Source organism: Lycorma delicatula, chromosome 2 (assembly GCF_047948215.1).
Source record: "Lycorma delicatula isolate Av1 chromosome 2, ASM4794821v1, whole genome shotgun sequence".
NCBI lineage: Eukaryota > Metazoa > Arthropoda > Insecta > Hemiptera > Fulgoridae > Lycorma > Lycorma delicatula.
The window spans coordinates 137,337,937-137,392,927 of record NC_134456.1 but is presented as its reverse complement, the minus strand read 5'-3'; the positions used below and the strand labels follow the sequence as shown (position 1 = coordinate 137,392,927).

The following is a 54,991-nucleotide window of genomic DNA, read 5'->3' as shown; positions in this document are numbered from 1 at the left end:
CAGTTGTCACATATGTGGGCTTACCCAATTTAGCTGGTAGGTAGACAATGAAATATCGTCAGTTCTGTAGGTAGGGAATCTTTGACCATGGAAGATTTCCAGGAGGTCTGCAAGTCCTGGCGGAAGTGCAAGCCAGAGCCAGTGCTGTCCACCTCCTCTGAGGATGAGTCGAGTGGAATGGACACGGCGCACCTGCCCGGGACTAGCCAATCCAGCTAGGAGTTCAGGAAAGTGAAGGGCAGACCTGGTAGTTCTGCCCCGCAGGCTAAAGTAATCCAGAAGGACCTGGACTACTTCTTTGAGTTTCTTTCTTTTCCCAGTGGCGTCAGCGTTAGGACGAGGAAGACCATACTTCCAAGACTGGTGAAGATCAGAGAGCGGTGTCTGCGTTAGCAGACGGTTTCGAAACTTTGGCCTCGAAGCCCAAGGAGGTCAAAGTGGCTCCCAAGGTTGTTAGTCAGGCCCCAGCGCATCCCATGCACTATGCTGACGTTCTGAAGTCGAAGCGGGAAGCCAGTAAGGTGGCAAAGAAGCCAGAGGTATTATTCGTAAATAGGGCGGAGGGCTCGAAGACCACGAACAAAGACTCAAACGCAACTTTTAGGTTGCCCTTCGCGGTAACCAAAGGAGTTTCGCATTAGGGACATAAAGGAGACCAGCAAAGGGTAGGTAGTGGTTGCTGATAATAAGGAGACTGTCCGAGTCATCACGGAGTCTCAGGCTGTTAAGAAACTTGAGGTCAAGGTTGACCCAAGCGGTTGAGAAGGCCCCGGGTAATAGTATATGACATCGAGCGTCTCTCTGATTAGGAGGTTTTGTCGCTCATTCGAGAGCATAATGCCGATTTGGACGAGGCTTCGTTCAAGGACAAGTGTAGGTTGGTGTTCAAAACTGGCAAGCGTGATGTCCAAAGGTATCATGGAATCTTCGAATTAGGAGATGGTCTCCACCAGAAGTTCGTGTCGGAGGAACGAATCTTCCTGGACTTCGCATCCTGTCGCGTCAAGGAGTACCTCGACGTACAACGGTGCTTCAAGTGTTGTAGGTTCGGCCATAGGGCCAAGTTCTGTGGTACACGTCGATCTGCGCGCATTGTGGCTAGGAGGATCACAAGCGTGATGACTGTCCGCAGAAGAAGGAGGCTCCGTCTTGCGTCAACTGTAAAAGGTTGCGCAAAAGTCAGAGGCATTCGGTCAATAGTAAGGAGTGTGGTTGCTATTTGGGTGTATTTCAACTCTCTTGATGGTTAGATTCGGTCAACTTAATGCAGTCCAAGTTGAGTTAGGTGAGGTTGTTGAGAAACGGAGCCTCAATGTTCTGCTTCTACAGCACCCATATGTGGTCATGGGTTATCTGCAGGTTTTTCAGGCTGTAATAAGTTTTATGTTGGTGATAGTAAATCCGCTGTGCTGTGCAGGAATTCTATAGATAGTGTCTTCATACGACAGGCCTCTGACACGCATCACGTCATTGTTAAGCTTGCCGTGAATGGTTTGGACCGGGTTGCAGTTAGTTCTTACTTTCAGTACAGGGATCCCACTGAACAGCATTAGAAGCATTGGATAGAATTGTTAGGTTGGTAGCGGGTCGTCCTATTCTTATAGGAGTTGATGCGAACGCCAAATCGCTTCTTTGGCACAGTGGGATCACGGATGATGGCGGCGAATTAATCGAAGGTTTCATCGCGCAGCATCATTTCGATGTTTTCAATGTAGCCGATAAATTGACTACCTTCGCCAGTGCAGTTGGTTTGCGGAGGCCCTTCCACGGTACCAACATTGATGTTACCATTGGCAAGGATATCCCTGGTAGGATTCTGAATTGGTCGATAGTCGATGATTGCGAAAGTGATCACCGGCTAATAGTTTTTGATTGGGTAAACGGGCTGCGCGATGTCTTTAGGGGTGACGTTCCTGTTCAGCAGGGGCGCTTCTTGCACAGGCGTGCGGATTGGCTCAAGTTTTCGAACATTCTTGCGGCTAGGCTAAGAGTTTTTACTAAAGTCTGGACAAGGTCCCATTAGACAACCTGGCACAGAGTTTTTCTTCTGCGGTAGTTGAAGCCGCTGAACACTCCATTTCCAGAAACACGGGTCGGGAGAGTAGCTGGATGGTGGACTCAGGAATTGACTGCGATGAAGCGGACTGTGGGCCGCCTCAGGAGAGCCGCATAACGTGCTGATGATCCTGATCGGCGTGTAGTCTTGATTGCGGACTATCGTCGGAAGAGAACCAAGTATTTTCATAAGGTTAGGTCTTCTCAACGTGATTCCTGGCGCTCTTTTGTACAAGAGCAGGGAAATAAAGACCCATGGGATGTTGTTTATCGAGTACTTGGTCATTAGCAGATAAAAGATATTCTTCTGTCAGCTCTCTGGACCCAGGATGGTGTTGTTATAAAGATCGTGTCCTTTTTCATCTGATGGACGATCTACTTCCAGACGATACCGAGGTTGGTGAGCCCTCTTATCATCGACGTGTCTGAAAGGAAGTTGTAGGTTTTCGCTCTGTGCTTTTGTCTTCAGAAATTACTAAGGGAAAAGTCCGTCAAGTAATTTGTAGCCTGGCTAGGAATAAAGCCCCCGGATATGACTGTATCACAGTTGACCTCCTTGTTCGCACATTACTCGTTATTGTTGGTCCTCTGACCAAGGTTTTCAATAGGTTGCTTTTTGCTGGACACTTCCCGCGTGTTGGAAACGTGGTGTGTTGAAATTGCTCTTCAAAGGTGGCGACAAGTATCCCACTAAAAGTTCTTCTTACCGTCCTCTGACGCTCTTGCCTGTAGTAGATAAGGTTTTCGAGAAGGTCTTGCACCTTCACATTAACAGTAAGTTAACTTCTAACCATATACTGATGGACGACCAGTATGGCTTCCGCCCCGGCAAGGGCACAGAGGACGCGCTTCTAAGGGTTATGGATTTCGCTTCGTCCAGCGAGTACAAGTCGGCGTCTTGGTGGACATATCCGGGGCGTTCAACAACTTGTGGTGGCCCTCTGGCTTGTTTCAACTGCAGCAGCGTGGTTGCACGCTAAATGAGATAGAACACTCTCGAGTTACTTCAGCGACAGAACTGTCGTCCTTCGTGACGGCAGCTAGGAAGTAGTAAAGATTTACCGCAGTGTAGTGTTCTAGGTCCACTCGTCTGGGTCGTTGAGTTCGATTCTCTCATGCGATTGCGGATGCCCACAATCGAGGCTTATGCTGACGATGGGCTGCTGCTGGTAGAGGACAATTCGCGTGCCGAGATTGAGCTCAGAGCGACACAAGCATGTAAGGTATTAAGATTGTGCAGTCTTCAGCATAAGATGGTTTTCAGTGCGGAGAAAACCACTCTGATGTTCTTGAACGGTCGTCTAGCCGCAATCCGTCACCCGCGGGTTGTGATGGACGGCCTTCCAATTAGGTATGTCACCGATCAGAAGTATTTGGATGTTATCCTTGATGAGAAACTTCAATTCAAGGAGCACCTTCAGTTTGTAGCGAAGAAGGCCATCGATGCCTCCTTCGGGGTCCGTAGTCCCGATTGGGGGTTGAATTATCGTACGATGCGTATTCTTTACAAAGGTGTCTGTGAGGCCATAATGTTGTACGCTGCACCCGTCTGGGCTCATTGTTTAGTTCCAATGCTATAAGGACATTCTTCTGCGAGCCTATCGTCTTCTTTTGTTAGCTGTTGTCGGTGACAACAGAACTGTCTCGCGAGGAGCAGTCACTTTGATCGCCGGCGTAAACCCCATAGATATTTTGGCTACGGAACTTAGCCAGCGGTCCAAGAAGGGATGCCTAACGTCAGGGCGTATGCGAGAAATTTAAGACCAAGATTTTGACTCTTGGCAAGCTAGGTGGAACGATTCTTCTACTGGTCGATACACACATAGTATTTTTCCAAGTGTTACGGAGTTGCTGGCGATTAGTTGGGTTTCCCCCAATCGGTATAAAACTCAATTTCTTTCGGGATATGATGCTTTTGGGGATAGTTTGGCTAGGTTTAGGTTAGTTTACTCCAGCTTGTGTCCGGACTATAGGGTCGATGAGACTGTAGACCGTTCTGTATGTCTGTCCCCGGTACAAAGCAGAGGGTACCAGAGTTGTTAGGGAACTTGAGAGAGTAAACTCCTTCTTCGACCTGCGAGTCAACTGGAGGACTCGCAGAGATTGGACAATTGTAGTTGGCTTCCTTCGATTCCTCACCCAACGTAGGACGACCGAGGGGATTTAGTGGAGTAGGAATTCGGACGGCTACGGTCCACCTGGACAGTTTGATTGGTCGAAGGTAGGCGCTTTAGCAGCGAGCCACGGTGTTAGATAAGAGGTGATTATAATTGCAAAAGCTGTCGGCGGAACGGCGACTGCACTGCCGATGGGCATCGGATACCATGCAGCCGTGAGGTGTAGCGGCATCTCGACAATGGTTTATGAAGTGAATATCACGCGGGACTCTGCGATGGAGCCGAATGGGAGTATGACGTCTGTCCGACTTTCCCTAGTAGACCAAACCAGAATCCGTTATTTAACCTAAGTCTGGGGTTTGAACTAAGTTGAGTTCAGTAAGGGAAACTAGGGCTAAATTTCATTGTTGCGATCAACATCTTTGGTTGTGTTTAATTTGTCTCGAATTACGAGACATTCACGAAATTGGCTCAAAATAAGTAGAACTAGGCGAGGTGTTCATGGGGGATACGATTTAGGACATATTCAAGATGTCCGGACAAGGCCTACGGCGAAGGCAAAAGCTAAGTTAATAAATCACCGATGCAGATGTCTACCGAGACATTTACACCGGTGGTATCCCAACGAGGCCAGGCTTATTACTATGAGATGTAAAAAGTCAGAGGACGATAGACGACTCCCGTTAAAGCCCTGTGAGGGGGGGTGGGGTTGTGGCGACCGGAACGTCACTAGGTGGGTGTCTTCCCCTACGGGATTGGATGTTCAAAATATGGCTTCCGTGAAAGTCCGTTGTGGCGACCGGAAGAATCACAAGGCAAGTGCTTCCCCTACAAGGTTGGGATGCTCAAAATATAGAAGTATGGTTCTATAAAACAGAGCATTCTAATTTATGAAATACTAATGAAATTTATTGTTCAAATACAAATTTTTCTGATAACGAAATCGTTTAAATTTTGCAAATAGCATGAATGAGGAATCTTTTGGAAAGTGGAAAAAAATTTGAATGCATAATTCCACCTCTAAATAATAAAAGTTAATTAAAATTTACTAAACTTTTTCTCCGTTTTTAGGTGTTCAGTCTATTTTTACTCAGTGGGTAACATAGCACTGAGCTATGCGATTATGTATACCTTCCTGATTTTTAAGTATATCTATATATTTAATGAAATGAATTTCTTATCAAATATCACTAAATTAATGTATTTAACTTTTTATTCTCAAAGCAACAGGCTTACATCCAGTAACAGTCACTTTATGACAAATGAATTTAACAGTATATGAAAAATCCTAACCTTGGCCAAAATCTTTTGAATAAAAGATGAAGATGATTCATTAAAGATATCAGTTCATTAAACTGATACTAAACTAAGTAATTCTTAAATGCTGATTTTCTTTTTACTTTTCTGGCTGCATAGCTATGCAGTGTACTGTACAAGGGAAAGTATGTTAATCGGGTCAAAGTTTACATGTCAGTTTTTTCAGATCTTGATGTTTCTTGACTTCTCTAATAAAAAAAAAAACAATTTTAGCAACCATATGCAGAATTTTTTACGTTGACTTGTTTTTGCTTTATTACATCAGGCTGGATGAAGCTGATTAAATTAAATTTTGCTCATGTTTTCTGTACACTAAACCATTGATACTAATTAATTATGGATAAGAATGAGTCAAGAAGATACGGATTTCATGAGTCCATATCTCTAAGGTTGAATAAATTTTTTTATGTAATTTACTTTAAGAAGCTAATAAAACATATTTTCTGAGAAAACACTTTTTTCTAGAGTGAAGGCAAATTCATGTACTAATTAGTTGATTCAGTTACATTAGTATGTTACTTTGTTGTGTATGTGAATAATTTTTTTCAAAGGTTAGAAGCACAATTTTTTTTTTTCATCTGATATAGTTTAATATCTTCAGAGTGGATTAATAGTTTTCTGGATATAGATCATTGAAGCCACTTAATCTTGGTCACTATCAGTCAAGCAGATAGGGGATGTCATCAAAAGGTCCCATAGAGTAGAATAATATTTTACAAAATTATTTATTTACAGATTTTAATGTTACATTTAATTTTCCTCCTGTAATAGTCTGTCAAGAGTGAAGCCCTCAATAGCCAGCTCATAATTTTCACAGCAAAGTTACTAAAGTTGTACAAAACAGCTTTTTTATATTGTTCATAGCCTCCAAGAATTGAAAAAATTATAACTTTGCACAAATGGTTTTATTCAACAGACTGTTACCTTTAGTTTAATTAACATTAATTTGGATTTCGCTGATTTTATAATACAAACATTATCAAATTATTAAATATGATTTTCATCCCATATTCAAATGTCTAATACTATTTTAATAACATTCAGTTTCTTCTTTTACTTGATAAGCAACATAACCTCATTTAAATGCAATTCTCAATTTGCAATTTTGTTTAAAAATTATGGAACTAATTATTGCTAATTCTCATTTATTTACTTAAACTAAGCAATAGTGCACTATTAACAAAATAACTGTTGATTGAAAACACATGTTAAAACATATTAATCTAAACTTTCATTTTTGAAATTTTAAAAAGTAACAAAATTCCTTGTGGACTATTAAACATAGATTTCACTTGAACTAGAATGACATTAAAAAGCTCTTTAGGATTTACTAAAGTAAAGTAAAAAATACAAAAAACGCCTTTTTAATTTAATAAAGACAGCTGATGTATTCTCTATCATAGAAACTCTTAATAATATACTGGGTGATTTAAAAAGGACCTGATAATTTTAAAAGCATATAAAAATTTATAAAGATAACTTATAAATTTGGTCACCAGCATTGTTCAAAATGGATGCACTTGCTGGTAAGGAACGTGTGCTCACTGTGTTTTGATTTCATGATTTGCAATCAGCAACTGCAATTTAATGTAATATTTGTAGGAAGCCTCCTACTACGCATACAATTTACTCTTGGCACCAGATTTTTGTAGAGATAAGTTGCTCTGTTAATATACAAAATCATCAGGACACCCAAGCATCCCTGTGGAACAACGTGTGTCACTCCACAAATTACTGTTTGATGCATATTATGTAAATGAGTGCACACCAAGCCATACAAACTAACTGTAGTTCAACATATTACAGATGACGATTAAGTTCCTCGTATGCCGTTTTGTGTGGAAATGATAGGTAAAATTACACGATACAACTTTAGACAATGTAATTTGTAGTAAAGAGGAGTCATCTTTTAACATCAGTGGCAAGATGAACACCCATAACTTTCAAATATGGGGTAGAAAAAACCCTCATGAAACTTTGCAGCACATTCGTGATAGCCCTAAGGTCAATGATTTTGTGCTCTAAGTAAACAAAGACTGTACGACCTGTTTTTCTTCCAGAAGGCAACCATAAATTATATCATTTATCTGGACATGCTTCAAAATTTCCTTATTCTTCAATTAGATGATGATGACCAAGATGTACGCCATTACTATCTGCAGATAGGGTACCAGTTTGAAGTCAAACATTTTCTTGATATTTGATTCCCAGGTCAGCGGATTGGTTATGAAGGTCCAATTGCATGCCTACTTTGCTCACCAGATTTGACCCCACCATATTTTTTGTTATGGAGTTTCATTAAAGATCATGTTTATCTAATAAAACATATTTTCTGATGTCTTATCTTATTCAAGAATGGAGAAAACACTTTTTTCTAGAGTGAAGGCAAATTCATGTACTAATTAGTTGATTCAGTTACATTAGTATGTTACTTTGTTGTGTATGTGAATAATTTTTTTCAAAGGTTAGAAGCTTTTTTTTTTTTTTCATCTGATATAGTTTAATATCTTCAGACTGGATTAATAGTTTTCTGGATATAGATCATTGAAGCCACTTAATCTTGGTCACTATCAGTCAAGCAGATAGGGGATGTCATCAAAAGGTCCCATAGAGTAGAATAATATTTTACAAAATTATTTATTTACAGATTTTAATGTTACATTTAATTTTCCTCCTGTAATAGTCTGTCAAGAGTGAAGCCCTCAATAGCCAGCTCATAATTTTCACAGCAAAGTTACTAAAGTTGTACAAAACAGCTTTTTTATATTGTTCATAGCCTCCAAGAATTGAAAAAATTATAACTTTGCACAAATGGTTTTATTCAACAGACTGTTACCTTTAGTTTAATTAACATTAATTTGGATTTCGCTGATTTTATAATACAAACATTATCAAATTATTAAATATGATTTTCATCCCATATTCAAATGTCTAATACTATTTTAATAACATTCAGTTTCTTCTTTTACTTGATAAGCAACATAACCTCATTTAAATGCAATTCTCAATTTGCAATTTTGTTTAAAAACTATGGAACTAATTATTGCTAATTCTCATTTATTTACTTAAACTAAGCAATAGTGCACTATTAACAAAATAACTGTTGATTGAAAACACATGTTAAAACATATTAATCTAAACTTTCATTTTTGAAATTTTAAAAAGTAACAAAATTCCTTGTGGACTATTAAACATAGATTTCACTTGAACTAGAATGACATTAAAAAGCTCTTTAGGATTTACTAAAGTAAAGTAAAAAATACAAAAAACGCCTTTTTAATTTAATAAAGACAGCTGATGTATTCTCTATCATAGAAACTCTTAATAATATACTGGGTGATTTAAAAAGGACCTGATAATTTTAAAAGCATATAAAAATTTATAAAGATAACTTATAAATTTGGTCACCAGCATTGTTCAAAATGGATGCACTTGCTGGTAAGGAACGTGTGCTCACTGTGTTTTGATTTCATGATTTGCAATCAGCAACTGCAATTTAATGTAATATTTGTAGGAAGCCTCCTACTACGCATACAATTTACTCTTGGCACCAGATTTTTGTAGAGATAAGTTGCTCTGTTAATATACAAAATCATCAGGACACCCAAGCATCCCTGTGGAACAACGTGTGTCACTCCACAAATTACTGTTTGATGCATATTATGTAAATGAGTGCACACCAAGCCATACAAACTAACTGTAGTTCAACATATTACAGATGACGATTAAGTTCCTCGTATGCCGTTTTGTGTGGAAATGATAGGTAAAATTACACGATACAACTTTAGACAATGTAATTTGTAGTAAAGAGGAGTCATCTTTTAACATCAGTGGCAAGATGAACACCCATAACTTTCAAATATGGGGTAGAAAAAACCCTCATGAAACTTTGCAGCACATTCGTGATAGCCCTAAGGTTTTGTGCTCTAAGTAAACAAAGACTGTACGACCTGTTTTTCTTCCAGAAGGCAACCATAAATTATATCATTTATCTGGACATGCTTCAAAATTTCCTTATTCTTCAATTAGATGATGATGACCAAGATGTACACCATTACTATCTGCAGATAAGGTACCAGTTTGAAGTCAAACATTTTCTTGATATTTGATTCCCAGGTCAGCGGATTGGTTATGAAGGTCCAATTGCATGCCTACTTTGCTCACCAGATTTGACCCCACCATATTTTTTGTTATGGAGTTTCATTAAAGATCATGTTTACCTAATAAAACATATTTTCTGATGTCTTATCTTATTCAAGAATGGAGAAAACACTTTTTTCTAGAGTGAAGGTAAATTCATGTACTAATTAGTTGATTCAATTACCTTTGCCTGTGCTGACCTTGTTGAGCTAAGATTTTGAATTAACGCTGCAGCTGCAGAAGTAATGTCCAACTTGCTGGCTGCAGTGTGAAATGAAATAAACTTCAGGTGGGATGCGTCAGATTACAAATGGAAGCTATATTGAACCAAAGTGAATGTTGGGTGGCAAACTTGATGTGTTTTTCTATGAAACGAGACCTCAACTGAATAAGTTATCTCAATAAATCTTTATATGTTGTTAAGTCTTTTTTGAATCGCCCAGTATACTGATACTGAAAAATATATATGTAAATATATATTAAAAATACTACTCTAACTGTACCACCAATATTTATAAATTAATTTTACATTCACTATGTAATAACTTAACTAAATTGGCGAGTGGAAAAGGAACATTTTCCACTTAACTTTTTTTAAGAAAAACAGTTATTTTTGTTTATTGCTTTATATATTAATTTGACAAAAAGCGTTCTAAAGTGAACTAGTAGAGAATATTAGTAGAAATGATTTTGTGCCTTTTTTTTTTCATTACTGAAATATAATAAAAAATACTATAATATAATAAAGTAATAAATTACTGAAATACTGTAATCTTCTCCTTTTTTCACTAAACTGAAAGTTTTCTTATTATTTTGTATGCATGATGTTTAATAGAAAAGTAAAAGAACAGCCTAAATGTAATTTAGTATATTTTATTATAAATAAATCTCATTATAATAAGTAAAAAAAAACCATGAAAATACTTTATTTATTACAAGAGAGAAAAAAGTATTAAATATTGAACATACTTTAGTATTCCACACATTTTTCTTAGATTTTTATATAACTTAACACTTGTTATATGTCACCTACAGAAGTAGGCTATTTTTGAAACTCAAGGTAAAGTTTCTATATTCTTTATCTACATTATGATCAATCTTCCTTAAGTTTTCAAGTTTTTTTTAAAATTAATGTGTATTTTACCTTTTCAGTAAGCTTTATCTATGAGTAACTTAATATTATCCAATGGATCTTTAGAGAGCTTGAATGGAATAACCTCGTTAAGAGTCGATGAACCAAGATACTTTAAATAAACCTTTATTTTCATGATAGTATATTAAATTTCTGTACTGACTAATGCTGCCAAACTTAACTTTAAGGCTAGTAATATGTTTTACAGATTTTTAAAAATATTTTGGTCACCTATCTTTAAAGTTGATAATTTCTTCTGAACACTGTATACTCGTAAACTATGTTCTTTTTTGAAAATGTTTTCAATCATCTGATTATACTATATCCGAGTATATTCTGCCACACCTGGAAATGGTTCTCTTTAACTGTGGCAAAGTTTCTATCACAGGGTAGAAAGCTGTGTCCCCTGACAGGATAATATTGATTAAAGACTTTAAAATGCCTGTTATTGTAAGTCATAAGCAACCTGTTCAAAGTATTATTGGAATTCTGCCTGACAGCAGCATCACTAAAAATGTAAAGTTCATCAACAGATGCAGAAATATGATTTCTAATGTACTCAAGAAGAAATTAACAAATCTCTTCAGGTCCTCTTTTTGTAATGCGATTCTTTAAATGGAAAATTTTGTATATGTTCTTCAGTTTTTAATATTAATTCTCTAATAAATTTCCATAATTGGTATGCTATTCCCTTTTTCCAACTGGTGTTTGATCTAATTCAACAAACCAGCACGGATGAAAAATAGCTTTATTACTAATAGCAAGTAGACTAGTAAAAGCTCTAACACAAACACTTGTACCTTTCATGGCAAAAAATGAAGAAAGTTTAAATTTTGTTTAGGATTGTTATTTTTAAATGGTTTTCTCCTTGTTACAAGTTTTAGTTCTATTAATCCTGTCAAAAATGTATCCTGCTCATTCTTAGATGTTCCATTACATAAGTTAACATATGTGTTCCTTTTCTTCTGCAGTAAAACTTTCTGCACACTTGCAGCGACAGACAATCTGGCTCTATAGTTTTAGCAGACAACAAGTGCCTTATCATTAATATATTGAAAATATCTTATTTTAGCCAATTTCATATAATCTCTCTTTTGTACTTCCTACTTAAATAAACCCATCTTTTACTTAGGCAAGGGATTTTCCACCACTACTCTCTGAACTTGACATTTCAAACTATTTATCTTAATATTTCAACAGTTTAAAATAATTTTAATTGAAATGCGAGGGTTATTTTTTTCAAGGTCCGATCGGTCACGAAATTAAAACCAAAGTGAAAATAAAAAATTTTTTATTTGTAACCAGTTCTTACATAGTTACGCTATTTCTCTACATAGTCGCCACTCCGATTTAGACATTTGTCGTAGCGTGGTATCAACTTTCCAATACCCTCATCATAGAATGGAGCCACCTGTTTTCAGCCATGTTTCTACGCACACAGTTTGCGGTACTGAAGGTTCTCACTCACAATGGTGTAGAGCTGACCTTGAAATTTCAGTTAACGAATCACTCTATACAGAAATTGTGAACCGATGATTTTCTCAAATTGTCTCATCCACTTGCTCAACAAGATCATTGGTTGACACTCGCTTCCTTCCCTGACCGCCTGCATCATGAACATCTGTACATCCTGCTTTAAAGTTCCTGCACCATTGTCGTCACTCATTGAAGCTTCACCATACACATTACTTAGTCTATGAATTTCAGCTGCATTATACCCCTCAGCCTGAAGAAATTGAATTACCGTACGCACCTCACACTTGGCAGGAGATGCTATTGTTGTAGACATGTTTACATGCTAGCTGCGTGTTCAGAACTAAAAAGTGACGCGGCATGATTGAAGGCCATACTAGAGACGCTGCAAAACACATATGCACAAAGGTTCATCTGATTTTTGCAAGGTTTATTTCACAACCGATCGGACCTTGATAAAAAATAACTCTCGTAGTAAGCTACTCGCTCAAAAGATTATATTTATATAAAAAAAATAAGCCGCACTATGTACTGATAATAAATGAAGCGACTTATCAACACAAATTACAAACTGAACTTACATAATGAAAACAGAGAACATATGCTGCTAAAAAGAACTTTGGTGGCATTATTTTCCATTTTAGACTCAATGTTGAAAAGTAGCACACCACTGATGATAAAAAGGGAACTCTATTCCTGCAATATTTTCTTCCTACTAAATGAAAATTTACAATACCAAAAACTACATTTGGAATTTTTTCTTTTTCCACTTATCCGAATCAATTGAATTTACCATCAACCATATTTAATACCATAGGTATTAAAAATAACGATAAAAGTATGGTTTATAAAATAAAATTTTCTAAAACTGAATTGCAGTTTAAATCTTTCCTATCATTGTAACAAATCCTTATGAAATTTCATAATTTCCACTTTTCATCTGCCACAAAATCAACCTTACTGTTTGGCTTCAAAGGGCATTAAAAAAATGCTAAACTTTGTCAACATTAATATTTATTTTGCTTACATATATCCCTATTCAAAATATACCATTCTTACTGCTCTCTTATAAAGAACGAGTTACATGAGAGCGTTATACTATTAAGATCATTTTTGGGGACCCTTACGTATCACTCATGAACACAGATAAAATTAAATGTTAGATTAACTTTGTTCACATTTTAAATAGTCACTTATTCTTAAAAATAACAATATCCACCTCTATCAAATCAGCCATTAATACTATTTTCATATAACTGTAAAATTCTTTATCTTAAGCAACAAACAGCTTATGCTTTCATTGCATTTTTAACAAATTGGAAAATCTTCTCTCAATTTATTTAAAAGTACAATTAAAAAGATCTTTAGATCTTTAGATCTGTAGATGAATTTTTAAGTAATACTAAATAATTGTTTAGTACTTGCAAGTAAAAAATACTTAAATCCATTCAACAAGTACTTAAATAATTTTCATTAACCTATTTGAATTGGAAATTACTTTTTGTATTTAGTACTAATAAAATACCTTTATAATTTCACATGTTTACATTTTAAATAATATGGAATTTAATAACATTATATTTTTATTAAATAAATAAATTTTATATTTTATGGTGCTGTTCTGATCAAGGATTTACCATTGTTTCTCTTGAACTTTCCAGGCATTCATTACTTGGGAAATTCCTTTATTAACCCATGCAATAGCATATCTACTCATTCCTGATGTGATTTATGTAATTACTGTTTACCGATCAAAATATTTATTTACATTAATACATAAAATTAGAGATTTTTTATTTCTTCATAATCAGCATAATAAAGCAGCTCTCATTGACTTTTTCAAATTTGATGTTAACTGCCACACAAAATCTTAAGTTAGTTGTTAATATTCTAAATTTAACATGATTTCAGAGATAAATTGCTCACATTTATTAATAAATAAAATATTTTTAAATTCTTAATGAATTATGACAATAGTATTTACTAGGGTGTATACATACAACATTGTGCAGTGTAAATAGTTTTTGTTTATGTTTACAGGTAATAACACCAGTAAAAGAAAACATGTTAATTTGCCAGTAAACCACAAACCTGAGTTCGATACAAGTTCGTCAATACTGTGCAAGAAATAAAAAAAACCACAATAACAGACATTTGAAAATTAAAGGATAAACTTTTCAATAAATTATAGTTTTTCTAAGACTAACACAAATTGAATGAAAACATATGAGTAGCTGTTAATTAGAATCTGGAAGATTCTGTATTAAAATGGTTTATGCAAAAATGCAGCCAAGAGGTTAGTATACACAATAGAAACTCAAAATTTGCCCATCATTTAGGATTCATAAAATTTGAAGCCAGTGCTTACTTAGTTTCCAGTGAAATACCTAGACACAATACAAAAAGAAAATCAACTGACAAAAAAAGGAGATTTTCAGACTTATTTTGTATAAATGCAGATTGCACACAACTTAAGTGAGTTGATTGTAAAGCTGCTCGGGCGTGTACTTAAAAAGAAATCATTGAAAATATTTGTTAATATTATATTTATTAAATATATATTTTTGAAGACTGGTTTTTTAACAAATTCATTCTTGCCATGATGCAATTTAAAAGACATCCTCAAAATTCCTGCTAATAAAGTAAAGGCGTTTTAATTTTGGATAACGCTCGTTTTTACTACCCGCATAACCTTTTTAATACAGCCAGATCAGGGTGCGATTGTGGCATGCAAAAAGTTATACCAGACGAGATATTTAAATGAAGTACTTACTTGAGGAGGAAGATGATTTAATTGAAGATAAACATGGGGAAAACTATAAACACTATAAAGATATTAGTAACATTAACAATATTTCATTTAAATTGTGCATGGCAGCCACTGAAGATTTTTATGAAGCAGGTTTCTAGGAGAAAAAAATTAGTGAAAATGATGAGAGACTTGTTGGAAGATGATACAAATCGTGAATTCAGAATTATGAATGAGAAAGAAAATAATTGATGAAGTTCTTTTTCAGACTAAAAATGATGAGGCAAAAAAAGAGTAGGTTGATACAATTTCATACAATGATTTATTGCAGAAACAAGACATGCAGCCAATTATAAAAATTTTAGACTCAAAGAAATTACTATAAAGATGCAAACCCAGTCATGTAATCGCAAATTGACAATTTTTAATCACAGTTTCCATCAACTTCACTTCAGTAGGCTATCAAACACTGTACACAATTTTTTTTTCAATTTACCATAATCAATATTTTACAACTACCATTGTATGTGTAGTAATAAAAGTTTTTATCTGTGTATGTATATATATATATATATTTTCATCTTGAGTTGGACTAATGATTATATAGGTTTCTTCAGTGAAACACCTAGGCACTACAACATGAAAAGAATACTGGCATTAAAAACAAGGATATTTACAAATGAAATGTGAATATATTATATACTGTGTAGGCCTGGAGATGTACATGGCATAGGCGCTTACTGTATTCTACTGATTCATAAAGTGAACTAAGGTAAGTAAAATAATATTCCAAAAAATTGAATTGTATGAATTTTAGACTGTTCTAGTGTTACCTTGTTAATGCAATATCAGGTTCTAGCGATGATTCTAATGTTTTTAGTAAATTAAGACTGCATTCGGGTTTTTATAATTTAACTGTGTTAACACTTAAGAGTGCAGTTCCTGTCATTTGACAGAATGACGTAACTACCGAGAAATGCAGATCATGTCATTTGACGGAGTTCATATTTACGTGTTGTTTAAGTGCAATATCCCTTCAAAAGACGGGATTTATTCAACTCCACTACTTTTCGTATACATTTTAGTACCTAAATAAGGCACGGAGTGCGCTTTTGGTAATATCGATTAGGTATCGTGCAGTTACAATCGTTGAAATTACATGTTTGTAATTGACACAAAAAAAGGTGTCAGAATGTGCAAGGTTTGCTCTGAAAAAGGGAAGAAAGAAAATGGGAAAGTGGCAAGAAAAGATATACATCATTTCACTGTTGTGAATGCAAAATCGCTTTATGCAAAGAATTACCTGTAAATTAAATTTTTTTAAAAGTAAAACTATTTTGGTATAGGCCTACTGTAATTTTAATAAATATTAGTGTTAGTGATAGTGTTTAAGTGTGAACCAAATGTAAAAAAATTTGTTTAAAATTAAAACCAAAAATCTGCTATATCTTTTTATTCATAAATGGTAGAAGTATATATTATATATCATTTGAAACTAGAAGATTTGAGGGTTTCAGTCATGGAAGTACCAATTTTATAATATTTTTAGTTCTAAATTTACAAAGTTACAAATATAAGCAAAAATGGCTAGCATTCTACAAAGTCACATTTTGATACCTACAGCACTAAACAAATCTCGTCCTATTTGAATTACTGATTTGTATGCCATATATTATTATCATCTATGTTTTTAGAGTTATAAATTGTATTTAAGAAATTTTTTGTTTTAGTCCCTCAGTATCCTGGTCAGGCTACAACACAACAGTATATAATAAGTCATGATGATTGTAAATGTTAATTTTGAATTCTAAATATAAACACAGGCATTTTGCTTCAACCTTAATCTATTTTTAAGACAAATTTTTGACAATTTAGCGATTCCTAATGTATGCACAATTGTTTTTTAAATACGCAAGAGATAATGTGTGTACACATTCACAATTTCAAAATTGAGAGCATGTTAATTTTTATATCATTGTAATGATTAATTTAATCAAAGTACATTTTATTAACTAAATTGTTAAAACTTTCATTGTAAAAGGACACCTAAAAAATTAAATCGAAACAATTACTGCAGAAAATTGCCAACAAATTTCAATCTTCACAACTACCTACCAATTTGAATAATATTAGACTTTCTGTAAATAAAAAATAATTTATTATGTACAGAAACATTTTCTTTACATTACCAAAATGGTGGTGGCATTTATTTAATTATTAAATAAATTCTAGATACTAATAAAATAATAGTTTTCTGCAATTTTACTCAATCAACTAAGTGAAGATTCGAGTCTTTTGTAAAATTCTAGGCCTGATAAAAAAGCAATAGCAAAAGAGTGACCACAAATTACTATAATACTGGTAAAGTATGATTCTTTACAGCATATGCTGTGAAATTTTGGATGTATGCATTTAGATACTTGCTTATGGAAATATGAGTAAAGCAATCAAGTTTTGACATGTTATAAAGAACTTTGTTTGAAAAAAGTTCTTTAAAACACCAATGGATGTACAAAAAAATTTAGATTCTATTTTAAACAATTCTTCCACCTCAAGCTATGAGATAATGCGATGAATTAATTAATCATAAAAAAAATGATCACACACAAACATGTGTGTGATCATTTTTGTAAATACACACAAACTGTGTGTATTTTACACGTTTTGGGTAAGAAAAAATGCATTCACTTCTTGAAGGTGCATTAGACGTAAAAACACAATTCTGGTAAGTTTCTTTCATTTTGTAATGGTAGATTAAACACTGAGCCACCACATGCCAAACAGTGGGCGGGAGCAAGTGATTGTTTGGAAAGTGAAACTTCTTTAAGCAGGAAAATTCATGGCTAATTTTTTTCTCTTGAATTCCTGTGGTGCGGTGCTCATAGCTTACCAGGAAAAAGGTAGGTCCATCACCAGGATATATTAGGCTTCATACTGATCAACTGAAGGGTGCAATACAAGCTAAATGTAAAAAAAAGTGCTGATGTGTCTGGAAAGTTAAATTTCCAGAAAGATGTAGTTTTTTTGTCGGGAAGAGAACTCTCAAAATCACCACTTTATCATAGAAAAATAAATGATTTCATAAATCCTACACGAATTGTATAGAATCAGTTTTAAAAAATACAAAACAAAACGTAACAATTTTTGTTGCTGAATTTAATTTAAAATTATCATTAGTAAATAATATTTAATTAATTTTTTTTATTAGAGTTTATAAAATCTAGTTAAAATAGCGACATCAATTTTTTGTCACCAGATTTAAAAATCATTTTGTTTTATATAAAGTTAATGAATTTAGCTAATAAAATGTATTTTGATAAAACTGTCAGATATATAAAACAAAAAAATTAAAATTAGTAATACACTAATTTTCTTACATGTAAAAAAAAAAAAAGCTGATATAAATTTTCTTTAACAAGATGGTGAGAAGAGAAGGAAAACAGTTTGGACAAGTAGAATCTAAAAATGAATAGTTAGGTACTTTATTTTTGTTTCGCATATCTTTAGTAATAATTAAAAAATTGATGAGATCAGGATTCCCTAAAAGTTATATAGGTACTTGGTTACAAACTGAAAGAACCATATGTGTTTTTTATATATAACTTTACTTTGAATAGCCACAGCTTTCTTTCTCTTATACTGATGGGACTAGTTGATGTATCATGAAAGTAAATTCTACAATACTTTTAAATGCTATCGCAAATAACTCTATAGATCCTAAATAATTTCATGTCCAAAATACAACAGATTCATTAAAATAATAAAGATAGTATTATGCAAACTTTTCTAAAACAAGACAAAAATTTTAAGACCTGCTAACGCAAAGCAATTATTTAAATATAATTGCAAAAGGATAGAGAAAATAAACCCACAAACATGATCTGGAGATTTTTATTTAACTATTCACATTATTAAACAGATGAAAAAGTATGAACAGAATCAACGTAAATAAAGAGACTATTAAACATTTTAAACGCACAGATCAATCAATCTGAAACAAAAGAAAAAATTCAATATTAATCATTTTCATTCATTAACAATTTAATTAAAACTATACAAAAATAAAATTACTTATCTTATGGATTAATGAGTGTAATTAATGAAATTCCGTTGCACAATAATATTTTTACATTTCTACCTGTCACTGCATGAATCAACTAATCTCTTGCAAGAAGAAAGTAAAACAATATAATTATATACGTTGCAAAAACCTAGTCATCATAAAATTATCACACATGTTGCTTGAAAGGTGGCATGAAAACAGAGGGCTAGTTTTTAAATCCACTTTCTATTATTACTAAATTTCACTGTTAATGCAATATTTCAACAAATGTTAAAAAATACTGGCATTACTCATCAAAGTATAGAAAGCTCAGTTGATGCAGAGGGTGAAAATAAGACTGCTGGAGCAGTAACTCAATGCCATGTAGACTGTGCAACAATGAAACTTTCTAGTTTAAACTAAACAAGTGCTAATTTTTATATTCTTAATGCAGAAAATCTCAACCAATTTTTTTTATGTATTATTTTAACAATCAAACAATTTTTTTTATGTATTATTTTAACACAGCAGTCATTATATACTATGCTCAGAATAAAAAGTGAACTATACAGGGAGAAGGGTTCCCATCGATCTGTAGCAGATGAGAATATTTATCAAAATGAATTACATGACCAAAAACAGAATAATTAATAAAATTTAATATATAAGATGAAATAGAAATTTTTGCTATAGTAGGAAAACAAAATTTATTATTAACGATATCACTTTACTACTTGCAAACATTTTATTGATTTATACACATGCAATGTTATAAAATGTAAGAGTGTAACAGATTTTGTATTTTCTTAACTTGATAGTTATTAAAAAAGCAGGTATAACTTTTTATAATGAAAATCTTTCAGCCTTTGAAAGTTTTACAAGAACCTATCATAAAATAATGAAACTATGAACCAGGATATGTTTTGTAAATATTCTGCTATACTTTACAGGCATATTACCCTCAAAAAAATAATGAAAGAATAATTTAATCTAAGCCTAAAACGCTTTCTTTTCGAGTTGTAGATAGCAAAGATTTTCCAAAATTTCTGTTTACAATTATTGAGCAAAGATAAGACCTCCTGACCTCTATCTTCACCAGTTTCTGAAAAAATTGAAGTAAAAACCAATAGAAGTGTAGTCAAAAAAGTTTCTATAAAGCTAAAGTTTTTTTTTTTACGTTTGATGCAAGTTTATTTTGTTAAAATTACAATTAAACAAAATTTTTTAAATTCTTATTGTACACTCATTTTTTAACTCTAATTTTACATTTTACAACATTTTCTCAGAAAGGCTACTGAAGATCTAATACTGCACGTACAACCACCAATTCAGCTCAATAATTTGTGTTGGTAGTCTTAGTATAAACTTTTAGAGCAGAAATTTGGGCAAAACAGTTTGCAAGCTGCAACTTGAAAACCAAGTGGTTTATATGAAATTTTTCAGTTACTTCAATGAGATGAATGCTTTCAATAGTATGTGTGATAAACTTCCTGTATATTTGAAATTTAAATTTTAATTAATTTTCTAAACATGTTCAACACAAGGTACAACATATGTATGTTGTCAAGTTTCTTTTACCTATGGGCTTCCACATGTAATGTGAATATGATGATGGAAGAACTTGTTGGCAACTAAAAAGAATCATTTATGTATTTATTAATTTCTCATTTAAGTATGTAAAAACAGCATCTTATAGTAGAAACTATTATAAAATATATACTTTTAATAATCTTTACAATTAAAGGAAAGTCAACGTACAAAAAAGGAATGAAGGCATCTCTACTTTGACCTTGCCCTCATCTTTCTCCTCTTCCGCTTCAACCTCCGCATACGCTTCTTCCTCCACTGCAAACAAAATAATAGTGCATTATTATATCTAATTTCAATAAATAAATAAAATAACCTGTTGAATTTTATTCAATAACATTACCTGTAACATCATGATTTAACTCATACCTTAATATTTTATGGTATGACTTCACAGAGGAAAAAAACAATGCTTTTCTTCTCCATTAAAGAAGTAAACAATCTGCTCAAAATTTTTATGCAACGTCATTTCATTAACTTCACTCCCCTAAGAAATTATAATGTAGTTTTGACTACAACGGTTAGGGCAGAGCTTATTATCTAAGTACAACTTACTATTTTACTCCTATGTTGTTGGATGGTATTATGGATCAATTTTAAATATTTTCTAATTCTCCTGCTTGTATTTTATAATGATATAGTATTAAAAATAAATAAAAGAAAAAGAAACATAAAAAGAAATGTTACACTCAGGCAACAACTTTTTATGTAGTATATTGGCTCTCAGCTAGGTGGCGAACATGTTGCGCTAAATTCGGTCTACTTAATCACGAGAGCGCAAGCTACCGATTCCAGCAAGTTTTTGCTGGAACATATTAATTTGATCATAGAGTTTAAAAGCAATATTGACAACAGACCTCTGGGTAACATGGAAGATTTTAAATTAATAAAATCATGCAGACTGTGTACCTGTTAATCAGCATAAGGGTCACTATAAAGTTCCAACTACTAACGAAGTTGCTGTTTTACTGGTCAATGAAGATAAAGGACCTACAGAGAGATATAATTTTACATTGTCGTGATTGTCAAATGCAACGTGTGTCTGAGCTAACTATTAATGAACAAAATAAAAACTTCCTGGATGCAATTTTATGCTTATCGACTTATGGTATGAGAAAGCATCGACAATTTTTTACATTACAGAACTTATTTTATTAATATTGTGTTGACAATGATGGCCAAAATGATCACTGAAAGATTAACCTTTATTCGTAATAACAAAAAAAAATTATGTGCTGATTATTACATTCTTCTTAGAGATACTGCGTAATAAGACACCAATGTAAATGCTAACAACATGGGTCAAAGTGTCATACTTCCCTCATCTTTCACTGGTTCACAACGCATGAGAAATCTCAAGATTCTATGACATATGGGGTGTCATAGTTATTTATTTATAACTTACATGCAATCCTGAATGGCCAAAAATAAAACAACTACTCAATGGTCAAAAATCTACTGTTAAAGACAATATATTATTTCCAGAATTTTCCATTTGAAAATGAAAAACCTCCTAAACCTTATTAACAAAATAGAGATATTTGGTTCAATTAAATGCTATGCACTAAGTGTAATTAAATTAATGGGCAAATAACTTTTGTGCTTGCTGAAGACTTTTGGCAGCAAACATTCCAGGAGGAACTAGGGCTGATGTTCAGGCATGCCTTAAATCATCCATCACTCTTATGGAAATTTGTCCACAGTATTAACTAATATGAGAGTGTCTTGGGGGTGGAAATGCTAACTTTCCCTTACCACTACTAAACATTGAAAATTGGACTCTTCCTCACAATGATGGTCACATTTCTGTCGATGAAAAGATTGGCACTGTTGTGCATACAACAGATGTTGTCATTTCCAACATTTATCCAGAAATAAGTAAGATTTTACAAAAACCTTATGTGGCTTTGCGATAAACCTGCAGAAATTTTAACTCGTTTTAAGCTACAGTTTGGGGATGCTACATTGTCCCTGAGTGTACACTGGGCCTAACCAGTCCGCCTGTTGCCTTAATCCTTAAAATGCGTAGAAAAGGAAAGTCATGACTACATACCCAGTCAAAGTCTAAATCAGAAGTGGGTATCAGCTATGCTGAATACACTATCACAGATCATCTTAGCATTAGAAGAATTAGTGCTTGATGGGTTCCAAAGTTGTTGACCAGAAATCATAAGAGGGTCAGGTGGGAGAGATCTGTGGTTAGACTTCTGAATCAATTTCAGCAAGAAGAGCACAATTTTTAAGGTGAATTACAAGTGATGAGACATGGGTCCATCATTACACTCAGGGTCAAAAATTGTGGCAAAGGAGGAATGAGAGGACTGGCAGTGAAGGCCAAAATCAGCCTAACAAACACAAAAAGTTCTTGCAACGATTTTTTTGACTTAAGAGGAATACTCATTGATTCTTTCCACAACCAATAAATGGTCAATTCAGCTTACTAATCCGCCTACCTAAACAAAAGATGGGTATGTCTATCTCAGATATCATCTTTCTCCATGACATCATGACGCCCACTGCAATTTTAACAAGGGATAAATTGAAAAAATGCCCTGGGAAACCCTCCGCCACCTTCCCTACAATCTAGATTTTGCCCCCCCTGTGACTACTTTAACAGGCCACCCAGGGTTTTTTTTGAAATTAATTAAATCTAAAGGAAAAATCTTTGAAGTCTGCACTCTGTGAAACCTTAAATCATTATTCATCTAAATTTGTACAAATTATTTGGCATATTTCAGATATTTTATTACACAACTGAAATTTGCTAACAGTTTTAAAATTGCAGTTTAATATCGATAACTTAAAGAAACTATGGTGTGATCAACTGCCAATAATTGAATAGAAGGTTTTTATTGTGAATAGTAGTTATAAACTCCTGTAAGGTGGTAGTTGTGTATGCTACTCTGTAGTCTCAACTGAACTTGTCAAGTATAATAATGTTGAAAACTAATTATTATTATGATTGAATGAATGAAAAGGGTGAATGTAAGAAATATCCGAAGAAAAAAATTTATAACTATTATTTTCACATCACAGGTATTAAATTAGGAAATGAAAGCAGCTTTAGGGAACTGCCAGGTGGAGTCTGTACAGTGATTGAGGGGGGGGGGGGGCAAGCCCTGAATGGAAATTATTATTATACTTCTTATCCGAATAGTTATAGATATTTGAAAGGGTAAACTGAAAAAACTTTTTCCTGTGTTTTGATTTTACACCATTATTATATTGATGTCGTTATGCACAATTTTATACTGCAACTATTATTCTACTCTCATAGTTTCGTTTTCTAATTACGTTCCTGCTTTTTGCTAGTCACACTAGTCACAGACATAACTACAGTAGGACCTCTCTTAACCAGATAACTTTGGGGGGGGGGGGATGCCGGCTCAGATAATGAAATTCATGGTTATTAAAGACCTAAGTTTGTTCTTGAATTCAGGCAACAAACCATATTAGCACTGAATTGGTAGCAGCATAAGCCACTAATTAAAAATGATTAACCATATTATATATAATTTTATTCTATTGCATTTATTATAATAAAATCAGTAGTCACTAATCAACTTAGTTTGACTTTTTTAATGAAAAAGTATGTCACCTTCTGCCTTATCCGAGTAACATGAACCACAGCAGCACGATCAAGCCAGTTTCATACTATCGTTAAGTCAAGAAAAGAAATATTGTTCTTCTAAATACTGAACTACTTTCAGAAAAATACAGTCCCTTCGTTGAGGGAAATTTTTTCATTTTCATCAGTTGGTTCATCTATGTCACTGGAGATTTCATTAACCTCCTCTTCTGTAAACTTCTTAGAATCTCATCATAAATTTTAAATGTTGTTCCCTTGAATCTGATTCAACCAAGCAGCTGGAGTATTCAAAAAAGATTTTTACCAGAATGAGGAGGACAACCGAATAATGCCAATCCAGAAGAATCGCCGAATAATGCCCGTCAAGAAGAATAGTCTCTGTTGAGACAAGCTGACTGGAAGAAAATTAATATTCAAAAAAGGCTTATCTTACGTAACTAAAAAGAATTGCACAGACTTCAAATAAAAACAATTTAAAAGTTGGTTTATCAAAATTTGTTGATTTAAGACCTAAATTTTGTGTTCTGGCTGGTGAGTCAGGTACTCACTCTGTTTTTGTGAGTCTCCCATCAAAATGTAAAACTCATGTTATCTGCTCTAAAAATGAAATTTAATTATAAAATTCTCCTTTCAACCATGGTATGTGATTTAGAAAATGAAATGTGGATGCTGTCAGTGTGAAAAAAATCCAGGTACTAATGAAATGCTCAAGATACTGCAAGAAAGCTGGGATGATTTTGATTCTGAAATTATCTTTAACAGTGGGTTTCTGTTGACTAGTGTCAACTCAAATTCTTAATTTCAAGAGTACTTTGATAAACTTACTGAAAATTTAAATAATATAGAATGGAATCATTTTGTTGCAAAGAAACAAGCTAATTTCCTCAACATTAAAAAGGAAACTTGTTTGAGGGTGAATGTATTGAAATGGGAGACTTCTCTCAATATTTCCTTTTGTGATAAAGAAAATCACATCATATCACTGGTCAAAAACTTACACCACAGTAATTTATTTCTCATACATTAAAAAAGAGAAGGAAAATTACAATGCCAAAGCCACTGTGTGATTAGTGAGTACTTGAAGCACAATACTACACCGTTCTGCTTCCAAAAGCAAGTTTTAAACAAAGTAAAACATTTTATTTTTCTGATGGATCTCACAGCCCAGTATAAAAACAAAAAAATTTAATTTGTGCTACCATCAGGAAGATTTTAAAATCGCAGCTGAATGGCATTTTTTTTGCTTCATACCACGGAAAAGGATCATCTTTTCCATGAGCAAGCCTTCAAAGGACAGTCAACAACTTCTTACACCTTCTGAAATGTAAAATTATTGCATACAATAATAAAATATAACATTTATTTTTTTGCTATAATAAATATGTTCACGAGACTGAAGAAAACCTCAGTTCTTGTTATAAGGTAATTACAACAGTCTCAGAAACAAGAAGCTTTCACAGTTATATTCAAACAAGTCAGAAATGTAGTCTGAAAGACAGTGTAGTCAGTACACAAAGACAGTGTTTCAGATTGCTTTATAGGTTTACCAAAGCCAAAATGTAAGCATTATGTCTGCTGCATTATGATGGCAAATGGTGGTTAGACGAAGTCATTTAAGTCAAAATAGATGAAAATTAAGAGGAATATCGAATACACTATTTCCATCCGCAGGGTCCTAGTACTTCAAGGGATAATCAAACACAGGTTCAAATGGGAAATATTTTCAAGATTCTCACGCCTTCACAGCTTTCTCTATCAACTATTGGAAAATGGCCAGAGCACTCAGTTATGTTAGTTATCAAAAAGTGCATCATTAATTCATAACTTGTGAATTGAACAACTTGTTAATGTATTTGAATTATTTTATCATTTCGTAATTATTATTTTTCATTCTGCAATTGACTATTTATTAGTTATCAATATATTCATTCTCTTGATTTTAGAATTTTTAAAAAAATACATAACATCAGTATTTTTGGATACATTGTTTGCAGTTAGAAGGAATGATGTTTTTGGCTTCATTGCTCATCAACCCTTTGAGTAACAAAATAAATTTTATATGGTTTTAAAGTATTATAAAGAACTTACTGCTGTAAGAATTTCAGATTTTTGGCACCTGTCCCACAAATGGTTTTTGGACCCCAAAAATGAGATTTTTAAAATCTTACAATCCAGCGGTCATTTTTTTTTTTTTTTTTTTTTTTTAATTAAGGACACTCGGCAACGGTCCAATCCCTTTTTGTAAGTATTACTAGTACCCAAGAATTAAAAGGTAAAAAAGGCCTGTTGTTAACCTAAGCCCTTCATTATTTTGAGCCCAAAATTTGTAAATGTAACTTCAGAAACACTACAAGATTTGATTATATAACAAAATGAATTTTGAATTCACCAAGATGAAGTTCCATCTTTACTCTTTCCAAAAAGCCCCTTTTTGACCCTCTGTATGATGTAAAATAAGAATGCTTCAAGCTCATGGAAAAAGCGATGTAAATGGCTGTTTTTATCTGTTGGCGAGTAAGGAAATACTATTAAAGAAATTTTTTTTTTAAATAAAGAAAATATTTTTTGGCCACTGCACTGTGGGTAGTTATGATATACCAAATATCATGAAAATTAAAAACAGTGATCCACTGATCATTTGTTAAATTAAAATGGAATACCCCATATCCCAAAGGTTTTCTGTTTCCTGAAGCACGAGGAAACAGCATCATCTAAAGCATCTTGGACTGACTTCTTCAGCGTATATCGTTAAAAATAAAAACTTTTTGGGTACTTTTGAACAGTATTCAATTTCTTCTTTGTTCAGTTTCTAATCACTGGCAGTTGTTTCTCAGACACCAAACTCATAAGCAATATTTCTGATTGTTCGGGCATTTTATTTTTTAATCGCTTTAAAAGTTTTTGTCCATTAACACTACACCCTTCTACATTTTGTATTAGTAATATCTTTGTTACAACTAGCCATAACAACAGTAACCACAATACAGTACATATTACAGTGTAGGCAGATGCATACTAGAGACACACACCGAACTTTATGCATATAGTAGGTAACAGAAACTAAAGAGAATTTTATTGTTCTGTTTTACTACCACACACTGCAAATACGCAATACTAGTTACTACGTACAACAAATAATCTTCAGTAATTGGCTATAATAAAATTCATACATGGAATAAACTATTACTGCTATTCTACCATGGTGGCTAGTTATCTCGATTAAAGGAGGACCTACTGTAGTTTTATTCTCATTACATAAGGCAAAGTCATCTCAATCAATATTTGAAGGAATTATTGAAAAATTATGATATATATACAACAAAAATCATAATCTCCAAACATAAATGTAACTACTGATGATTTTAAACCTGCTTTAATATAAATGGATTCATGTTACAGTGTACTATATCAAAACACAAACATGCATGCGTGCGTGCATGCAGACAATATAGAAAGACTATATCAACGAAAGGTAATCAAATATGTCCCATTTTAGATACTGTAAATACCATTCTGTAGAGCGTTTAGCCAAATTTGTTTAAAATCCCACAATCTGATGACAATAACACAGTACTGTAAGTAAATAAATGTACATAAAAACAACCTACTAGAAACCTTCTTCAGAAAGATCTGCAAAAGTTCCAAAATAAGATTTTGCGACCTTTAAAAGTATCCTGATTAGTAGAAAGTCCTATTTTGATGAATAGTTAAGCTAAACCAGCTTCTGAATTTTAGGGGGAAAAAATTAGTTTTTAAATTTGGCCTAATTTTGATTTTTAATGAAATAATGTACACATCTCATTGTTAACAAGTCAAACCACTTTTACCTCACACATTTTTCAGCTGAAAGACTTCACTTATAAAACCATTACATTTTACTTCTCAGGTAGACCAAACAATCTTTTGAACAGAATTCACATAAGTAACAATAGTTTTTCTATTGCCCACAAAATGAAATTTCTAGACGTTTTATTAGATGAAAAGTTCTTGCAACAGGAAAGTGATTTTATTTGTAACTATCAATCCATAAACTGAAGCACCTAATAAGACGTTAAGGCTATCATGATTACTACTTTTACGCCTACATATATATTCTTGTATATAACCCCAATCTCTTGGGGCTCCCTAAAAATATTGAAATGGTAAAAAAAAATTAAAGACCGTCAGCAGATCATTATCTTACAGCCAAAAGTATCAATCGTGTAAATATACATTTAGAAATTAAATATGTTAACTTATTTATATTTACAAATATGCTATTTTTTCCAAAAAGAAGTCATTTATAACAATACCCAAATTGACAAATCATTTTTAAAAAAATCTTCTCTCCAATTTATTCAAAATAAGATTAAAAGATTTTCTTTTACAGACACAATATTACTTACTCTTTTGTTCAAAGCTAAATAATTAAAAAAAAAGATAAGAATTTTGATTGTTCATTTACATGTACAAACACAAGGTTTAATAAAAAAAACCCCATCCCTGAATTTTCCCGGTCATAACTGTTACATTTTTTGTTTGTACGCTTGTTCCTAACGATTTTTAGTTGGTAACCTTTTTGGATACTGTCGTTGCCTGATAAAAATAATAAGCGTGTTTTGGTATAGTTGACAATTTTTAACTTGTGGGAAAAATGGAACAAAAAATTTACATTAAATTTTACTTTAAGAATGGAATGAAGTGCAGCACTGTATAGGAAGAAATCTTGTATCATTATCAAAGCGTCAATAAGGATTACTACCAGGAAATTCTATGAAGATTGTGTGATGCACACGCCCAGACCAAATTTGTGGCCAAACAATTCATGGCAATTGCACCACGATAATGCACAACTTGCACTTTGATGCCTATGCTTCTGTATTCAGATGACATAGCCCCCTGTTAACTTACATATTGCAAACACTAGAGATAAAACAAATAATTGTTGAAGGAGCTAAAACACACCACACTGGATATTGCATTCCCAAGGTGAAAAACTAAAATTTTGCAATTTTTTTTCATCAAACCTCATATGTGCTCAAAATAATTGACATAGTGGCTTCCAAGTTATGAATTATCTGTATTAATTTATTTACCTTAGAATTACTTTGGAAGTGTTAAAATATAACTAGCATCACAGTCACAGCTTTGCACTGTGCATTTGGCTTCAGTTTCCAGTCAATTTTTTTATTCTGGTTTTTTAATCAGATGAAATATTACTCTTTGGATAAAGATATTTATCTTAAGAGTATTTCATAATCCCTTATCTACTGAATATTTTGTTTAATAGTCTGAAATGGGGAAAATTTCCAATCACTATTCAAAACTTTTTTACACCCCTTTCAAGGTAGAATTCCTAAAACTCTAAACTTAGTCGATATATGTACTTACACCATAAGAACAGGTAACAGTAGTTTTTGCTGGGCAATGATTATAAATCACTCATGATGTGTTTCATGCATCTAGATTAATATGAACTTTAAACACAATTATTTCTTATCTTACAATTTTTAATAATCTGTTTATCTTACTTTGATATGAACTATATAATGCATTATGTTCCAATCAGAATAAAAGATTTATTTCATAGGACTGGATATTGCAATCATATGGATTATGGGAATTTTTGTTCAACTTTTAAAAATACATATCACGATAACCTAGCATATTAATGAAGTTTCAATACGTGAAAAAATTACATACCAGAAAAATTTGCGGCAACACAACCCAAAATATACTGAATAATAAAAGTTATGCCCTTTTGAAAATGCATAACAATCTCATACTATGATTATACAGAAACCAAACTATATTTTGATGCTTAGTCCAACTGTACTAAACACTGCATCAAGGTAAAAGGCTAAAAAAAACTAGCCTACTTTTTCCACTCTTATTACATTATAACATAGTTAAAGCCAAATAAAAGTAACAATATGCTTGTCACAACACAAAAACCGAATAACTGAATTGTGGACATGCTGTTTCATCTAAATTTCGCTGTTAGATGCGATATAAATTTTACTACTTTACATACAAAAAATGGTACTTGCGTATTAACGCCACCGCAGCTACAGCTTTATTTAAAAACCAAGTAGTCAATTGGATTTCGGTGGAAAATGAACAGTCTCTTTATTAATTATAATAAATGGTTATTTATATTTATTTATTTTATAAATATAATTTAACCAAACTTAACCTTGACTAATTAACACCGTAATTTTTTGAGTATATTTAATAAATTCAGTAATTATTGCAATTACTTATTATTTAAATAATTATAACACTCCTGTTAATTAGTCAAGATTAGCGAGCGAAGCAAGCGTAGGTTAAGTTTGGTTAAATTATATTTATAAAATAAATAACCATTTATTAAAACTAATAAAGAGACTGCATTGAATCAACTCTAAGGTTACGGTTTATATATCTATTGAAGGACAGAATGCTTTTGTTCTTAATATTTAAAATTTAAATCAAATTCTGGGATGAGGCAGCACAACTGAAATTTATGCGACTTCAAATTAAGATTTCTTGGACTTAGTAGTGACTATTAGAAATACTATTTTACTTTATATGAATGCATGTACTTTAATCAAAACAAGTGAAGCCAATAAATAAACCAATGTTACCACTATTACCAAATTTCTTAGTGTAATTAGGATAAAATTTTATTACACTTCTTATAATACTATATACGGTACTTGCGTATTAACGCCACCGCAGCTACAGCTTTATTTAAAAACAAAGTAGTCCGGATTTCGGTGGAAAATGGGCTGATATAGAGTTTAGTCTCTTTATTAATTTTAATAAATGGTTATTTATATTTATTTATTTTATAAATATAATTTAACCAAACTTAACCTACACTTGCTAACCTTGACTAATTAACAGGAGTGTTTTTATTATTTAAATAATTGCAATAATTACTGAATTTATTAAATATATAATCAAAAAATTACGGTGTTATTAGTCAAGGTTAGCGAGCGAAGGTTAAGGTTTGGTTAAATTATATTTATAAAATAAATAAATATAAGTAACCATTTATTATAATTAATAAAGAGACAGTTAATAAAGAGACAGTTAATAAAGAGACAAAAGTACATTATATACTTGTAATAGTTAAGTTAATATACTAAGGGTCAGGAAAGCACAAGATCTAAATGTCAGAAAGCAGGTGACCTGTGTAAGGTTTCAGTTCGCACCACATTATCAGTAGTACTCTTACATCAATTAGCAGTTTTGTGAGTTATCAAGACCTGGTCAGATGCTAATCAGTTTTTAAATAGGGATGGATTACAAACGAATGGCAATCTTTAACAGGCCACTTTATTGAATTTTTGTTTGAACTGAGTTATAACAGAGACTACAACAACATGTGCTATTCCATCACATGCACATGACATATAAATCACCTTAGAACAACACGATCAGTCTCATCTTCCACAGCTGACTAGTCTACTGCTAACTACTACTAAGGTTTAATTTATTCCTCTCTCTACATAAATTATCTGAAATGGTTGCCATAAATCACAAAACTGATTACTGGTCGACTAGACTAGTAAAATCACTGCACAAACTTTAACCTTGCACAGGTCAATTGCTTTCTGACTTAGATCTTGGTATTTTCCTGATCCTACACATATCTACTGTGGTATATTAAAGTCTGTTAAAGGTTAAGTCGAACAAGTAACTGGTTAGAATTTCCATCGTTTAAATGTTTAACAAATCAGATCCATATATAAATTACAAACAAACCATGAATTTACAGACTAACCATTAATGTTCTTATATTCATACAGTAATCAAATGCAGATTTCTGTATAATCCAAAAAACACGTTTCACAAACAACCAAAAACATGCAAAACTATAATATATGTAATATTAAATTTGATACCATCTACTTATTTAAAATAATATATAAGGTTATATGAACGCACTCTGCTTTACATTTATGGGAAATCATATGAATTGCTAATTTTCACAAATACATAATCCTCCAGTTACACTAACTAAAGGGTGCGTGAAAATATGGTTCTGCATCACGTTTTAAACAAAGTAAATCTTGTGGGTAAAAAAAATTACAGAAATTTTAATTTTCTGTAAACTTAAATACTTTTAGTCTAATGTTTGTACGAAGCAAGACAAATTCAACCAGTAGAACTCTAATCGAATACATTAAATATTACCACACGCGATTCTTGCAACGTGTTATAAGATTCAAAATAACACCAATAAAAACTTAAATAAATTACGTATTTAATTAAATAAATTACGTTTTTATTTACAAGTTAAATCATGGAGTCACAGAGAATAGTTTATATCAAACGGAATGTTCAAGTATGAAAACGTGGTTTTCTCAGGTATTATACGCGGATACAAAATAATATGAATTAACAAGAAAAAATAACCCAATTAAAATAGTAAATAATTAAACTACATAGTTCAAACATTTTACAAGATATTCTCACCTTAGCTCTCATTTCTGGAAGAGGTAAATTGAAATACTACTCCCAGCAACAAACAGAAACCTTTACCATCCAATACTTCTTCAACGAAGAAATGCTTGTACGGATGCGGAAAGAAACTTAATACAAAATCAGTGCTACCATTATGTTTTCAAATTATGCAGGCCATTTCGTTCAATGTTTTCAAAATTTTATCGCTTCTATTTAAAATAAACTTTTATGGCATAACTCTAAAAATAATAACTCAACTAAAAATTTATGCCAATTTTAATTTAAGGCAATTTTTTATAGAAAATTCAGTGAAAGTTGACGAATGATTTGTAATCTCAATTACGATAAATATGGATTGCGAAATTCATTTTCACATGATGAATAATCAATCAGTATACAATTATTAAAAATAATGAAGTAAAATATTAATTGCCATAGTCCGAATGAGTTTGTCTTTTTAGAATTTACGAGTACATACTTTATCACAGTAATTAGCCAAATTCTTACAACGCTTTCTATCATGCGGCAGTAAACTATAAACAATTCCCGCGAAGTTCACATGTTCCGAAAGAATATATTTTATTTATTAGTGTTTATTCACAATCAATAAATATTCGATACTGAATATTGTTATATAATAATTATATATTATATTAAATTATTATTATATTATATATTATTATTTATTATAATCCTAAATATTGTCCTAAAATTAGGTAATTTCATAAGAAAGCTACGTATTGTAATGCGTAAAATTATTCGACTTCCGGAAAATTTCGACATCTTCGCGCTTCACATTCCCAGAGCCCAAAACAACCGTCAGTTCAAAAGTTATATTTCAGTTTCATGTGGACACGATAACTGCCCTGATTTTGCGACAATCACTTTCAAATTGACACATAAAATATAACGACCCAAAATTTCGGTCGAGTTCGTCAAAGGGCAAAATCGGTCGAGGGGGTTTATCGAAAAAACAAAATACTGCTATAACTATCGTATTAAGTAAAATATCGAATTCGTTTAAAATTCCTACTCTTCTTTGCATAAGGGTCTAAAACTTATTTAAGTAAAGTTTTTGGATATCATCAACCAATGGCCCAGGGGGTGGAAAAATCGGAAATTTCGAAGACAATAAAGATCATACCTCCCTTAATAGGCGCAGCATCGAATCGGTTTAAAGTGTTCATTAGTCCTCTAAACATTACATAAAACTTTTGTCTGAAACAATTTTTGATATAAGAAACCCTTAAGGCAAGGGATGACCAAAATGTTGCTGGAATTGTAAGGAGATGGAGCTTATCATATGCTAAACATGTGAAAATTTTTTTCACATGCAACCATTGTTGTATTGAGTAAATTTGAAGTTTTCCTTATGTTTAAGGTGGAAATCTTTTTTATCCCCTACTTTCTTTTTCCTGTTTAGCCTCCGGTAATTACCTTTCAGATAATACTTCAAAGGATGAATGAGGATGATATGTATGAGTGTAAATGAAGTTTAGGCTTGTACAGTCTCAGTTCGACCATTCCTGAGATGTGTGGTTAATTGAAACCCAACCACCAAAGAGCACCATATCCACGATCTAGTATTCAAATGCATGTAAAAATAACTGACTACTAGGACTTGAATGCAGGAACTCTTGAATTCCAAATCAGTTGATTTGGGAAGACGCATTCACCACTAGACCAACCCGGTGGGTTTATACCCTACTTAGCACCAGTAAAATCTACCTCTGCCTTCCAGTGTGCCAAAAGGGATTTTTTTGAATTTAGAACAAAGATATAGTTAAAGTAACTGCAGAGGACGACTAATATACCAAACCCAAATTTAAATTCATTTTTCTTTGTTAGTTTATTAAAATATGAATTTATTGTATAGATTAATATTTTTAAAAGAGAAAGAACAGACACATGAATAATATTTAGGAATATATTTTTATAAAACAGTAAAGCAAAGGTGAACAGTACACCTTTCTAAAAGAAGAATTTAAGAAATGCCAATTAGGCCTTAGATTTCATGAAGGGAAAATCCTGAAATTACCTCCCTGAGGTATAGAGAGTGCAATAATTGTACGTATTAAAGTTGGTTGATTTGTACAAGCAGTTAATAAATAAAGGGACTGAACAGCTCCTGGGATATGGAGCTCTGCCCCTACAAGTGGAGGGTGGATAAGTGGTAGAGTCTTGGGGCACTTTATTGCCCCGGGAGTGAGAAATTGTCCCCAAAGGCAGAAGAAACTTCTATAGGAAGTCAATGGCATTAGGATACAGAAGGCAACAGAATACCAGTGTATTATTTTTTCCTAGTCAGGCACCATAGTGATGTCTTCTTTTGTTAAATATTCCAGAGGTAAAATGACTTCCCAAACAGTTTTCCAGGAAAAGGAGTGTCGTAGAAAAGACAAAGCAGTGAGAATAGGTACATGAAATTTGAGAGCATTATTGTCATCAGATAAGTTAGAAAACTTGAAGAGAAAGTTAAAAATAAACAAAATGGATATAGAAGGGGTACGCAAATATAGATGGGAGGAAAGAGGAGAGTTGAGAAATGGTGAAGTAATCTATATTACTCAAGAATTGAAATAGGAAAAATTAGAGTAGAAATAGCTGTAAAAAATAGTAAAGCAAGAAGAGTAGAAAAAGTAATTTATCTGGATGGTAGAGTAATGGCTTTAAGGATTGGAGTGCTGTCAAAAGATCTAATAATAGTTTAGGTGTACATGCCAGCATCGGACTGTAAGAATAAAGATATTAATGTTCAATAACATTGATGAGTTATTAGAAAATGAACAGGATGCTACAAAATAATTATGGGGGACTGGAATGCAGTGATGAGAGAAGGCAAAGAAGGAAAGAGAGTGGATAAGTTCGGATTGAGAATATAAAATGAAAGAGCAGCCAGTCAGGTTGAATTTTGCTAAGAGAAGGATTTGTTTATTACAGATACATTTTTAAGAAACATAAACAAAGAAGATATACTTGGACAAGACTAACAGATGGATCTTGCTTTCAGATAAATCATTTTTTGGTTGAAAATAGACACAGGAATGCTGCTAAGAAGGCAAATGGGATTACAGGAGCTGACATAGGAAGGAGCATATTCTGTTAATGATGGAGATGAAAAAAAAAAGATTAAAAAGAATTCAAACTGCAATGAAAGTGAAGAAATGAAATGTAAAGGGTTAGCGGTCATAGGGAGAGTAAAAGTGAGTGAAATGCTGAAAAGGTAATTACTTAAGGTAAAACGGAAAATGACCACAGAGGAAATGTGATCAAGGATAACATCATCTATGTGGGAAGCTGCAGAGACAGGAATTGGTTTCTCTTGGGGAAAAAATCTTGGGTAACACAAGAAATCATACAAAAAGTGGAAGAAAGAAGAAAATATAAAAATAAAGAAGGAGAATACAACACAGCAATCTATCGAAGATTGAATTACAAATTAAAGAGAGAAATACATAATGCTAGGAAAAGGTGTCTAAATGAAGAATGTAAAGACATAGAAATATTAGAAAACAAAAGGAAGTATGACATGTTGTAAACGTAGCTAAACGCCACATGGGATAGAAGAAATCCCACTTATAAAATGAGAGAAATTGAGAAAAACGATAGTAAAAGTGTTTATAATGAGATAAAGAAACAATGGGAGGAATAGAGTAAAGAGGAGTTTATAGCATATGTAGGGAGAAGGAAACATGAAACACATGAAGCTGAGGAGGAAGAAGTTAGGAAAGAGAAGAAAGGCCCACCAATTTTGAGACCTAAAATTATACAAGCTATTAAAAACATGAAGAACAGGAGTAGATGAACTTCCAATAGAACTCTTTAAACATTTAGAAGACAAAGGAGTAGATGAAGTATTCCAATGTGTAATATAATTTATGATATTGGAGTATGGCCAGAAGATTCTAATAAAACAATAATGATACCAATACCTAAAATGGTTGGAATCAAAAAATGTGAAGAACATAGAACTATCAGCTTAATATCATATGCTGCAAAAATAATGCTGAGAATTATGAATAGAAGGTTGATTACAAAACTTGAGGAGAATGCTAGGGAAGAACAGTTTAGATCCAGAAAAGGAAAAGGAACAAGAGAAGCGTAGGACTGATCAGTATGATTGGAGAGAGATGTTTTGAAAGATAAAAAGAATTGAGCTTATGTTTTATATATATGGAAAAGGCTGACAGAGTACAATGGAGAAAGTTATTTGAGATTCTGAAAGAAAAGACTGATGATAGAATCGTATGTGAAGCAAAAAGCAGCAGAGAAAATAAATGAGAATTCACAAGTTGGTTAGAATTAGGCAGAGGAGTGAGGCATGGCTGCATGTTTATCACCAACACTGTTCACTCTTTTATGTTGAAGAAATATTGGATAGCCAAAAAGAAGTAAGCATAGGTGGAAGAAATATAAACTGTGTCTGAATTTCTGATGATCTGCTGATTGACACTTGGACATTACAAGGAATGATAAAATCATTGGAAGTAAGGATGAAGAATACAGGATGAAAATAAATGTGAGGAATACAAAAGTTATGAAGGTGAATGAGAAGAAAGATATGAATGTTGTAACAGCAGAAGGAAAAATTGAACAAATAAAGAGATACAGGACAGTATTAATTGAAACTAAAGATTGGAGAGTAAAGAAATAAGATGAAAACTGTAATGGCAAAAGAAGCCTTTTCTTAAAAAGAAGGAAGCCTTTTTTAGAAAGAAAAATTCTTCTTCAGCAACATGGATCTGAACCTGAGGAAGAAATTGGTAAAATGCTATATTTGGAGTATACTTTTGTACAGTAGTGAAACATGGATGCTGGGGGAAAAGGTATAATCAAGGATTCCAACATGTGGGTCTGGAGGAGAATGGAGAAGATAAAATGAGTGGACAGAGTAAGTGACATAAAAGAATTAAGAAGAATAAATGAAGATAGAACTATCAGAAGAAGGAAAGGAAATTGGATCATGCATATAATTAGCGGAAAGGGCATAACAAATACAAGGCATAACAAATTCTTGAAGGCTCCTTTGGTGAAAAAAAGAAGAGAAAGGAAGAGGCTGAAGTTAATAAATGACATAAAAGGTAGTGCAGGTTATGATGAGACAAAAAGAAAAGCACGGAACAGAAACAGATAAAGATAAGAGTGATGCCAGGGACCTGCCAACAGGCAGAACACCACATGATGATGATATACTATCCACAGTACATTGGAAAAAAATCTATATAATCATTACCATAAGTATTATTTTCAAGAGTAGTGCACATCACTGACTTATATAGTCTTAGAGGTAATTTCACTATGCATTCATGTTTTCTTTATTAACTATTTTTTTGGGGTGACCATGGGAAAAACAATAAAATCTTTTTGCCAAAAACTGACAAATATTAAGTAATTAGATATTTTTAAAGTATTCTATTAAAAGTAAAAGAAGATTGAAAAATAAACTATAATGTACAATAACAATAAGATGAGGGCTCAATGACAAATGTTAGGCTCAAACATTGAAGGGTGAAATATCTAACATTTAGCTGCAGAAGGACAGATTGGAATTAGTTTGTGATATCAGGAGTGAAGTGGAGACCATGTGTTCAGTCGACAGCAGCAGTGGGCGTTAAGCTAAATCGTTTTCTAATGTCAGTTAGCAGAGTCTTCCAGGCCACACAGCATGTTTGAACAAGGCAATTTGTTTTAATAATCTTTTTGGCAATCATAAACAAGTTTTTCAACAATAATTTACTAAGACACACTGTTAATGTTTTTATGAAATCTTCATATTTTATTTAAGAAGAAATCATATTTCTTATATGTTACAATACTTACTGTTTAAATAGACTTTCACATGAATCTATCAAAAAAGCGGGCAAAAATGGGAAAGTTATGCAAATCTGACTGATGAGTACTTCACTGTTGGCAACTACTTTGGAGGACTACTTTACTACTTTGGAGGAAATTGATCAATAAGCTTTTAGCTTTAAAAACTTCATGAATTCACTTTGGCATACTGTTGGTTAATGTTATTATGTATTCTTGCTAATAGAATCTCATTGCTTTCTGATTTTCTTATAAAGAATGTAAGTCATTCTTGCGGTTCTCATAAGCGGTAGTTTTTTTTAATGGGACCACAAATTTTATGGTTGGCAATCTAAAATTAGGTAAATATTTAAAAATCTGACTTATTTTAGCCAACCACATAATAATAATTGCAATATACGAAAAAAGGGGGAAAAAAAGTTAATTTTTTAATGACTGATTGTAACTGAAATCAAATGTTATCAGAAGTAATTGCATAAAATTACATAAAGTTCAGTTTGAAAATATCAAGAGCCAAACTATTACTGATGAAAAGAAGCAAAAAAAAAAAAAAATTGGCTAACTATCCCTCACCATTGAATGGAATCACCCAAATACATAATTATAGTGAAATACTAATGTAACAGAATCATCTAATTAGTACAATAATGTGACTTTGAGTTCAGAAACGATAAAAAATACGTTTTTCCTTCATCCCTTTATGGGTGTTTGAACAAGACCAAACACCAATTTAAATTCTTCGCTACCTAAGGGGCATTAAATTATATGGAAAAATCTACCTGCTTTCAATAAAAATTTGGAGGTATGGGTCCCATAAGGTTCCTACCTCCCCATCACCTTGACCGATTATGATCAAAATTAAATTGCACCAGTGCCTCATATACAGAAAATCATTATACCAAATTTCATACTTTCAGAATCTTTCAATATGCTTTTCTATTGGGGGGGGGGGTCATAATATTATTGTTGAAGTATATATGGATTTGAATACTAGACTGTGGACACTGGTGTTCTTTGGTGGTTGGGTTTTAATTAACCACACATCTCAGAAATGGTCGACATGTGTCTGTTCAGGACTACATGTTTACCAGTACATTTACACTTATCTGCAGGCCTGGTAAGCCAGTAGCAGTAATTGCATTTGTCTTTCTTTCTTTTTTCTGTTTAGCCTCTGTTAATTACCTTTCAGATAATACTTTAGAGGATGAATGAGGATTGATATGTATGAGTGTAAATGAAGTGTAGTCTTGTACCGTCTCAGTTCGACCATTCCTGAAATGTGTGGTTACTTGAAACCCAACCACCAAAGAACGCAGGTATCCATGATCTAGTATTCAAATCCGTGTAAAAATAATTGACTTTACTAAGACTTGAACGCTGGAACTCTCAACTTCCAAATCAGCTGATTTGGGAAGACGTGTTCACCACTAGACTAAGCGGGCGGGTTAATTACATTTGTCTATACACACATACCCAGATCTGGCAGAAAACTGGAAAACTGATTGCAATAATAATTATTTAAAAATGTTTTGACAAAGAAATATTATTCCTGAAAAATAATATTTTACTATATGCGTATTTTAAACAAATTATAGTAATATTATTGGGAAAATATTTTTAATTTGTGAGAAATTTATTTAAAATTGTAATTAAAGGCATTTATTTTAAGCCTGTGTACTGTATTAATTTACATGAACAGTTCTGTTGTCTGGTTTGATAAAAATAGATGTTTCTTTTTTAAGAATAAGTGACTATTCTTTTTATAAAAAAACTGCAAATTCATAATTATTAACAGAAGGATAAGCTAACAATTTTTAATTTTCTATCAGTCTAAATGATATATGTTCATTTGTAGAGTACTAAATAATAATCTGACAATCAATTTTTCTCTCTTGAAAACTCATTCTGTGCAGTGAGAGCCTCAAGAGATGATGTTATACTTCTGTTGTGAGTATACATATGTATGTAATCATAGTGAATATTTATTAGTAATGGAAGCTTAATGTTAGATTAACGTGCATAGTGAATCATATCTATTTCCTATTATTACTGTAAGGAAATCTTATAAATAAATGCGCATTATTTTCAGGAAGCCCTTAAATTACAAATTTTTAGTCAAAACAATTATTAAAGATTTAGAAGAAGGATATTACAAAAGGTTAAATTGAGAAAAATCTTTTCTTAATAAGGAAAAGGTAAACTTATAAAGCAATCACTGTAAGAATTCTGTTAATATTATTCACCTTAGCCAGTAAGAAAACTAATGATTGTTATAAAAACTAATGATTGTAAAACTTTGTCAAATTTTTCAACTATATTTTCTTGATGATGAAAAATTTTTTTGTTAATGATTTAACACCACCTGCATTCTTCTTCACAGCACTAATTCCTTTAATCAAACGGTTCCAAGAAATTATAATTTATCCTGAATCCTTATTGTAGATTATTATCCGCATTTTACTTTTTCAGAAAGTTTTTGTATTAGTTTTTCAAAATATTTATGATTCAGTGAAAAGAAAAAACGACTTTGACATTAAAACACCTATTAATATTACTAGTACTTCAAAATAAATTATCAGATGCTTATGAGCAACAATATCTTAATATTTTCTGAGAAGGAACAATGGGTACATAAATTGTAATAATTATAATACCCAATGAATCAACAACCTATTGTACACACACACACACACACCCACACACACCTATACTTAGAATAGACTAGATGAAAATATTAACAGGTAAATAAATCTTTTATTGTGATTGGTATATAATAATATATTATACAGATCGCTTCAGATACGCTACTACATGAATAAAAAATTTGATGTAGACTCCACATGAGTTCCTTGTATGCCTATTAAATTACATAAACACATTTTTTGCTGCACTTCATTTAAACTTATTTCATTGAAAGTGAGATACGATCCTCCAATCCTTTAATAAAGTGGACAGTTACACAATTGCATTGCGGTGGACATGGTGTCCACCACAATGCATCAAATTTTTTTGTTGTGTCCATACAACATTTTATATATTAATTTTGTTTCACGTCGCTCAAGTAATTATGTAGTCCAAATGAGAATGTGTTGGATACATAATCATGCACACATCTGTTTGAATACGACGTCATATACATTTATTTATTTTTAACCTTTTTTTTTTTTTTTAAGTCAAATATATTGATTTATTAATAAATATTAGACTCTGTAAAATTTTTCGAATTAAAATGAAAAGTACATAATATTTTATTTCATTAATAACTTCTGATTTTTTAAATATATTTTTTTTATTGTTATTATTGAATTATTTATTTTAAAGATTTTTTTTTAAAATCAGAGGTTAATAATTATTAATTAATCAAATCAATATATTTAAATCAGAAAAAAAAAATTAAAGATAAAAAGGAGATTTTAAGTCTCATTCGAACCGATGTGCCTTCCCTTGTAAGATCCACATATTTCGTTAATTAAAATTTTATTTGGCTATAATTCTGGAACCGATGAAAATAAATATCACTTATATTACGAGTATATCGTTGAAAAGTTCTCACTACAGGGCTTACTACTGCAGTTAAGAAAAAGTCCAAAATCCAAATTTTTTGTTTTTCGGGCTTTTTTGGAGACTTTTAGTCCAATCGATTGCAATCAAAAGGGGACGTATAACTATATGTTACAACAGTCCTAAATCCAAAATTTCAACATTCTACGGCTAGTTGTTGTTGAGTCATGCGAAATACATACATACGTACTTATAGACGTCACGCCGAAACTAATCAAAATGGATTCAGGGATGGTCAAAAACTAAATTGAAAAATTAATTGCAATTCAAATTATGTGATTAATTGCGGGTTTTTTTTTGCTGAATAACATTCCACCAAATCGAGGCGACTTATTGAAGTAAATAATTACTCCGATAAATAGAATTTTAAGCATAAATAATCAAGGGGTAGGATGGAACCCGTACATAAAATATAATATTTGTTTTACTTTAATTTTCAAGGCTGAATACTCACTTGTATCTGATGTTAATATAGACGACATGGGACATTTTAAAAAAAGATAGGGATTCCTTGGGACCCTGCTTAAGAATTTAAAAAAATAATTTAACGTCTGATACGTGATCTGTTTTTCAAGTTGAGACTGTTATTAAAAATCATCTATCAGGTAGTTGTCGAACAAGGGTCTTACCCAAATTTATTTACAAAGAATTTTGGATTTTCTCTTATTTACATTTTTAATAACGGGTAATTTTAAAGGTAAAAAAGTCATTTGATTAAGAGGGTATCATAACCAAGTGATTTTATCGAACATTTTGATCTTTTTCGTAATTGTGGTTCAAACTTGCTTTTTGTAACCGGTCAGTAAACCAATAAAAACACTATTTTCAGTATTATTAATAATAATAATTTTGATTATGCCGGCCTCCGTTGCTGAATAGGTAACGTCTCGGTATATCGTGCGGAGGTCCCGTGTTCGAATACCGGTCAGGCGTGGCATCTTTTCAGACGCTACCAATTTCCACCAGGCTAATACCGCAGTTCCTGAAGTCTGCTCTTTCATTAAAAAAATATAAATAAATAACGATTAAAAAACATTTACAATTTTTGTTTAATAATAATAATATTCAAAAATTTTATTTTATTTAATAAAAAAATTCCTTATTAAATAATATATTTAATAAATTCCTTAATTTAATTTTATTGTGTTATTTCCATTTAAAGACTATGCTGAACGTAAGGGACAGCACTGGAAATATTTTGTAATCCTTTACCGGGTTTTTTTAAAGATATTTTCGGTTATTTCAGATAAAAATCTAACTCCAAGTAATTTATTGCAATATAACCAGAGATAAATATTAAAAATGGAAATAACACGACTGGAAAAAAACCATTGCTCTTTAATACAGGTTAATTACTACCAATATAATACAATTTTGTATATAGTATTTGTATGACGTTTTTTTCAAATTTTAAAAAGTTATTTAAACATACATATATATATAGTTTATTACACTTCCGGTAATGTAAGGATTCAAATGCGCGGTCATCCATCTAAATCGGTTCAGCCGTTGAGCTGCTACGATGGAACATACATACATCCTAAATACATCAATCGCTCTCCTTTTTGGGTAGTCGTGTAAAAAACTTCATAAAGTTTAAATAAAGTAACAAAAACTAATTTTTTACTTAAATGTGTATGAAATGCAACTCGTAAAACCAGTTTATTTAAAATTGTAACTTATACTACGATAAGAATACCGTGTTGAAACAGAAGTTTCAACGTTTCACTTCTTCCTTTTTTAATCTTATTCTCGTTATTACGATGTCTTAAGATAGTACTTTAATGACATATCTACACAATTCCACCTTTAAACTTATAATTTTGTTTTATTTTAATATTATTATGCGATAATATTTTTTAGTCAAAACTGATTTATCGCACACCTCTTACAGTATTTCATTTTTACGTACATTTAAGTTCCTCTCCGCATTTGTAAAATCTGAGCTTGTATTGCGGTATCTATGGAAATACCACAATACAAATTCAATAGATAATGAAACATAATTAAAGTCCTGTAATATCCTATGAAGTTTCAAAGGAAACGATTTCTTTGAAACAGATTTCTTCTTTTTATAAGAACATTTCTATATTTTGTATATAAAATGATCTCTTCCATTTCTTCTTATAAAATGAGTAACATTTTTCTGATGCGATGACGTACTGAATTATCGATGACGTAATTTAAAATTCAATTCATTAATAATCTAAGACCGGTTTTCCTTAAAGCCCGATGACTTACGACGACATTGTAAGATGCAGTTATATCATAATGACTCATGTTATTTACATCCGTAAGTAGAACCGCGAAAACCTCATAAACCGCTGTGAAGTATAAATATATGTTTAAACCGAGTATTTTAGATCATTATTTATAATTCTACCGGCAGACTGGTGATACTAGAGAAGATTTTATATCGTGGTAGTATATCGTGTGTCGATTAGGTGAGTATTTCTGTTAAAATTTAAAATCTTTATATATATAAACTTCATTAGTATTATTTTTATTTTACTATTGTTTTGGTATATTATTCAGTTGTTTAATTTTGTTTACGTATTGTATTTTTTTAAAATGAATTCTGAAATGTATATTGATGGTGATTGATTACTAACAATCGAAATACCCGTGTAGTTTCTTTTTAGTGTTTCTTGAATGTTACCGATTGCTTGCTAATAATGTTTTGTTTTTTTTGTTATAATTAATACGACAAAAATGCTAAGCTGGTCTTCATTATTAAACATTTATTATGCTGACGTATAACATCATCTCGGATCTCTCCAAAAGCCACAAGGAGTTTCCAAGATAAAAACAAGATCATTATTAGCCAGCCATAGATATGAATCATGTAGACCGATATTTATAAAACTGAAAATGTTAACTTATCCATGTATTTATATTTATAAATGTGCAATCTTTCTTAAATATTCTTATATAGAGTGTACCGGGACGTATTTCCCGAACTTTAGGAACCGATTCAGGACACCAAAATGAGCAAAAAATGTTCATATCGACATAGGTCCTATTTGCTTTGTTTTCCTTCTGGACGCAATTTTTTGATTTTCAAAAAAAAAAAAAAAAAATTATTTCTCAGGCAAGGGGAAAATCTACTTTAATTAAATTTGGCAAATCTGACTAGTGTCTTATTCTACAAAAAAAGTTAAAAACATCACCTTCAAAAATTTTTAAATGGCGGCTATCTTAATTTTTTAATCTTCAATATCTTTGTAATTATTTGTTTGATCAAATTTTTACTTATTACAAAATTTATTAAGCATTTTGTTTTTAACAAAATGACATCTCATTTGTAAAACTCCTATGACAAACAACAGAATTATTCCAGACAATTAACCCGGCAGTACGATTGCGCACCGTATTACAAACTAATAGTTTTTTGCTTGTTTTTATTTCCTCCACTAACTATAATAAAAATTATCACCTCCGTGCGCAATGCACACATATATATATATATATATATATATATATATATACGGATACATTACATTATTATATACTAGATACATTATAATCTAACTTTAAAATCGGATAAAACCGTCGTATTAAGTTTCTTTTTCAGTTGGACGTAACACTGCTTATCGCAGAAATAGTAATAGAATATCATATCTCTTTGATGACAACGGCCATATTTCGGTTGCTCATAAAGCGAAGTTTCTGGGTATTTTATTAGATGAAAAATTCTCTTGAAATGTTAATCAAACTGATTTCGTTTGCGACGAAATCAAACTGTATTGTTGTTTTGAAGCGCTTTAATAAAATGCTGACTTTTTCATTATTAATAAATGTATGCGTGTGTATATTCTCGACTAAGTAAAATATTTCTCTTGGGGGTCAAAAGTCAGATCTAGTGTTCAAGATACAAGAATCGGTTTTCAAAATCCATAAATACTAATCATGTAGACTGATTTTTAGGAAAGTAGAAATTTTTATTTACTCTTGTGTTTATATTTTATGAATGTGCTATCTATGTTGAAAGGAATTGTTATTTAATAAAAAATAAAACGATATTTACCTCTATTAAAACAGGCGAAACAAGTGGTTTTAAGGGCACCGGTACCTTGTATTTTTTATAAATTCCATTATTTTTTGTTGCATTTTTGCTTATTTCAAATGTTTTTTATGCATATAAAGGAATAAAATAAGAAAAAAAAATATTTTTAGTGGCAAAATTGATTTTTTCGTTAAGTAATACTCACTGAAAAATCCGAAGCTTTTCTAAAGATTATTTATTTTTTGTTGGCACTGTCCAGTTATTATGCAAGGGAAATTTAGTGTTTATATGAGGAAATTTTGTCAATTTTGCTTGTATTCAAAGGCAAATAGGCTCATGATTGCGAAATCTCCATGGAAACTTGAAGAATATTTTGTTACAAGATGGTAAAAAAATTTCAGGAAAAGCGTCAACCGACAGATAAACTTATCAATAAAATTCAGGGTTACCATGGTGTTGCTGTAAGAAAAAATACATACAGTATAAAAGACATGAAGCATGCAGTATGGGCTATTTATTTTCATAAAATCTCGACAGATGAAAACCCTTCACATGGGCTTTGTCTGTGGAACATCAGGGACTATCATCAACATGATGGACTATTACCGAATAAAAAGTGCTGATAAGGAAGCAAACATAGGTTAATAAACTATGTTTGGTTCCTAGTATAGAACTAAGAAAAACAATAAAAGTATTCAACCAGAATATAAGGATGATGAGGAAGGAAAACCAGACAATTCAAAACATGGTACGAGATGCATTGACCTGCAGTAAATGATGTTATTAATTGATTTCTGAAAATTGCATGTTTTTTAAATAAAAGACCCGTTATTTCATGAACCGCTTAAAGTAGGAAAATGATATTTTATACAGTGTGTTGTGTATGCAAGACACAAATTCTTAGGAGCTGATGATTTATATTTTCTAAGATACATAACTTTTTGTACAAAAAATTAGCTTCAAAAAATAGGAAAATTGAATAAAAACTGCAAGTGAAAAAAATCGTTGTAATAAAAGTATGAAAAAACTCAGTAGCTAAACAACTTAAAACAACTGTGCAAAATCTCCCTGCTGAATTCCTATTGTGTCCTGAGATAATGTCTTAAAGTTAGAAAAAATAACATTACCAAGATACAAGGTACCAGGCACTCTAAATGTAATTCAACATAATACTGTGACTTGTGAGAAAGCCCCTTGTTATTACTCCTTTGTCATTTTTAATAAATTATCAAACACCATTTAAAAAATCTTTTCACAGATTTCTTTTTTAGAAGCAATATTCCTCTATTGATGAATTTTTAAATAATATTAATTAAAAAAGTCTGAATTTTTTGCACCCTATTCAATGTGTTCATAAATACATTCTCAAAAAACCTTTCCTTAACGCCTTCTGAATTGTGAAATATATTGTGGTTATTTTTCATATTTTGAATACTCAAGTACTCTTTTACCTTAGCAGTATTTTGTGTTCATATTTTAAATTATTAATATGTATCGTACTTTCATTTTATTTTATAAATAATTGTGTATACTGTGATACTGCATCGATCAAGACTTCCCTTGATCCATTCAGGTAAATGATGCAGCAGCTTGTTTTTTTGTTATCATTGCGTTATTATGTACCGATAAGGATAAAAATTTATTTATTATTAGTTGGTGGTAATAATCAATTTCGGTTTGATTTTCCTAAAACCACAAAAAAAACTACTATTCAAATGTTATCAAGTTATGTAGAATGTTATTTTATCATGTCCAATCTGACGGTGATTTCCTCAGTTTGTAAATTCATAAACTGCAAAATATTTCTTATGACTATTTTCAATTTCTAAACAAGTCAAATAATGTGATATTAATTTCTTTTTTTAATTTTGTAGGTATTAAGTTATAATAAATCTAGTTGTAGATAAATGATAATTAAAAAATATATATATTTCATATCTCTTAACAAAATAAAAATGATAAAAAGTTATAAAACCGTAACAACAAATAAAAGAGATACTAGTACTTTGTTTTCAATAGATCTAGCTTGAATTAATATTTTTTAGTTTAAAGCTTATAATGCGAATTAATTTTTTTATCTTCACAGTTTGGGTAGATCTAACACTTATAATTCAAATCCGATGATAGATGATAGCAGATGTGTTCAGACTGTAACAAATGGAATTTTCTAAAATGCTGGTAAAGAGCGCCAGTAATGTCAACTAATACAACCGTGCAGCAGCCAGTCGATAGTGTTAAAAAAGTATAGTAACTCTTCAATAACTTTTAAACAGTTAAACGCTAAAAAAATTTAATTTAGCAATTACTGCTCCCTCGACATATCTATTTTTTATAATGAGATCATCACACTCCAAGTACAAACCCATGGGGAGCAACTCAGAAACAGAAAGGGTATAATTACATCGTTTTGAAAGGTATTGAAAAATAAATATGTTTGAAGTAAAAACTTCAGGCTACAACACCCCTAATCAAAATTCGATCAAACTTATTTCAAAACTCTTAAATAACTGTTTAACAACAAAGCAAGAGAAATTTACCAAATGTTCCTATCTCACTCAAAATGCTTTGCTTTTATGAAATTAGTATTTGGGGAGGTACTGTAAGACATTTTTCATTCGTTCACAGTGTTCTGCCATTAGGGCAGGTCCTGTCACGGCTACTGCTCTCCATCTTGTTCTATCCTTTGCTAACCTCTTTGTTACTGTTTATTTTCTCTTTTCCATAATCCCATCCATCATTTGAAATCTCTTCCTTTCCATCTGTTCACCAAGCCTTCTTTCGCATCCACTAATAGACCTTCTTCTCATACAATGTCCTAGCCGACTCCTTTTCCTACATTTAATCGCATTCAGCATTTTCCTGTTGTCTCTGATTCTTCTTATACTTCTTTATTTGTTACACGGTCTTGCCATATGACATTTATCATTCTGCGTCACACCCGCATCTCAAAAGCCTAAATTCGTTTTCTGTCTGCTTTTCTCATCGTCCACATTTCAGCTCCATTGAAAATATTTCATTAATATCTTCCTTAACGCTAAGTCTAACTTTCTACAAGGCAGTTTTCCCTTCTTATTAAATACCTGCTTACTTCTTGCTCTAATTGCTACTGTGCAAGTCAGGTCATCGGTTATAAAACAGAGATTTCTTCACCTGCTCTACACTTCATTTCCTATCTTAATCTCAATCCTCTCCTCTTTTCCATCTAATACCGTACATTTTGTCTATCCTCATATTACGACTTTCCAACAAATTTTGAAAAATATTAAATGACGGCAATTTTAATTAGAGTTGTTGTAGGTGGATGTACTTTACATTAAATTGTTTGTTTTTTAATGACCTTTAAAATAATGTGTCACAATCCTACTCTTCCCATTAAAACCTTTTCAAATTATAATCGATTCCCCCCTCATGGTGGCTTGAAGTTGTGATCTAAAAAAAAAATAATTTTGAGACAAGAGCATTTGTTAAATTTAATTTTTTTTAAACTTAATCTTTTTATCAGAAAAGATTTCCTACCAAGGAGTTCCTAAATTTCATTTCCAGAGAGTTCTAAATCTATTTCATTACAAATGCATGTGTTTTATTAGATGAAAGTACAAAATCTAAAGTTTTTTTTAATCTCTTAATGTAACTCAATACGAGCACTGTTTACAACTCTGCAGATGTAAAACCGATAATCCACTGTATTCCACACTCTAACTAGCACGAATCGCTTTCACAGCTGCTGTTATTCTTTGGCATAGGTGGTTGAATAATTGAATTTTTTTTTGGTGTACGTCTTTTATGTATTACCAAAAGAAGAAATCTATCAGCATCAAAACACGACTGAGATATATTCTACTTAATAACATAATGTATTTTACAGAAGCTATTCCCTATATATCAATTTTTAAAGATCTTTTGCGTATAATAAAAGTAAATAAAATTTGTTAATTCTTATATTTTTTGAATATTTATTGTTTTTATGAATAGATATGGAAGCGCAAAACCATTGCTTGGGTACTCTGCTAGTATTAAATATTGACAATAAACTCAAAAAAGAAATTCTTATATGTAAAAGTAGCAGTTTCATTTTTTTTTTTTTCAGGTGATGGATTTCTGGAAGTTATTATTCATCTTGGTGTCACTGACTGTTTTAATTTCTGCTAAAGAAAATGGTAGTTCAGATGTTAAGCCTGTGGGGCAATCATATTGGATCGGTAGAGTGATTGATAATACTAGATGTCCAAAAGGAACGATTAGGACCAAATCTAACAAATGCAGACCTTTAGTGATTTACAAAGGAAAGTGATTTTAAAATTTAAAAATGTTATGATTACATAAAAAACAATTTTATTTTAACTTCTGAAATACAGTTATTACTTGAAGATTTATTTTTTTATTTAAATGATCGATCCACTGTATAAGCTTATACCTTGTGCACAATAATGTAATGTAGAATACTTATAGCGCTTACAAAAAAATGGTACAACAAGTAGGATTTGAGTCTGGAATCTTCTGGATGAAAATCTGTCAAAGGTGAACCTTCAATGGACTACTACTTACAAATAAATTTATAAATAATCCCTTAGCTTTAATAACTTATAGGGATTGCTTCAGCAAACTTTCAACTAATTTTGTTACACGTTCTCGCTGATAGAATTTCATTGCTCGCTGATTTTCACACAAAGAATCTTAATCGATATCAGCCTTTTCTATGGGATTAAAATCTACGCTTTGTGTTTTCCGATCCAAAAAATAAAATTCCTTGACCGATTCACGACTGATTTGGCTATACGCTTTAGGACTGCTCAGCTGAATAAATATAATAATATATAAAAGAGTGAAAAATTTGTTTTTGCCCTTATCTTTTTAATTTAGGCTCCGATAGGACATGATACAAACCAAAAGTATGTAACCTCCTGAGAGATATCGACTTATTTTAAATATTATTCTATACGATCATTAAAATTTTGTAAATAAGAATTGTAACAGCCTTGCCTCCCCACCTCCAAAACTCATCACAAAAAAAATTAAATGACATTGATGACATATATTCTGAAGAAATTTTACAAAATTCCTTAATCCGATCTGAAGATATCAAGCAGAAGTATAATCGGCAAAAAATGTTAATTATATAAGCTTATACCTTGTGCTTATAAGCTTATACCTTGTGCACAATAATGTAATGTAGAATACTTATAGCGCTTACAAAAAAATGGTACAACAAGTAGGATTTGAGTCTGGAATCTTCTGGATGAAAATCTGTCAAAGGTGAACCTTCAATGGACTACTACTTACAAATAAATTTATAAATAATCCCTTAGCTTTAATAACTTATAGGGATTGCTTCAGCAAACTTTCAACTAATTTTGTTACACGCTCTCGCTGATAGAATTTCATTGCTCGCTGATTTTCACACAAAGAATCTTAATCGATATCAGCCTTTTCTATGGGATTAAAATCTACGCTTTGTGTTTTCCGATCCAAAAAATAAAATTCCTTGACCGATTCACGACTGATTTGGCTATACGCTTTAGGACTGCTCAGCTGAATAAATATAATAATATATAAAAGAGTGAAAAATTTGTTTTTGCCCTTATCTTTTTAATTTAGGCTCCGATAGGACATGATACAAACCAAAAGTATGTAACCTCCTGAGAGATATCGACTTATTTTAAATATTATTCTATACGATCATTAAAATTTTGTAAATAAGAATTGTAACAGCCTTGCCTCCCCACCTCCAAAACTCATCACAAAAAAAATTAAATGACATTGATGACATATATTCTGAAGAAATTTTACAAAATTCCTTAATCCGATCTGAAGATATCAAGCAGAAGTATAATCGGCAAAAAATGTTAATTATAACCCGCTCCTGAATGAATTCACTCAAATACAACCAAAGTAACAACGCACTAATACAATGGATTTATCCTCGTACTACAATTAAACTTTGAATCCAGATAAAAAGAAAAGATTATTTTTCAATCCCTCCCCCGCCAATTACTGGTGATGGAAAACCAAACACAACCAGAAAGAAACCTAGCTACTAAGGGCATTGAATTATGCAAAAAATTTACCTACCAAAATCTGAAGATTTTGAGTAAAAGTTTGAAATATGGGGATTCATAAGATCCACATCTAGGGAGATATGAATCCAAGGTCAAGGGAACAGGGGTTCCTTTAACTGAACTTAAAAGTTATTAATGCCTCATATATAGAAATCATTTAAAATTTCTTAAAAATCAGTCCGGCCGTATTTTAATCGATCCAGACTATTAATCTATTTTAATCGTATCCAGACTCTTCTGAATATACCCAAAATACAGCCCATCATATATATTATGCTGGACTTTATTTTACATGCGTATATTCTTACATAATTTTTTAATATTACTTTTTTTTTCTATTGTTAATAAGGACCGTAGAATGTCAAGATCTGCATAAAACCCACAAAATACAAAATTTGACTTGATTAGTATACTTTTTCTTTTATAATGTATTGTACAGTAAGTAATACAGTGTAACTACATAGCTGGCAAAAGTTATGCGTTCAAATATACTGTTATAATAAATGATGTTGTTATAACAGCGGTGCAAACCTTCATACCCAAATTATTAAAATAAATATTCTTAATGAGTACGTTGAAATCTGTTCAACTAGTGAACAATAAGCAACTCCCTGTGGCCCGATGAGATAAGCATATGTATTACATTTAAATGAGGTGTAGTCTTGTACAGACTTAGGCCGACCATTACTGAGTTGTGAGGTTAATTGAACCCCAATCACCGAAGTACATAATTGTCTAGTATTCAAATCCATATAAAAGCAACTAACCTTTGCTAGGATGCAACCTCAGAACCCTCAGCTTTGAAAATTAACTGTTAAACAACTGAATTTGCAACAATAAATGGGCAAATGATTAAATGAGTTTTTTTTTAGAAAAGTAGTTTACGTTTTCAACTGTATTTTAACAAGTTTTTTGAAATACAAAAAGTAATCGAGGAGAAACAAAAATAAAAATAAATTGTCTAATTAGAAAACATGCTGATTGGTAACGTTTTCCATGATTTGAAACCTGAAAACTGCCACTATTTTTGGCAATCGTTAAAATCTTCAGTTATTAAGTATGTCTTGTAAAATATAACCCGCTACTTACATGCTTTGGGAAATAAATTCTTACAATCTCAATAAAAATTTTATTTGGATCATAACCAAAATTTAAAAAAAATACAGCCATAAAAGTTATTCCATGCGTAAGACAACTGAAATACTAACTGAGAAAATCTTATCTCTTAATCAATAAGCTATAATTATGTTTTAAACAAAACTTCTACATTTTTCTATAATTTATTGAAAAGTTACTCGGTGAAAAAAACCAAATAACTAATTAGCTATAACATTAGAATTTTTTTGTAATACATAATTTTGGGCTGCTAACATATTTTTAACAAATTTTTAAAAAAAGAAAGAATTCTTGATGATTCTATATAACAGGATGGAGCAGAGGAAACGCATGTTTTTTAAGGTAACCTAATTAAGGTATTTTGATCTCAAAAATGCATTAAAAATATTATTCAATGTAATTTTTTTTCTATAATTAAAACAACATAAGTTATTCAGTAGTGAAAAACATGCGTTTCCTCTGCTCCACCCTTTATATATATATATATACCTACTTTTCCACATGACATAAGCGAAAATGTTTTTAATGAAAAATCAGACAGTCTAAGCAAATTATCGAAGATAGTTTTCATTTAATGCCATTCGTAAATATTATTTTGTCGCAGAATAATAACAGAATTCCTGATATCCTTTCGATTGTCAAAGTAGTCTCACATAAAAATGAAAGAAAAGCGATTGGAAAAAGTTGATTAAAAAAGAGAACATAACCCCCACAATAAGCTAAGGCTCTCTGCAGCCTGAGCTTACTCTTGGTGTAGCAGTTTCTTTTACATTCCTTTTTTATTTAGAACAGATTCATCATTTAGTTGAGAATATCTTTTTTTCATATAGATCAGTGTTTCCCAACACAACTGATACTGTGAATCAATAAAAATTTTAAAATGTATTCATTTAGATTTGTTTTTATTTATGTTAAAGGCATATACATATATATTTATTTATATTTATATACATTATATATTTATAATATGTTTTTATTTACATTAATAAAAATGTATTTATTCTATTGAGATTACAAAACTTTCTGATAAGAAAGACTAGTAGTTTATTTATTATGTATATTGATTTTTAAAGGTATTTATCAAATTGGTAAAAGAAAGTCTAAAGTTCTAAAACATTTCTTTAATAACTCATTTTTACAGACTGAAATGACAAATTGCAGGTAGCATGTGATATAATAAAAACTAATCTAAAATTATGGTTTTTGGTTTTTGAAGTCAGTCCTTAATTAAGAACAACTTATACTGATTGTATTGAGTTTTGATTGTAGCGGTTAATGTATCGGAAAGAAAGAGTGATGTATGTTGCCAAACGTATTTGACCTTCTCTTTCTAATTTATAACTTTTCTCATCTCCACCACTCGCACATTGCCGTCGACCTAGCAATTCTTTTCTCTGAAAGTTAAGTGTCAGCAGTTTTCAAAAAAAAATCATTTTTAATTTGATTTTTTTGGTACTTACTTGAATACTCTACTTACAGTATAACTCAGATTTAAAAAATCATCAAATTAAAAAAAAATCATTGAGAAGAAAAGTTTTAAAAATTTGGAAAGTTTTTCTGCGTGTTTAATTGAGCGCATGGGGAAACAAAATTTTTTCAGTACACTACATTAAAATCGTTTAAAAGCTTACGACTTAGCTTTAATTGCTCTTTTTGTTCGTCTCTATGATTTTTCTGATCCGAAATATTCCACTTTAAAGAGAAAAGGCCACTTTTGCTCTTTAATGCTGCATATCTCCCAACCTAAGCAACGTAGTAATACAAATAAATTTGGAAATTAAAGGGTTTTGATCTAGCTTTAATGAAG

The 54,991-nt window shown here is 31.7% G+C and overlaps 2 long non-coding RNA genes across 2 annotated transcripts; one reads left to right on the top strand and one right to left on the bottom strand.

Moving 5' to 3' along the window:
• Positions 1-18,860: 18,860 nt before the first annotated feature.
• On the bottom strand, positions 18,861-32,802 carry LOC142319248 (uncharacterized). Its single transcript, XR_012755147.1, has 3 exons — positions 32,647-32,802; positions 20,784-20,870; positions 18,861-18,974 (listed from the first exon to the last, which is right to left on the bottom strand). It is a non-coding gene; the product is annotated as an uncharacterized LOC142319248 (long non-coding RNA).
• Positions 32,803-44,189: 11,387 nt separating this feature from the next.
• On the top strand, positions 44,190-50,379 carry LOC142319247 (uncharacterized). The gene is made up of 2 exons (XR_012755146.1): positions 44,190-44,450; positions 50,100-50,379. It is a non-coding gene; the product is annotated as an uncharacterized LOC142319247 (long non-coding RNA).
• Positions 50,380-54,991: the final 4,612 nt, after the last annotated feature.